At 45.0% G+C, this 70,535-nt stretch overlaps 6 protein-coding genes and 1 pseudogene across 6 annotated transcripts; 5 read left to right on the plus strand and 2 right to left on the minus strand.

Annotated features, from left to right (window-relative positions):
* Positions 1 to 11,981: 11,981 nt before the first annotated feature.
* Positions 11,982 to 14,994, minus strand: LOC124667245. The gene is made up of 3 exons (XM_047204548.1): positions 14,761 to 14,994; positions 13,246 to 13,776; positions 11,982 to 13,099 (listed from the first exon to the last, which is right to left on the minus strand). The coding sequence occupies exons 1-3, from the start codon at positions 14,776 to 14,778 to the stop codon at positions 12,245 to 12,247; spliced, it is 1,404 nt and encodes a 467-aa protein (XP_047060504.1). The 5' UTR covers positions 14,779 to 14,994; the 3' UTR covers positions 11,982 to 12,244.
* Positions 14,995 to 15,577: 583 nt separating this feature from the next.
* LOC124659374 (nuclear matrix constituent protein 1b-like) lies at positions 15,578 to 21,022 on the minus strand. Its single transcript, XM_047197268.1, is given in 9 exon segments — positions 15,578 to 16,150; positions 16,498 to 16,618; positions 16,709 to 17,447; positions 17,450 to 18,338; positions 18,419 to 18,502; positions 18,583 to 18,853; positions 19,041 to 19,294; positions 19,578 to 19,787; positions 20,867 to 21,022. Coding segments are annotated over 9 exon segments (2,886 nt in total). The 5' UTR covers positions 21,008 to 21,022; the 3' UTR covers positions 15,578 to 15,973.
* A 5,304-nt stretch (positions 21,023 to 26,326) lies between these two features.
* LOC124668073 (probable rRNA-processing protein EBP2 homolog) lies at positions 26,327 to 30,298 on the plus strand. The gene is made up of 2 exons (XM_047205275.1): positions 26,327 to 26,428; positions 29,257 to 30,298. The coding sequence occupies exons 1-2, from the start codon at positions 26,410 to 26,412 to the stop codon at positions 30,126 to 30,128; spliced, it is 891 nt and encodes a 296-aa protein (XP_047061231.1). The 5' UTR covers positions 26,327 to 26,409; the 3' UTR covers positions 30,129 to 30,298.
* Positions 30,299 to 33,035: 2,737 nt separating this feature from the next.
* Positions 33,036 to 35,751, plus strand: LOC124663049. The gene is made up of 3 exons (XM_047200805.1): positions 33,036 to 33,155; positions 33,246 to 33,593; positions 34,624 to 35,751. Exons 1-3 carry the CDS (start codon positions 33,036 to 33,038, stop codon positions 35,401 to 35,403), a joined length of 1,248 nt encoding a protein of 415 aa, XP_047056761.1. The 3' UTR covers positions 35,404 to 35,751.
* A 1,846-nt stretch (positions 35,752 to 37,597) lies between these two features.
* LOC124668072 (DExH-box ATP-dependent RNA helicase DExH6-like) lies at positions 37,598 to 46,585 on the plus strand. Its single transcript, XM_047205274.1, has 15 exons — positions 37,598 to 37,704; positions 38,603 to 38,693; positions 38,842 to 39,148; positions 39,279 to 39,353; positions 39,772 to 39,816; positions 40,367 to 40,457; positions 40,553 to 40,611; positions 41,079 to 41,240; positions 42,044 to 42,096; positions 42,181 to 42,214; positions 42,806 to 42,895; positions 42,980 to 43,981; positions 44,189 to 44,747; positions 45,174 to 45,640; positions 45,743 to 46,585. The coding sequence occupies exons 1-15, from the start codon at positions 37,653 to 37,655 to the stop codon at positions 46,091 to 46,093; spliced, it is 3,438 nt and encodes a 1,145-aa protein (XP_047061230.1). The 5' UTR covers positions 37,598 to 37,652; the 3' UTR covers positions 46,094 to 46,585.
* Positions 46,568 to 47,572, plus strand: LOC124663050 (annotated as a pseudogene).
* Positions 47,573 to 49,946: 2,374 nt separating this feature from the next.
* On the plus strand, positions 49,947 to 52,441 carry LOC124663065. The gene is made up of 3 exons (XM_047200818.1): positions 49,947 to 50,157; positions 50,250 to 50,597; positions 51,379 to 52,441. The coding sequence occupies exons 1-3, from the start codon at positions 50,038 to 50,040 to the stop codon at positions 52,156 to 52,158; spliced, it is 1,248 nt and encodes a 415-aa protein (XP_047056774.1). The 5' UTR covers positions 49,947 to 50,037; the 3' UTR covers positions 52,159 to 52,441.
* Positions 52,442 to 70,535: the final 18,094 nt, after the last annotated feature.

The following is a 70,535-nucleotide window of genomic DNA, read 5'->3' on the forward strand; positions in this document are numbered from 1 at the left end:
AATATTCCATAGGTACTACTTGTACTCCATGTGTTGGATTCAAGTATGGATGCCATGAAGATAAAGGTATACCTTGTGTATTGGCATCAAGATCATCGGTATGAAGATATATATGTGATATGATCAAGAAGAAGAAATGAATATGGAGTTCTTATGTGGAACTCAATATTAGCCATGCTCTATCTTAAGTGAGTATGAGAAGATACAAGGTTGAGTTGGGCAAGTTCAAGATGAGCATCTTGAGTGGATCACATGCTTGAAGCTTGTCGTCCATTTGGTGATAATGGACATGTGAAGATGTGTATCAATGGAGCTTTCCCATCATAGTGTATGGGGGAGCATTTGTGAGTCTTCACAAAGCAACATTGATCAAGAGAGGCATTCCGGCTTGAGTGAAGCTTGAAGAGTTATCATCAAGATCAAGCGGGATGCGCAAGGCAAAGGTATGGCCTTGCTAGGTTTTCCTTTCACCGGTCTCAAGGTGGTTGATGGGAGACCGGATTATAGGATACATAGCCGCACTATTAAGAGGGGCTTTCGGTTGGGTATCTTGATCACATCGTTTTAGGGAGCTCAATCCTTTGCATACTTTGCATATCCGTATTGCTTCTTGGTGTTTCTCTGTGTGAGGTTCTTGAGCTTGTTGCTAGCTTTACAACAAGCCCAAGTTCATCGAAAACGGAATCCGCATGCATCTTCTATTGCGTTTTCGAGGTTGGGTGATTTTACCGGTTATTCATGATATAAGGTTCTACCTTTTATATTCATGATAAAATCCCCTCCTATAGATTCTTGTGTTTTCACTTTCCATAGGATAGCATTTGTTGTTATCTTCCAAATAAAACTGGTTTCATTCGAATCGGGGTTCGGGAGCATTTGTTAGTAAAGAAAAGGGAAAAAGGAAAAAGAATAAAAAGAAAAAAGGGGGGAGGGGCAGCCGGTCGGCCGGCCGGCCTGCCGGGCCACGCGCCGGCCCACCCGGTCAAAACCGGCCTGGGAACTGGTGCCATCCGGGCTGCCTCCCGGGGCCTTTGGCCCACGTCCGGCGGCTGGCCCGGTCCACCGACCGGCCCGCCCGGTGCCAGCTCCGGCCGGACCGGCCTCCACGCCGGCTGGGCCTTAGTGCCCCGCGCGGCCCACCCCCGCGCGCCGCCTTGCTCCGCGCCGCCCGCCGTACTGGGCCGCCTCCCCCGCGCGGCCCGCTCTGCTCCGCGCCGCCCGCACCGCTGGGCCGTCTTCCCGCCGCTCAGCCCACGCGCTGCTGCCCCTGCGCGCCCCCTGAGCCTTATTCGCCGCCCAGCGCAGCACAGGCCCCGCCCGGCTGCTGGGCCGGTCGGACCGGGCAGGCCACCGGCCTCTCCGGCCCAGGCTTCGGTCGACCGGCCTGGCAACCGGCTGGGCTCTTTCTCAGGGCGTTTTTTATGCGATTTGCACACAGTTTTTTCTCCAACGGTTATTTTTCTCCCTAGACTATAAATAGCCCTTCTTCCACCTTGAGCAAGGTAGTTCTTCCCATTCTCTCTCCTCCATTGCTACTATTTGAAGAACTTGCTCTTCCCCTTGAATCCTCCAACCATTCTTGCTCATATTTGAGGATTTGAGAGAGGGGATCTAGATCTACACTTCCACCAAACCGTTTCTTCTCTAAGTGAGGGAATCTCTTGGGATCTAGATCTTGGAGTCTTTGGTTGACTTTCCCCCTTGTTCTTCCTCTCCAATCTCATCCTAGCATTCGTTGCTTTGGTGGGATTTGAGTGTGAAGGATTTGAACACCTCCGGTGTTCTTGCTTTGCATCATTGCATAGTGTTGAGCTCTCCACCACGATTTGTTCGAGTGAGAGACCGTGAGCTTGTTACTCTTGGAGGGCGACCTCCTAGTTGGCTTGGCGGTTGGTGCTCCGGTGATCTCTTCAAGAAGATTGTGAAGAGGCCCGGGCTTCTCCTTCGTGGAGCTTGTGAAGTGGTTGTGGAGCTTGCCATCTCCGGAGCGGAGGAAAAGCTAACCATAAGGAAAGGGCCACTATCCTTCGTGGGTGTGGTTCGGAGAATAGGGTGAGCCTTCGTGGCGCGGGGAATCCTTCGTGGGACCTCCACTCCTCCAAACGTGACGTACCTTGTTGCAAAGCAAGGGAACACGGGAATACATCCTCGTCTCCGCGTGCCTCGGTTATTTCTATACCCGAGCTCTCTTTCCTTGTGATAGCCATCGTGCTTGAAGTATATATATATCTTGCTATCACTTGTGCTACATATATCTTGTGCCTATCTTGCTTAGCTCTAGTTGCTATTGTTACACTTAGTTGAGCTTAGCATATTTAGGGTTTGTGCTTGTAAACTAAACGATAGTTTAATTCCGCATTCTTACAAGACAAATCCGCAAGAGTTTGTAATTGCCTATTCACCCCCCCCCTCTAGGCGACATCTCGATCTTTCACCCTGGAGAAGGACCGATCTCTAGCCAACACCTTCAACAAGGAAATGACTATGGAGCTGCCATTGCCAGTCACAACCAACGAGGGTCAGACCTAGGGTTTTCACCCCCTATTATTGAGACGCGGAGAGCTCTGCCAAGAACAAAGCATGTCAATGTCATTGGTCCTCTTGTCGAGAACACTGCTGCAAAACGCCAATCGCCTGACACACAAACTTCTTTTGAACTATTGTGGGAACTCCATAGATTCTTCACCTGCTAGGTTCATGCGAGATGGAAACTCCAGAATCTCTCCGGCCTTCTTCATCAACACCTTGATAATCGCATCAATATATGTGCCAAGTCGTATCCAAGGTGGATGGAGGTCGCCATTAGCCATACATTCATCTTCACATCGCCAGTGGTAGCACATCGGGCTGCACTCCTAACGCGAAGGTAGAGCAGGCGACAAGCCCAACACTCTGCCCACTATGGATGTCGATCCGGCTCATGTAGATCCAAGAATGCATGTATCAGCCCACAGGAAATAGTGGCATCTCCTGCATAACCCTAAGGGCATAATGTCGCGACCAGAATTTGGAGATTGGGGATACCGGTGCCACCGCCGTCGACTACAATTATCGCACCTGAGTGCAGCGCCATTGCAGTTCCAAGACCTCGTTTCCCTCGCCTAGGTAGGTGGACGTGGTGATCTCGTATGGAAGGAGCGCGCCCGCCGCTATCTTGGCCATGCTAGACACCATGTCCTCGAGGGAAACGCGTCCGCCCGCAAAGGCCACGGTCGGCAGGGAGCACCGGCATTTTCCCGAGGAAAACACTACCTCCACCAGTGCGCACACCCATAGGAGGACCAGTGCCGCCAGAAGGCCACTTGATGGGATCCAGCCGTGTGGGGTTAAATAATGAGCAAAAAAGATAAAAAAGAAGGGGGGGGGGGGGAACAGATCCGCGCCACCGCCGTTGGCCGATCAGCAGCCTCTTCCGATGGCGGTGAGGAGCACGGGGGTGGTTGGGAGAGGCTTTTCAGTGGTGGCGGCGGCAAACCTCGGGCGGCTCATTTATCAATGATAGTTGCTTTGGTATGGAAAATTCATTGGCTAATGGATTGAAAGATGTGGATAGCTTGCATGTAAAGATAAACTAACATTAATTACAGTTGATGTATATTTGAAGGCTAAACTGGTTATATGGACAAAAAGATGGAGAAAGTAGATGACGTGATACCTCACATGCAAAGAAAAACCATTATTAAGCAATATTAGTGGACATGACATGAACAATTCATTGGCTAATGGACTGAAAGATGTGGATAGCTTGATGTAGAGATAGACTAACATTAATATAGTTGGTGTATATTTGGAAACTTAAAAATGATGACGTGAAATTTTTTATGGAGAAAATAGATGATGTGGATACCTCACATGTAGAGATAAATTATTATTAATCAATGTTAGTGGGGATGACATTGATAATTTATTGGCTAATAGAGTAGAAGATGTGGATAACTTGCATATATACATAGACTGATATTAATCTCAGTTACTAGGATTTTATTTTAGAAGAAGTATACCTAGCATTAGTTATACTCTACCATACTTCCCTTAATGCATGCATTGTTTTGTACTAGTGTTTTTTTTAAGATGTGGGTATTATCCCCACCAATTCTGAAATTCCCATTAATTCCTAAAAGCATGTTTGGTTCTAGTGTATACTGTATAGTGTTAATTTCAACCACTATTTTTTCCACACATTTTTCCTAGTGTGTTTTTCCCAATACCCAATGCACTACCCCTACCTACTGTGTTGGGGGATCAAAGTTTTATTAAGATAGGTGAAGATTGGGTGAAGGTAGGTTTTCACCGGTCCATGTGGGGATCATCTCCAATTGTCTCCATATAAACTTTAGTACGTCCCAAATTAACTGACTCGCCTTGTGTGACACTCTCAACTTTGTGTAAATAACATATGTATTTAGATATTTGTATCTAGACACTAAAACATGTCTAGATACATGTGTATGAACACAAAGTGAGTCAAATAATTTGTGACATGGAATACCAAACAGGCCTAATTGGTTAGTACAGGACGATGTGATCCGGGAAAACACTGTCAGCTTAAAATACGTTCACCAGTGTCATCTTTGTGTTCTGATGACCGAGAGTATAATCCTGACACGCCACAGTCAGACAGATCTACTGCCCGGAACACTGGAAGAGAAAAACTGGCCACCTGATCATGTCCAAGCTGGGTTTGTGATTTACTGGTTTAAGGAGTACTTTGTTCCTCGTGGAATTTTGTCTGGAGCTGGTTATTTTTACTGTAGTCTGCATGCCACCTTCAGATTCCAGAATGCGATTCTGTCAGCTTCAGTCTTTCTGAATCTGTGATCTATATTGGTATGAAATGTTCTGGGAAAATATTACAAACTTTTGATTTGACCACCCAAAAAAAACAAATGAGGCGGAAAACTAAGTACAAGATCTAAGCAACAGAAAACGCCCACTGATAACTTTTCATAATACAAAATGGAGCATCAATTATACATAAATAAATAGTTTGCGAGGTCTGGTCCAAACAGAAACAAAATAATAATAGCATGATCAAGAGATGCAATCGAAACAAATCAAGATCAAACAAAGGATCTGCACGTCCAGTACCTTGTTTCAGCAAATTATTAGAGAGAGAAAGAGGGAAAATAAACTGAAGAGGAGATTAGATCTGGCTAGCATGAGTGACCACTTGGCCTGATTGGAGATTGCATGATGACACCTGATTAAACGCATGAGAAGTTAGCACGGAGGTGTGCAGCGTGACCATGTTCGGTTGGTAGGATATGTGCAAAAACACGGCCTAGCAACCAAATTCAGTCAAGCTTGGATTGCACATTGCTGGATCCATGTGGCGGAGTTGTGTATGGCCTTCCATATTGTAGGCTACAGGTAGAGGGACCAGGCATTCTCTCCCTATCAGTTTTGTAATGCCGAGAGGACCGTGGTCGGGATCAAAGGAGGATAAACTTACACTTGCTAAAAATCAATTGAGTTGTTCAGTAATCATGCTTCCTCACTAAAAACACTTCCCTTAGAAAGGTAGAGCTGCTGCTATATCATCCAACTGTACAGCTCAAAGACAAAACCTGCAAAAAATAACTTTTTTAAAACAAAATGTTATATTCTTCTGAAGCAATTTAAAAACATGTATGCGGAAAAGAAAACACGTGCCGGTGTTTTTTTTTCCCTTTAATCGGACCACAACGCAAAAGAGCTAGAGAAACACATACTGCTGATCTGCCATTCTGCCTCCTTGTGAACTAAACCGTATAAATATCATTGTTTTGACTTTTGAGTCCCGGGCTCCATTTTCGACCGTTTTCCTTCTTTACTGAACAACGCATTTTCAGGAAGCAGCCGGGGGGAAAGACATGCACGTAGCGATCATGAAAGACAGAAAGAAATAATCAGGAAAAACTAATACAGACACAAGCCAAGATTAGATCTGCAAGTGCCCCATTGGGCTCAGGTGGGACAGCGGGATTTTCCTAAAATTCTGGGGTGCCTTGGTCACTCAGCCAACTTGAAAATGAGGCAAAGTTTCAGTTCAAGACGGATATTTGAAAAATGTTGACAGTGATAGAACTTAAATGTGGGTCTCATTTGACCTTAGGGTTTTTCCAAAGGGCTTCCATAGGAAAATTATCCGTAGGATTCAAATCCTCCAATTCCTATGACAATCCAAAGAGGCCCCAACTTACAATGTCGCGAAATTCCAAATCCAACCTTGTTATGTGTTTCGGGAAATAAAAGGAAAAATTAAGCGGTGAGTAGACGAAAATCCATTATGGTTCGTAGGTGAGTAGAGTCTATTTCAAATCATATTATCCTTGCGAAAAAAGGTTCAAATCATACTATTTAGGTACTATTCGTAGCTAGATTTCCCCCCTTGATCCACAAATTGAATTTGAAACTGAAATTTCGTGAGATAATTTACGAATGCCGTGTCTAGTTGCCAAACATTTTCAGAAATTTTGGTAACTTTTTGAACATGTATTGGACATGACACCATGGGATTGTATCTGAAGGACAGATCTCATACTAGTTGCTCCCTGCATAACTTGGCATCACTAGTCCTAGGTTGCACTTGCAAATCAAGCATCTTTCATCAATCAAACTGGTGTGCTGGGACCCCTTCACTTCTGTAATTTTGTCTTCTGGTATATCAAGTTGGCCATTGCTAGATCAGACGCAAGAAATTGTCGAATCAGAATGGTATGGAGGGCACATACGAGTACATGTACAGTCTTACACCAGCAGGGCTGGAATGGAATACGAGGAGGATTTGCAGGTTCCTCCCCCTCCGCAGCTCAACGGCAAATCAGTACTGGACCCTGGCTACAAGGCAGAGGCCGTGCATCCTAGACCACGTGGAGCCCTGTTAATAATACACCATCGTGGTAAAAGAAACCGTAGGGCCGCAGCACTTAGATCAAAGCTAATCACTTTTGGGGGAACGAGACTGCAGCTGATCATAGTGTCGATCCACAGCATATCAGAGATGGCAAAGCACACGCATGGCATCACCAGTGCCATACTCTCTGCATCGGTCGCCCAGCCAGGCAAGACATGCATCAGATTCAGATCGGATGTGTGTGCTGGAGAAAGTACAAGGATGTACCTTGCTTGCTCGCATGTAGAATGGCCCCGAGTGTGCCTGTGCCAGCGATACTTCTACCGCTGGAACTACTGAAAGTGGCTAGGTTAGCAAGTAGGATTGGCAATTAATCTAAGCTATAGTGGCGGTGCCACATGATCAGTACGTAATGCCACAGTAGGAGCTTGACTGGTTCCTCGCATGCCCGTCTCCCGAATCTAGGGAGAAGAAAACGGTCCGTTTACTTGCCCGTGAAAAAGATTCCTTGTATCTCTCGCTTTTTACAACAGTCCCGAGTATTTAGAGGCACGGTTGTTTCAGCCGGGAGAGATTGCAAGAGGTCACGCGCGTCCGCTTGAATCCGGCTGGAGAAATTCGGCCACCTTCCGCTGATTCTCGCTAAATCCCGTGCCATCATTTTTCCCTATTCGAGCTCTTTGTCTTAGGAAGCCTCCTCACTGATGAGCAGGTAAGCGACGCCATCTTCTCCGGCCAGTGGAGCTCTGTCGTGGCAATTCATCTTCCTCCCCCTAGCCGACATGTCATCTTCCTCGTCTGATTGATAGATCGTTGTGAGTAACACTGAATCCTAGGAGTGGTAGCTTAGATCTGAAGGTGGTATAGTTGATTTTCTAACTCTAGTTTCATGATCCAGCGTGGGGAAGAGGTAGATCGATGTTTTGTGGTAGGCGTTGGTTGCATTGTCTGATCTTTAGTGTTGTGTGATCCATGTATAAGCACAATGGCTGGTACAAGGATTGGTTCTATAATTTTTAGACGTCTCCTTGTACCAGCTATCTGCTTATACATGGCAGCATGAAATAAAGAGAAGTTACAACCGTCACATTGTGTCATTGTTTTCAAAGCTTGTTAGATTGTTGCGTGTGCTCCCTATGTTTACAACTTGTTATATGTTAACAAGTGCTCGCTTACCATTGTTCTTGTACTATGGTACTTAAATTTGTGTTGTAGGACAAGGAAAACTCCTTTGATCTATCGGTGGACTCGTTGTTGTCGGTGATGTCGCTTCGGTATATGTCGGTGCCTGATAGGTATCATGGCATGGCCAACTGCTTTGTCCACCTTCGTAATAAATAGGATGTGTGAGTTCATCGAGAATTGGACTTCAGTAGATAAGGGAATCAGGCTGAAGGAACTCCATGTTGTTCCAGAGGTTGTTCTCAAGTTAACCTGGCGCAGATTTACAACCATCTGAGACATTGTAGAGCTTAGGTGGGTTCATGTCCTCAAGCTCAAAAGGCTTAAGGGTTTGATCTAGGCGGAGGAGGCAACATCAATCATGATGGAGGATAATGTCTACTATGCCCACATTAAGGTTGGATCAATGTAGGATTTCTTTCACTTCATTCACAAAGTCGTAAGCTAGCATTTGGCGAGGAACTAACTAACGTCTTGCTTGCAGGATAACCCCAAGGACGTTGATTTCTTCAACAAGACCATAGTAAATTGTGGTTAGATGAAGATCCTCTTCATTGGCCGTGTTCAAGCAGCGCACATCTCTTCGACTAGGATCCACCCTGCTCTCGGCCACCTCATGGAGCACAAGGCACATGCCACCATGTATCTTGCGATGAGCCCTGGGTGCAGGATGAGCTGGTTTGCTACCTTCTTGAGGAAGTATTATCTTTGAGGAGCCCACACACGGGTTCCTGTGGTGCTTGTTTTGGTGGTGGTGATGATGATGATGTATATTCTGGGAGTAGCTAGGTTTAATGAAAATTAATGCTAGGTATGTATATTTTTTGAGGTGGTATATACTACCCCTTTGTTGATGAAATTGTGTTGCATCGGGAGCAGTTGTTTGTGAAATCATGGTGCAACACTATGATCCACTAAACTATGTTAGTCATGTTAATTATGTGTTATATCCTAGTCATCGCCGAAATTGCCATTGTGTTGAACACCTTGTAGGCAGTGTTTTCTTTGCTTGGTATGCTCCCGATGAGGTTGCCGTATCAGAAACAGCTTGTAACCCACGGTCGATTGGGCGAAACAAAAAAGTGTGGGAAACCAAACAAGGGATAGGCTTCTGCTATGATGCTTGAAACAAATTGTTAGCAACCAAACTAGATGAACAACCTGAATTAGAGGTTGCATTTCCACACACAGCTTCCCAAGAAGCCAAGTTCCCCATATGCACACAAAAAAAAAAGTTTCGAGGAACCAATCATGCCCTAGTAGTCTCTTCAAATGCCGGTTTACCGTCCGTGTTTGGTCCAACTTGAAGGCTTGGCTCGGTCTCCACCATATCGACCCTACCAATTGGCTCTCATTTTCCTTTAAGACTTGGTGGATTGATGACAAGGAAGAAAGGCAATGGCTTCGCTAGCAATGGCCGTGTCTTGGAAAATTTGGGGAGAAAGAAATGTTTGCGTCTTCCAAAATCAATTCATTACGTAAGATATACTTGTGTCAAAAATTAAAGAGGGGCTATATGGTGCCTCGCCAAGGGAAAGCTATGTAATAATATAATACCACGAGAGTAAGCTTTTATTTATCTTTTTGACCTCTTGGTCAAGAGTTGGCTTGTAAGACCTCTAAAACTCCATTTTATACAATGAAAATGGCAAAACCTTTGCCTTATTGCAGAAAAATGTTAGTAACCATCGGATGTGAGTAGGATGCAAAGCGGTGCCCGATCCACCCGATTTGGGTTTCTTTTTGACAAAGGAAATATATTAATATCGTACTTCATAGTCAACATTGGTTAGATTGGTTATAACTTTTTTTAACAAACTAAGAGCATCTCCAGTCGTGTCTCCCAAAGCGTCCCCCAAAGCAATTTGGGTCGCGCCGGACCAAAAATTCGTTCCAGCCGCGTCCCCCAAAGCTTATTTTTATCCGGCGCGGCCCGATACGGTGTCCGGCGCCCCGAGCCCGTCCCCGTCCCACAGGGGACGCTCCGGGGACACCGGACACACCGAAAAGTGAGGCGGGGAGTGGCGGGGCTGACCCGTCAGCGGCACAATAAATTTTAACCTAACCGTCGCCTACCTCGCGACGGAAGTTATTGGCTTTGCAGCGACGGTGCAGTTCCCGAAGCGACGGTGCAGTTCCCGCAGAGGCGCAGCGACGCGTCTCGCCGCGCTTAGCTCTGCGTGCCGGCGTTAATGAGCGCCACCGCTCCCCCGCCTCCCTCCGGCCTATAAAAAGGGCCGCCTCTCATCGTCCCTCTCACACACAAACCCTAGCGCCTCTCTCCCAAACCCTAGCCGCCACCATCTCAACAAGAGTCGGCGCTATGTCTGGTAGAGGCGGAGGCCGACCTCGCGGCCGTGGTCGTGGTTGTGGCCGCGGCAGAGCTGAACGCTCACCGTCGCCTGCCACGCCATCGTCTTCATCGTCGGAGATGGACGTGGAGTCGGGCGTGCTGTTCGAGTTCGTCCTCGTCCTCAAGGGCGACCCGCGCGACATCTAGAGGCTGCCGGACTCCTTCGCCGAGTACGTCGACGGCGACGACCGCCCGCGCACGATGCATCTACGGGAGGCTTCGTGCGGCTACTACCGGTGGATCGTCGACGCGATCTACGACGCGCGCGGCAAGATGTACCTCAACATCGGTCGGGAGAAGTTCGCGCGCCACCACAGCCTCGAAGCCGGCTTCATCCTCCTCGTTCTCCTACTTCGGCGACGAGGACATGAGCGTCAAGGTCTTCGACGAGACGCGCTGCCGCCGGGATTACCACGGCGACAAGACCGACGAGGAGCACGGCCGAGTGTTGTTTCTTCGCGGCGAATACGTGCACGGAGGTTTCGGCTGTTCTTCCTCGCAAGAACCAACGAGGGCACCGTCACCGCTGGATTTTCCGGTTTCGGTGATCGGGTGTGCCCTCGAGTGTCCTTTCTTGGCAGCGAACACACGAAATCTTCGATGCACGGCCTAGTTAGGTTTAGTTTTTTTGCAATATTTTATATTTGTGTCTACCATGGTTCAAACTATGTATTAGTTTGTGGAAAATCATGTTCCAAATTATGTCTTCGTGTAAACCACGTTCCCAATTATGTATTAGTTTTTGGAAATTGAAATAAAAATGCCAAAAAAATATTTTAAATTTTTGGGGCGGCGTTTGGGGGACGCGGCTGGGGAGCGACGTACCCCAAACGCGGCACGAACAAAACATGACCCCAAACGCTCGATCCGGCGCGGTTTGAGAGACGCGACTGAAGATGCTCTAATCTGATGTTTTCACGGGCCGATGAAGAATGTGGCTTGATGGGAGGACGGAAGGAATCATCCCATCTGCACACAACTGATCCCTCCGCCCTGTAAATCAAATCGGCAGGTCCTGCATTGCACTTGACAAACGGATCCCTGCATTGCGCGGCCCAAATAGGAAGCAGCGAGAACACTGGCGCTCTGCACTTTTCTGCAGTGACGATATGCACACGGGCGCTGCATATGTCCACACGGTGCTCTGCAGCATGAGCACCGCGAAACACGGAACCACCACATGCCGGTAGTTTCCCCAAGGCCCAGTTGCAGTGCCACTAGCATACTTGTACAATTTGTGATGATTGTATACTAGTACTACTACAACAAAGTGACGTGTGATTACTGGCTGTACAGAAAACAGTCCATCGCACCGTTGTTTATGCGCCTACGTGATGACGCACTAAAAACGCATCAACGTTTTGTGCGTGCACGGCCGACAGTTCCCGCTTTGACGCGTGCGTTGATGCGCCCGCTCAACCGCTGGAGCAGGAGCCCGGAGAGGAGTGTGTCGGTGTCTTGGCTTCTTTGCTTCACGACTTATTATGCCCGACAAGATAAAGACTCGAGCAGTAATTTAGCACTTAGCAGCACTGTGGACCAGTGGTTAGCTAAATAGTTCAAGCTTGCAAGAAGATGTGGCTTGTCTGCTCAAACTCTTCTGCAATACGAGCCTAACTGGATTGTGCAGTGCTGTTACGTTTGACAAAGTTGCACAGCATTCTGAAATAAGTGATAGTATGAGCTCAGTTCATCGTATCTAATTTCAGATTGCTCTTCCCGTGAACATGCCGACAGACAGCAGATTTCTAGGCAGATGACCTAAGATCAGATACATCAATCAAGATTCTGAACCATCACCACCATATCTCGACTGCGATTTCATCAACTAATGTTACGTATCGTATACTCTGTCACTATGCGCACCGTAAAATTCAGGTATAGCTCCACCTCCAACCTTCAGGGAGGCGCCACTTCCTGTGCCAGTAGATCGACACCCTCGACCACGAAGGGAAACCGAAACTGTAGTCCAACGCCTCATCTGCCAGACCTCCGATCGACAGGGGTAGCCAAACATACCGGGAGTCTCTCAGGTCCGACGGGTTCCACCTGTCTGCCATGAAGATAAATGTACCAGGCAAGCCGGGGAGGGGAAGCACGAACGTGCTCTGAGATAGGAACGTTGTCAGACGGAGAAAATGGTTGCCTCCGACGCAGGGGTTCCCCAGCGTCTCCCATGGCCCCATGATCTTGTGGGCAGCATGTGCCAGTGCTGGATTAGGAGCCCAGCCTGAGCAGCGCGAGGTGATCATATAGTAGATTCCTTCTACCTTGAAGACTGCCGGAGCTTCCCTGAATCGTCTTATTAATATCCTCCGCATCGCCAGTGTGACGTTGAGATAATCCTTTGTCAGTGGACTGACATGAAGCTCGGTATTACCGCGAGAGGAGTAGAAGAGATAAGCCATCCCGTCGTCATCTTTGAAAACTGTCATGTCTCTGCTGTCAAATCCATGCGGCTGAAAGCTATACAGGTAAGTGAAAGGTCCTGTGGGAGAGTTGCTGACAGCCACACCGACAGATGCTTTGGTGTAGTTCGCATCGTCAATATGCATCCACATGACATATTTCCTAGTGTGATCATTATATACCACCTTAGGTCTCTCAAGCACCTTCGATTTATGAAGATCATGGGTGATGTTGGTACGCTCTCCAGGAAGCACAATTCCTTCGTTTGTCCATGACCATAGGTCCTTTGAGGAGTAGCAGCTTACCCCTATAAGGTCTACCTGGAAAGAACACAAACATAAGCAAAACATCAGGACACAACCTACTCATGCAGATAATCAAACAACAGTCACATCGCAAGTTCAAAACAAATGCTAAATAAACAAAGAATAATTAAGCCAGATTTAATAACAGAATTTCGACTTACCCGGCGTGCCCCTTCAGGATGAACTTGGTAGGTTGGTCCATCTTTGTTTTCTCCATACCAATAGTATTTCGAAGTCCTGTGATCATATAGAATCCCGCCACCATGGGCTTGAATGGCATTTCCACTAGTGTCCAGCCACACCCTACCAGGATAAAAGGACATGCTATCATTCCCACCCTTTAGGGGGTTTATAGCAGTCGCTTCACTAGGGAAGAACGAATCGTGTAGTGCTGAGGAGCCATCAAGATATTCATCGATGATCTTCGAAGTCTTGTGAGGACCCCGACGTTTCACTGCACGAGGATTCAACTTGTGAGGAGGTGGCAAGCGAAACTGTTCTTCCTCAACCTTTTCCAATTCTCTGATGGCATGTAGCTGGCTAGAACCGATACGGCCAAGCCCAATTTTTACTTGACGGGTGATGAAAAATAAGCAGACAACGAGGGCAAATCCCACCAAGCCCCATACAATAAAGTTGAGAACAGAAGATTTTCGCTGTTTGTTCCTCATCTTCAGTTTCATTTTACTAACCTTCATAAGAAAGCAGCAGTAATAAATCCACTGTGACTTTAATCCATATAAAATGTTGAACAAGAATTGACCATAAAAAGCATATCACTAACTAAATAAATAAAACCGCTACTCTTCTATATATCAGGAGGAATAATCATTGATCAATCTAGGCCAACAGAGCAAAGAAGTTATGTAATCATAGGCAGCCTTATTCAGCCACATATTCATGGTGAAATATTAGCAAAACTTCAAAAACCATGGTGAGGTTTGAGCAAGCTACAGGGAGCAATGAATAGTAGCATTCTGTTTCTCACTCTTGCATAAGTTGATGGTCTAAACATCATGTTTATACTTGTAGAAATGGAAGCTAGAGAAGAGCACAGCATATTACTAACACCAACATTGCTCATCATAGTACACCAGTTTCAATAGCTGACTAACTGCTAGGTTTGTTTAGCACCATGTAACTGAAGTTCAGGATTTGCCGCAATGCAAAGATGTGAATAAACAAACAAAGATGCAAAGTCGTTGGCACTGCATAATCAGTGGGTAAAATAAACATGAGGAACCAACGAATCTGCCGTACGAAGCAATTCAGTGGTTCATGTAATTTCGTTATCTGGTATCTGCATTGAATGTTCTGGTTGATGAAGTTCAGAACTAACTTGACAAATATACCCTCAATAAACGGCTGTTTGAGATGTTTTCTAGCATCCGACTGAAATTTGAAATAAAGCAATTGCTCGTCACCACACAACTCAGAGCAGCACCCTAGAATAAGGCAATCGAAGTCACCAAACTATGCTGTACCTACTGTTAGTAGTTCCCTAAATCACGGACTGACAACTACCGCTTAACCGCACCTACAGGAATTGACAGACCATCGCTGAACCCCGATTCCGATCGCTCGATCTAGATCGGGGTTCGAATTCACTCGCCTGATTCACTCCATGACTGGATACAGGATTGCAGGCACAAAACAGGAGCTACGTAAGCACGTACCACGGATACCGTTGGCATCGTCCTCAACGTCGCTGCTCGATTATTACGTTGTCGATCACCGCCGCGCCGTCATTGGTGTGGTTGTTCAGGGAAGGCGGCCCAGTGGAGAGGAAGTTGACGGTGGCGTGGGAAGGAGCTCCGGTGGGGGCGGCGCGTTAGGAGGAGCGGCAGAGGGGCGGCGCTAGAAGGAGAAGGGGGCACCGCTTTGGGAAGAACAGCGGCGGCGGGGTGGAATTTGAAGGTACACGGTGGAGGCCTGGAGGGCGAGCCGGTGAGGCAGGGCTGGAGTTCTTTTTTTCACTCCGTAGTTTGGTTATAGGTAGGGCTGAGACAGGATGATTTGCACATTTTCCACACTTTATTTTGCAATTTGTATATATTGTTTGAGACTGGAGAGACGACCGGGGTCGTGACACGCAGTGTTAGGAAGCAAACCGAGTAATCGTAGCTGTTGTAGTGAGCATCAATTCAGAAAAGAAAAGTGAGCATATTTTCCACTGGCTAATGTTTGGTTCCTTTAATTTTTGTCGTCAAAAGATGCTCTTCGAGTGCAGAAGTATTTTAAACATCATATAGTTGCAAGAGGTCAATGTTTTGCCCGTAGATGCTCATACGAACTGTAAATTTTGAACACATGTTCAGTTTCGCCCAAGCCCACGTAACTAAAGCCAGGCAAATCAACTGCAACCGTAGCAATTTTGATGCGACACGTTGCTCTTTTAATAGTCAAACAAAAACAAAACAAGGTGGATACCAAGAGAAATATCAATCAGAGAGTAACAAATATGGAGGCAACTTTGCATGACATGATATCAAATATAGAACACAGGATCACACATTAAGATGAAACTATGTCACTGAAAAGACAATCGCACAGGCGAATACCAACACCATTTTGCACATAGCTACTACCAATGGCCATATGGGCTTTCCTAGACCCCAATCATTTGTACACATCCAGGAAGCTATCAACCCTTTAGATGTTGAAGTGGCCGGGATGTGAAAACACAAAATAGATCACGTAGTTCCACAGCTGCTTCGAAAACCGCCGCTGGTAATAACAGGCACACAACCAACAAGTACCCAACAACATGCCACCGTTCAATATGAAAGGTGGAGATGCAGATGATGGACCTAAAGGAAAGTATCTTCATCAGAGGTAACTGTCAGCCCTACAGTCAGGCTCTGTATCTCTATCATAAGTGGAACCTACTCATGTGATGAGAAATCGCCACAACTTCTTCCCTGGCGATGCTTTCTCTTCTTCCTCTTCATCTTCATCTTCATCTTCCTCTTCCTCTTCCTCTTCCTCTTCCTCTTCCTTTTCCTCTTCACCGTTAGCATCGTCCTCTTGCTTATCAAGCAATCCATTAGATGGTTCAGTTGCAGACTGGAACGACAAAAACCATTGAAATAGTCAGGCAAAGGGGTCCTCTAACAATACCAGAGTCGATATATGTGATCAGAACATAAAATGCACAAAACAGTTGTTAAGCTGAACAGATAACAAGAAGTTAAACATGCTCTGACAGAGGAGTTAAGAGCCATCTCGCCCAGCAGAACATTAGATTAGGGAAAAAGGCATCTAACTGCATAACAGTTAGGAAATAAAAGAACATAACCAAGGAGGATTATAACAAGATTATTGGAACAGTGCAGGACATTTAAAAACTGAAAACGGGCCAATACAGCAGGAAAGAGCACATGGTGAGGAATGTAGCAAAAAAGAGCAGTTACCACTGTGATATCCTCTGAAGGTTCATCATCATCAGCAAAATCTGACTCGTCAACTTTACCATTTGCAAAGGCCAGATCATCATGTACATTTTTCGAACACTTCTCTTCTAGGATTGATGGGCTGAAAACATGGACATGTTAATGCAGGAAACAAATTTATTCCCCAGAATTGGCAGAAAGATTATGTTAGTTGTGCAGAAATATAACATACCAGTTTGAAGTAATTTCTCCTCCAACTACGGTCTGAATAGTGCTCCTTTGGTACTTTCGGCTTGGCTCTAAATCTTCGATTTGATCACAAGCAAACAGATAAGACCTCTTTTTCCCAACTTGAGGTACTTCTCCAGCTTCGTCGCCTGGCTGATTGGCGATATCAACAGGTTTCGGAAGGTTTCTTGGTACACCATTATGAACATTATCATGATCAGCGCTCCTCTCAGCAGAGCGTTTGAATATCACCTGCGCACATTTTCGAACCCAGGATATTGGTGTTGGGGCTGAAGGTGACACTTCTAGTTTCCTGTCGAGAAGCTTTGGTGAACAGTTCTTAGGAGTTGCATGATGATTTTCACCAGAAGGGAGGACACCATTCTCATTCATCTTTGACTTTCCACACTCAGTCAAAGACAGTTGTTTACTCTCGGAATCGATTTTCAGTTCTTCCAACACATTAAGTTGCTGAATTTGCTCTGTTATTGCTTCACGGTCTGAATGAAGCAGTTTTCTTTGCTCTTGCAGCTTCTCCCGTTGATTATTAAGGGCTTCAATTGTAGTTTTAATCTCAGACAGCTCTTGCTCTCTCTTCTCACGCTCCAAAGCAGCCTCTTTCCTCTCATCCTCAAGTTTCTGCAGTTCAAGCGCAACATGCTCTAGTTTTGACTTGATCGTCTCCTTTTGAGAATTTACGTACTCAAGCTCCTTGGACTTTTTCTGCTCAAACTCTTCTTCTCTTCCCTAAATTTAGAATCTATTTCCATCTGCCTTGCCTTGGCCAAATTTAGTAACTCCATTCTCTGATTATCAATGTCTCTTGTAAGATCTTCTCTCTCACGCTGAATCGTACTTAGCCAACTTGCATGTTCTAGCTGCATCTTGCTCATTAGCTCTTCATGGTCACGGGAGAGGGTTTCTGAATTACTTTTGAACTGGGCACATAAATTTTCCTTCTCTTGTTTGATGATATCTGATTGATTTTTGAGATGCTCAGTTATTACTCTTCGCTCTTCAGCAATTCTGGCAGCTTCCTTTTGTAACTCCTCTTTCTTTTCATCAATGAACTCCCATTCGATCTCAAATCTTTCTTTTTCTCCTTGCAGCCTATCAGCATCAGCCATGAGCTCCTTTTGTTGAGCTCTAAGATTGTCAATTTCTTCTTTAAGATCCATCTGCAAAGTAAGCACATTGTCTCTCTCTGCTTGGGTTATTGCAAGATTTTGCTGCGCATGAATTGCTTCCAGCTTCACCTCTTCAAAGAAAGCCTTTTCCTTCTCCAAATCTAATTTCATCTTCTGTATTTCCTCTCTTTCTTTTTGTAGTTCGATGTGTAATGCTTCTCTATCAGAGAGGAGCTTTCCTTCCTCCTCTTTCAACTCATCTGATCTCCCTGATAAGGCCTCTTCCTTGCTTACTAATTCAGCAAGCCGGAGGTCAGCATTTCGTTCCTTTTGAGCAAATGCCAGCTCTCTCTCACTGAGAGCTCTTTCTCTTTGATCCAGCAAAGTCCTCTTCGTCTCCATTTCCGCCTCGAAGGACAAACGCTTATTCTCTATCTCAGTTTCAAATTTAGACTTTCTCTTCAACAATGCCATTTCTTGTTCCTGATTGAGCCTTTCAATCTCAACCTGCAACACAAGTCAGGATGATTCAGAAGACGCAAACCCACTATACTACAATCATCTACAATGGAACTGGAAAACCATACCCGTTCTTTATCTGCAATAGTTTCTTGGAGAATCAACAACTCACTCTCCCGTTTGTCAAGCACAGATTCCTTCCGAGCTATAGCCTGTGATCAAAGCAGTTGTAATACAATTCTGGCAGAAAATAAGGCTGCTAATTAAAAGGATAGGTGAAACCAATACATACTTCCTCCCTTGAAGCTACTGCCTCCATTTTAAGATCCAGCTTATTTTTCTCTTCCATTAGAACTATCCGTTGATCTTCAAGAATCAACTTGTCCTCTTCTAATTTTTTCTCTGAGCGAGTTACATAAGCTAACCTCTCAAGGATGTTTTCGTCCCTCTGATTAAGCAGTGCTTGCTCTTTCAGTAGTACCTGCTCCTTTTCATGCATCATTTTCTTGGTATCATTCAACAATTTCCTCTGTGAGTTAATCTCCTTTTCTTTGGCCTCATACCTGCAATGACATACTTGGTTTAGATAGCAAAGAAGAGAGCCGGTACACAGGACATTCATTTGAATGAACGAACGTAGTGCACACTTCACAATTAACTGAAACAGAATACACCTCAATTGATAGTACCATACTCAAAACTGAACTGCACTAGTTAGAAGGGCCAACTTCTCAAAAACTGAATACTCACGCAGATTCACTAGAAATGCGATTTCTTCTAAGCTGATCTTCACGGTCTTCCATGTCTCGTAAACTTCTCAAAGCAGCGTTCCGTGCACGAGTGGACTCTGCTTCCAAGGACTTTGCTGCGAGAAGCCTCTCTTCTGCCTCATCAAATTTCTTTTGAGCAATGTCCATCAATTCAAGCGCTTCAGCTGATTTGGTTTCATATGAAACCTTCAGTTCAGCTGTTTCCGCACGCATATCATGCAGTGCCTTTTCAAGCTACATAAAAGCATAAAAAGTGGAAGATGAAGCAAATATATGAAGTGGGACAGAAAATTGATGTAAAAGGTCTAATATTGGTGAAGAAGTGGTTTTAAAAATAGCCAATAAGTGGAGACCATGAGGTTGATAATAACTTGGTTTCATATTCTTCACATTTGGCATATTCAATATAATGTCCATTATTAACAACAAATCCATGAATCATACGAGAATTTATTTATTACAGATTGCACAACAAAAAAATGGGGCTCATATATGATTAGTTGAAACAGAGACTTACATTAGCAACACACTCCTTCTGAACTCCTACGTTCTTTTTTAGGGTTTCTTCTCTCTTTCTTGCTTCACCAAGAGCAGATTGCTGGGAAGCTCGTTCACGTTTGTGCATGATCTCGGCAGAGAGCAAGGAAGCTTTAAGTTGTTCAATCTCAGATGTCAGCTCCTTTCGCTCCAATAATATAAGCCCGAGATTGTGCTGGTAATCATTAAGCTACAACGGAAAAAAAAATGAGCATGAAGTCACAGCTATGCAGCAGTTCCCAAACAAGATAGCTTACAGCACATAGTGAACATTTGTGGTAGACCAGGGAGACATGTGATACTGTATTCTGGATTGGAAAGCAAAGTAAATGGTACACAGGGCAATTTATATTTACATTGAGTGCTTTGTAAAATTAACTGTTATAAATGGTTCTTTCCAACTTGTTCAACAACCTGATCAGCAAACTTTAACACTACTAAAAAAACTTGTAAAGTAACAGAAACATTAGCTTCAGCACAGGACTTGCAGGAGATGAAAGTTCAAGAAACTGTTACATTAGCTTCAACACAGGACTTGTAACAAAAACTGTGGTATAATGTTTGCTGAAGACAGGTGTAAGAGACAAAAGCAAACCTACGTATGGTTTGATTAATCGAAAGAACTTCCCTATAAGCCTGTAAGGGTTGGGCTGACAAACTGTTCGCCCAAATTTAGCACAAAATATGCACGGTTGGATGCTGACAACAATGAATAAAAAAGGCTTATGCAAATGTGAATTCAGCAATAACCGTGGTTCCCTCCAGCCTTTATGAATGTTAGAATGCACTAAACAATAGTATACCGGAGCAATACAGACTATAGGCGCAGCGGCTGGAACCCCTATGTATCAAGAACCAAACCCAATCAAGCAGATTGATGAAGGGGGACACGAGGAAAAACAGCAATTAATTCCAGTCAGACACAAACGAAACCAATCTGCAAAATCTCTGCCTATAACAACAGTCAAAAACGACTAGTTTCTTTGTTAGGCAACCCATCCAGCACAAACACGGAAGGCAAGAAATGAGGCCAAGATGACGTTTTCCCCCCGCAAATAATGCGCTCACGGAGTAACGCCATTGCTGGCCTAAAGAAACCAAGAAACCTTGGGAGGGATGGAACCGAAACGCAGCCGCCAATCCTTTTCACCTATCGTGTTTTTCCTCTTCCCCAAAAGACTACTCCTCCATGCGCAAGAACGGCGAAACCAAGACCCGGCGCATTCGAAACGCAGCGCCAGGGGACTGGGGAGGGGGGGAGTGAGGTACCTCGGACTCGATCCGCGAGATGTAGCCGATGAGCTTGGCCTTGTCGAGGCGCCTGACGGACTCCTCGTCGAAGCCCGCCTCGCGCAGCTTCCTCCAGATCGCCTCGTCCCCGGCGCCGACGGGCGACCGCGGGCTGGCCATGGCCGGAACCCTAGATCTCGGCGGCGGCGACGGCCCCGGCGACGAACGGGCGAGGTCCCCGTGGCAGCGGCCGCCGGGCAGGTGGAGGTCGCCCTCTCCCCCGGAACTCCTTTTTCGTCGCTGGCTTTTCCGCTGCGCGAGTCTCGTGTGCGCGACGGCGAGTTGGGTGTGTGTCCGGGGTTTTTACCTGGCTTTGCTGGGTGGTGGGAGGGAGAAGGAAGGGTTTGGTTTGATGGGTGGAGGAGAGACCGGTTCTGGATGGACCCGGTGTAGGGAGAGATTGATGACTGGCAGATTCTGTGTCCTGGTTGCCTGCCGTTGTATTGTAGGTCAATCCCTGACTTTGCCATATTTTTTGCCAGCTTTGAGCGTTTCCTAAGGGCATGTACAATGGTTATATCTTAGCGATGCCACGTAGGATAATTGATGACATGGAGGAAAGAGAAACATGAAAAAAGACTTTGCCTTCTCTTAGCTAAGAGATGATCTCTTAGCACAATCTCTCTCACCACATATTTAGGGATGTCTCATTACTAAAGATAAGACTAAAAAATAACCCATTGTATATCATGTTTTATTGTTATATCTAACTATGTGGCAGGGTTAAGATAAGACAACCATATCAACCATTGTACATGCCCTAATTCACGGAATATATTTCCATCTGTTGCGTTTGCTGAATATTTCCACAACCCTATTGTGATCTTCACTTGTGGCATTTAAAACATTTTGTCATACACTTTTAAAAAATAACTCATGCACTGTATTTTTTCCTCTTATAATATAATACATGTTGGGTTTGCAAATTCTCCATAACTGACAAATGAGTGTCGCGGAGACCGCATGCTACGCCGAATGTGTGGCCATACCAAAAAGGACCCAATTGGGAACGATGTAATTCACGATAAGTTAGGTGTGGCACCAATCAACGAGAAGCTAGTCCAACACCGACTAAGGTGGTTTGGGCATATCCACCGAAGGCCTCCTAAAATGCCAGTTATCACCGGAATTCTAAAGAGTATGGATGAGATTAGAAGGGGCAGAGGACGACCGAAGTTGACGTGGGCGGAGACGTTAAAAAGAGACTTGAGAGATTGAAATGTACCTTAAGTCTTCGCTCTTAGTATGAATGCGTGGAGATCAGCGATCCATGTGCCTTAATCTTACTTTATTCTCTTTTCCCCTTCTTATTGTTTGGTTCCATTTGTTTCTATTGAATTTCATATCTAACCTGCCCCAACTTGATTGGAAAAAAGGCTTTGATATTGTTGTTCAATTTTTCATAAATATTTACCTAAATGTTACTAGTTCGAACGAATGTGCAACATGACCAAAGCAGTACCACAACTCCTACCTCCCATTGTTCTCTCCTACCTAGTAATTTATTCCAATTCTTCTTCGCCTTTCCAGTCTCTAGTGCTAGACAATTCACTACTCCTATTTGACTATGATAAATTGATTGGAGGGACATGATGTATGTGAAATTGTGAATGGTTGGATGTTGGTCCAATGGTTATTCCCAAAGGTAAATCGGGTTTGTATCACTTAATAATGCCATACAAAAATTGTTACATAATATATGTCTTTTCAGGAAAAATCGACCATGGGGAGATGGTCGCGTACAGAGTCGTTTTATTATGATTATACTGCCTCGGATTCCAATACAACTTGCCAGTATTTCATCGTATGCTATCATCGTTCTGCTTTCTAATGTTATGAGGCGGGATTGAGATTTATAGAACCATCAAGCAACTAGTCTCCTGGATAATTTCACGATTCGCCAAAATTAACGTCGGTTTATCAAAAACAAACCGCTCTATTCCACATTCTTACCCTTCTCTCTTCCATCACATATTATAACGACACTTTTTTTTAAAGCATGCCATTGGAAGCATGTAATGTTTGAAAAGCATTTCTCGGTAAGTTTGGATAGTAGCACATCATTCCATTATCACCTGTCATCTTGCGACAAATGACGTTTTAATTTATTGAAAATGTAAGATCAGTTTATTTTTTGAGGAATAAAATAAAGGCTCATTGTACTCGAGAATGTAAGAACTATTGTAGATTTCCAATATAGTAACAAACTTTGCTTTTATTTATTATTAGGGAGGGGGCATGATTTTTTACAGGAAAGCTTGATTAACATGTACATGGCAATAACCTAGGCTTAACGTGCGTCGAATTGAAATTGTATTTTGTACACCGGACATGATACTGGTTTATACGCATTAAATGAGAAAAAACATAAAGTACTGATATAACATGTTCATGTGCATTCTGCCATGTCAAGCAGTACTGGCGTGTGACTTTGAATTCGAATTTCAAACAGGCAGGATAAGCTTTATCTATTCACCACCGATGCTACTGACCAGAGAATCTACACGTTTGGATGCTAGCCGGCGACCAAGGAGCAACCCATATCCATAGCCCCATATCAGGGTGCAGGTGGGCCGCACCGCGGAAGACCGCATTTGCGCCGCACAGGCCACTACAATTTTGCGGTTTGCCGCGAGCCGCCGCGCTTATCCTACGTAATTTTGCGGCGCGTGCGGCGCCGCGTTTGATTGGCCGCGTCGCTGTCGCAGACTCATCGGGGACGGTAATGAGCTCGTATTCTGAGCAAGGGGATGGAGGTGTGGGGCTTCCGCGTCAAATTAAATGCGGAGCATACCGTCGCTGCGACCGGCTGCTGGCCTGCTGTCGTTAGCTCGCTGCTCTGACGCACAGCCACAGGAGGGCCTGCCGAATTTGCTGACTCGCTGCGCTATGCGGCACCCCGCGGCAACCGTGGGCCAGCCTGCATATGCCGTTTTATTTTCCTGACTAACCGTGGGCTTCCGCAGATACAGTTAGCTGGGCCGAAAACTGCGGCGCCGCGGATGGCCCGTTCCCGCTTGCACCGTGAGCCCCATAGGCTCGGTCCACGGGAGGAGGCGTCCCTCGGAAGGGAGAGACCTTTTCGGCTGTGTATTAAAAAAACACCAAACCAGCTCGGCCACAGGTGTAGTATCCTGTAAAGCATGACCCGTGGGTCCAGCAAGATGCCACGGCCCACACGTCGGTGTCGGACGTTGAATCGTTTGCGGCGGCTACGGAAAGAGAACGGAGCTGGCTTCTCCGAGAAGACCTACAACAGCACTGCCGCTTTCAGAGCCGCGACCGACGCTTTCGTCCGCTGGCGCCGCTTTGTCCTCTCCCGCGAGTTCGGCATCAACTCGTCGGAATGACATGTGGGGATGGAAGGTCGGGGCCCGGTTGAAAGTGACGTGGGCTGTGGAGGCGCTTGGTGGGAGGTGCAGTTTGGTGGGTTTCGGCGTGGCGCCCAGCGCGCTTGAGCTGTGGGCGTGGTGGCGGCAGCGGAGCGAGGGGTCCAAATAGTTGGCCGGTGGGTGGATATGATCATCTGGATGAGGAGAGGGTGTCAGCCTGGCTCGGGAGTGGCGCCACGCGAAACCGCATCCGAGGCTGCTGGGTAGGGAAACCCCAAATTGGGTCCAAGGCTTCCATTTTGACGGCTGCTTCCCATCGGCCCCATTGCAGTTCCTCGCTTTGACCGCGACGTCTCTTCCAGCTCTGAGAGTTTGGAGATCTGGAACTGGATAGAGGACAAACCTTTGCTCTCTACAAAAAGAAAGACTCTGCACAATGATAATTGTTTTCTAGGACGAGGAGATTTTACTCGGTGGGATAATATTGGATCTCATAAGAAAAGGAAAAAATATACAAGCATGACCTTGACTTTTATGAAAAGGACCCCAACAAAATATCAAGAAAAGCAATCGGGTCCCTCTCCACCGATGAGGAAGATGGGCTCCACGCTAGCGCCATCGCCGAGGACAAACCCACTTGGCATCGGTGCTACAATGAACGTCATAACATAGTCACAGAAGGAACCTGAGTCCCTCCAAACTTCTTCCCAACCACCAAGGCGAAGGATAGAAGGGGATAGAAAGAGCAACGGTCAACCAACTCGAATTTATTCCATCGGCAATGAGATAGGGACATGGGAGCAAGGGACACCAAAGCAAATCCTCACCATGGAACCACGAGGAAGTGCCAGCATAGGAAACAACAACACTCTTGCTTGTCGCCTCATTGCCACGTTGTCGAGGAAGATATGCGTGAGGTAGAGCCCCAGTGGATCTGGATTCGGCCTCCTTTTTATTTGGTGGGAGGAAGCTAACAACGAGAAAATGTAGAGCTACTAGAAACGAGACACCCTTCCACAAGTCATAGGCCACCATGGACATCGGCAGAGACAGAGAGGCCGCTAAGCGAATCTAGGGTAGAGGTTGAAGTACAAAAGTTGTCACAAGGGCACACAGGAGAAAAGTCGAGGTATTAAGCGTTCTTGCTTTTCTTTTCTACTTCGCGCAAGAAAGAATGAGCTTCCACATTGACAATTGCATGTATTCGTTTAGAACAAAATTAAAAGGCAATTAAGATCTTGTGTATGGTTTGCTTGATTCTTGAAGCCAACTAAGAGTAGATATGAAATCCACTCGAGAGTGAAGTATGCTTTAAAGATGACCTCATAGAGTATGTTGCAATCAAACCTAAACTGTCAATCCTTAGGATCAGCACCGTGTACTTACTGTCATAGTTAACGCTGAGGCCACTTAAATTTTGAACAAGTGTGCCACGTATATCAAATCCATCACAATCTTCTAGTAGATGCGGGTAAGTCCAGGAGCTTGGAGCAACTTAGAGCTACTATATGGAAAGCCACAAATTATGCAAAATCATAAAATAACTATTTTTCTAAGATTTTAGTTGAAAAAATGCACCGAATAGATCCACAAAAGACCTGCACTGTAAATATTACTCATCCCATATCAGCAGTTAACTATGAAAGTAAGTACACGGTGCTGATCCTAAGGATTGACAGTTCGAGTGGTCATTTTTACGATAACATAGAATGTTCCAAATCATGGCGGGTTAGAAAATTCAGCACCAATCGCTCCCGCTAGCACCGATGCGGCCACCTCCTAATGTCATGCATATCTCACGAAGGGGGATAGTTTTTTGAGTGGGGAGGATGTTATATCGGTAAACCAGATATTTTACTTTAGCAGATGGTAACGATTTTTTTTTTAGGAATGGTAACGAAATATCTGTGTCAATTTCATCCAAAACTCAAAAAGGCCAGTTTTCAGTCAAAAAAGAATGCCAGTTTTCATTAGTTGCAGCATGGGTACAGGCCAGCTTTCTATCTCTTCAGCCCGTTTCAACTTTCAACCCACGGCCCGGTCCAAAACACGAACAACATCACGCTTAACCCTAGAACTAGTAGGCTTTCTAAAGCGCCTCCTCTCAGAACCCCAACGTCCCCTTCTCCCCTCCTCGCTCGCGCGTCTCTCGGAAACCTCTCCGGCGGCCGGCCACCCTCCTCGTCAGCGATGGTGCCCCGTAGGCATGGTGAGTACCTCCTCCACTCCTTCCCCCATTTTCTCTCCTTTATTGGAGATAATCGCCGTCGAAGTTGAGTAGCCGCTTGGTCGAAGTCCGCCCGAGCTCACCCGGTCCGCTTATCGGTTTCCCATCGCCCCGTTCGTTTCTGCCAGCTGCTCTGTAGCTGTTTTTGTATTACTTTGGGTAATGCGTGAATCCAGTAAGTTGTGTGGGATGGGATATGAGGCGTATGCTTTTAGCCAATTGCAGGTCCAACGTGTGCCAGGCCCAGGTGTGTACCACGCTCGAGAAACCTAGTGTAAAAAGTTCAATCAATCCCGGAGTTTAGTCACAGTTCCATTCCAACCTAGAATACTAATTCGGCGAGTCTTAGAAGTCACTAATTCTCAACAAGTTCCATTGTCAAGCGCTCATCGTGTTGCAGAGATCCCTTGCCAATACTTTTAAATGAAATTTCATCTATCAAATTGATAAAAAAATACGTCAACAACTGAATTTCTACCTAACAACACACTAATGGTTTAGCATGAGCAGATATGTTTTTAATCTAAATATCACATGACCCATACACCAAATGAATCTACAAACATATAAATAGTTTACATATAATAGCAGTTTGGATGCATGTGAGAGTAAGTAACCCACACGCGGCTCCACGCCTCTTCAAATTCTTCATTTTTAAGCATCTGGTTCACAATCTTGTGAGATTCCACTTTGAATAAACCTTCTGTACTACATAGAGCACCCAAACGCTCCTTGACTTTACACAAGACATGCCATTTGCACCATGGATGAGTTGTTCCCGGCAAAACCTTCAAAATTGCAACCTCCATCGCTCGGCATTGGTTCTGCACCACCAAAGGAATGCCGATTAGATACAATAAAATTAACTATACATCAATTTGGAAGAGAATCCATGCTTCACATCTGCATGACCTTACAAAAGAATATAAGGTCTTACATGTTAAAACTGTAACTGCATGTTCCCATCCCATCATTTTGACAAACTCTGTTAAGTCCCACTCAAAAGATTCAACATTTTCCTCTCTGAGTAGCACACCACCGGATTTTGGTTCACTCGAACTAGAGCATGTCATATACATTTATCCTATATGTCAGTGTTGGATGTGATTGCATCACCAAAATACTGGTACTGCATCCGGCTCTTCCCGGTAGTCCAATGATTCATGATCCTACCTTCATCATCAACCTGGACATTATAGGTGAACTCTCGATTGTTTGCTCCCATATATCACAGAAAACCTCTAGTCTTGTGAACATAGTCATCAGCGTGCTCACCGCTGATCTTGCTGTACAAGGTCTTCAGTGCCCTATTGGTGATGGTACATTTTCCATTTTATCAAAGAAACTACTCCCTCTGTCTGGAAATAAGTGAGTTGGATTTGTCATTATCGCATGTATCTCGACATGTTTTAGTGTCTAGATATAACATGCGAAACTAGACAAATCCGAGTCACTTATTTCCGGACGGAGGAAGTACCTATACTGTTGTGCACCTTCCCCGGAGTCATATTGTTTTTCCTTAGTTGTTTCACTAGATCCTTGGTGTAGCTGTCAAAGTGCCTATGGGATGGCCAATGTGCCAGTCCCCAAATGATTTGCCTGTCCCCCAAATGATGCTGATAATTCATGGCTGTGTCTTTCCCTGTGCTTAAAGGAAACAATTAGTGTGAATTCACCATTTTTGATTTCCGCTACATTTTCCATCAATGTCTAGACTCACCGAGCATGGACATACCATTTCTTGCATGCACTTCACTTGGTCAATGTTTAATCTGCTCGTCCTGTAGCGAACACCATAACCAGATCCTATGAATACAAATTGTGGAAATCATATGCTTCAGCAATTGAATCAAACAAAATTTCTGCTGCCGGTACAATAACTTCACTTTCCCCCTTGTGGGGAAATCACAGTGTGTTTGCTCCAATTCACTCACCTGAGAAGAATTTAGGTCTCTTCTAGAGGTGCATTCCCAGTCCGACTCCTGCAATTTATAATATTTTTTTTCATCAATGGTTGCATCTTTTTTGCACTTTTGAGTCGCGTATATTAGATAGAATTTCCTTGGTTGTTACAAATTTAACAGAATAGCTATTTCTAAAAAAAAAATTGGGTCAATTCTGGGCTGAAATTTCATCCAATCTTTTTACTACGAACATGAATCGCAATAGACACCACGGCAAATTTCGTAAGAGTAATTGTCCGTGCTTAATTGAAAATTCTAGTGTCATTTTAAACAACACGCCTAATGCAGATTCTTGAAATACATGCATCTCTAACCTCATTTCCTGACCTTAGCATCTATTAATTCACTGAATTCAAAACGAAGAAAACTCCCTATAGTTAGAACACAAGAACTAACAATTCGAGAATCATTACCTTCGTCTCCTAAAACAACTGCATTTTCCCCTTTTCCTCTAACTTCATAAGCAGACCCCTGTGGCGAAAAATCTGAATTAACCCGTCTTCCAATTATTCCTTGAGCCCCCAACAGCAGTCTGATTCCCCACTGTAGATTACGCTTACAAGGCTTGCCCGCACGGCTTCCGGTGGGCAGTAGGTCAACCAAGATTGAACACTCAATGTTGAGTTCTAAATTCTAACTGCACATAGCGCAACAAACCTGAGCAATCACATCTGCTAAACTGGGAACGAAAACAAAACCTAATTTTACCACACCTAGAGAGTTAGAAAGGGAACGAAAAATACTTGACCACCCAATACTAGGCTGTAGATCTTGGAAGAAATTTCCTAGCTTGTGCTTGCGCTATATTGGATCTGTCAATTAACACCCATTTTCTCTTGGCTGCAGCGAAGATGGTGGAACTTGAAAGTGACGAAGAACCCTTGGTTCATGAAGAGGCCATGCTGGAAGATGATGATACTGATGATGAATATGTAGAATCAGAAGATGATTCAGAGGAAGAAGAGTTGCAGGCTGAACCTTCAAAGAAAGCCATATACAACAAGGAGCGGCTCCTTGAGAAACTTGAGGACATAGCCTGGCCGGAGAATGTGGACTGGATGCACAAGCTTGCCATTGATCATGACCAGGGGGAAAAGGTTGATGTGAATGATGACCTTACCCGTGAGCTTGCTTTCTACACACAGGCTCTGGATGGCACGAGGCAGGCCTTTGAGAAGTTGCAGTCTAAGAAGGTCCGTTTCCTCAGGCCGGCAGATTACTATGCAGAGATGGTCAAGACTGACTCTCACATGCACAAGATCAAAGGAAAGCTCTTATTTGAGAAGAAGCAGATTGAGGAGGCTGAGGAGAGGAAGAAGGCGAGAGAGTTGAAGAAGAGGTCAAAGGAGGTGCAGGCAGAGAAGCTTAAGGAGAGGGCCAAGGAGAAGAAGGAGAACATCGAGTCAGTGAAGAAATGGAGGAAGCAGAGGCAACAGGGGGGATTTTCTAAGGGGAAGGAGGATGGGCCAAATATTAACTTTGAAGTCGAAGAAGGACTCAAGCAACATAAGAAGCAGAGGCCTGGTGTTGCTCCTGGTGATAGGTCTGGTGGAAAGCGAGGTAAACAAGGGAAGAACAGTAGGTCAAAAGATTCCAAGTTTGGGCATGGTGGTCGTAAAGGGATGAGGAAGCAAAACACTGCTGAGACGACGAATGACTTCAGAGGATTCAACAACCAGAAGGGCGAGCCAGGAAACAAGAAGAGGAAAATGTTTTGATACATGTTGCAAGAGTCTGTTCCTGCTTCCTTGTGACGCTATTATGTTCATGCTGTTATGCTGTCTAGCTGCAGTGCTTTATCACTTGATGCAAAAGTTAAGACTTTTGGTTATGAAATGCAGTTAATCTTAATATTAGAAGTGTGCTAAGCTGCTTGTGTCTTCCTGTTGTTTACTTATGCAGCTTTATTTTATCAGTGTACAGCCAAGGTGAACGGAGTAACACTCCGCTAGTTTTGTTGGCTGTTAGGGTCATGTCTTGGTTTCTTAGATTACCCTAACTGGCTGTTGTTTTTGTTGGGAATGGTTTGTTTTTCAGCCTTGCTCAAATTGAACTAACAGGTTTAATTATAATGTATTGTTCTTTCTTATTGCTATTTCTTATTATCTCTTGTTCTTTATTGCTATCCATGACCAGATGCAAATCATTCTTTCCTTGCTATAATTCTGAACTTGGAAGAACTTTTGCATTAACTGCATATCTATTGCAGCTTTGGATGATCTACACTGTTTGCGACGAACTCATATGTCTACATTCTCCAGGCTGCTTTTTATGGTTGTTGATGGTTCAAAGTTTTTACGTGATTCGCTTATTACAGTGTTACACGTTCTCTAAAATATGGCTATGGTAGCTTGCAATGCATGTCCTTTGACTCTTCCTTTTTGTCCAGACAGCAAACTGTAGTGACGTTTGTTGCTGATGGTCTTAAATTTCTGATCTGTTTTGAACACTGCCTCAACTCCCAAACCAGTGTACACGAGTAATAAAATTAGCAAGGCCATAAATTTTACGGAGTTGCCAAGCAGTAGATACTAGGTACAAGCAAGAAAAGATTGTCTAGACTTACTCAAAGCCGAAAGGCTTCAAGATGCTTGCATCTCTCTTTACATGATTAACAAACATCACTCCAGATTGATACACAAAATTGTGTGCAGAAACGAAATAATGAAACATAACACAAACAAACTGTTGGCTTGTGCGGCTTTAGTACTCCCCCATGACGCTCCTCACAGTTTCTTTATTGCTGATTTGCTGAACACTGGATCCACCATATATAACACCTATAGTTGAATGCACCATTCAACTTATTCTAATTCACCAAATCCTCTATATAGCCAGAGCAGGAAGTGTGGTGACTAAAGGAAAACTAACTAATCACGAGAGATGAAGAAGGCATCAGCTTGCTTTAGTGAGGCTTTCATATAAGAGTATGTAGCTGTTACGTGTTACCACTGAACTCATGTGCTGAGCCAAATAATGTCTATACCATGGACTCCTCAGTCATCTCAAGATTCTCGTCATCGAAGAATAACGAGTGGTTGTGGCTCTTCACCAAGCTGATGTAGTGGCCATGGTTTGGCGCACTTCCGACATGAACTAGCATGGCAAAAAGGGAATATTCCAAGTCCGAATTGTCGACAGTGTTGATGAGTTTAAGCTTTAGTGGGAAAACAACTCGATATGATAGCGGCCAAGCTGTTCTATGTACTTGAAGCGCTTGAGATGAATTACCACAATGTTTGGTGGTTTCTTTATCTTCATTATTTTCTGTGCTTATTATAAACTGTAATCTACAACATCAATCACAATCCAAAGTATATGAATAATCCAAGTAGAAAACTGCACAAGTAATGCAACAAATTTGATTACTGAACATCACACCAAAGTATGATAGGCAATATGAAACTCAAGGCCTGCTGGCACTCAACAAACATAGTTTTAGTGAAATAACTGCAACTCAGAAGTTTGATATGCTAGTGCATACATAGGGTCTTATTGGTTGCTCGCATGGTTTTTCGCGTTTCTGCAATTTGGCCTAATAGTTACCGTACGAGAGGAAACAAGCTTTGGGCCAACTTTTTTTTTTATATATAGAAATAGCCAACTTTGTCATTATGTTTGGATGCCAACAATTTTACTTGGGCTCAAGTGAAGAAACTAGAAGCACTTTGTTTGGTTGTATGCAGGTTGAGGAGGATTCGTGATAAAGTCTACATGGAAGCCTCGACGTTGTGATTTCATTTCCGTCATCGATTCGTCGTTTCATCGAGTGTTTCAAATTTGGTTTCGTGTTCCTTTTTGAGTAATTTGTGGACGAGCTTACTCAAATTTTTGCACACGATCGACCATTTCAAAATTCTCGGAGAGTAGCTTCACCTCATCATTTCATACTACTTTCGTGCTCAAAGTTTTCGGTTTGGACATTCGTAAACGAGTAGATATACAACAACGTACACTATACTTGGAAGATGTAGATCTACCCGTATATATACGAATGTCAAAATGGAGAACTATGAACACAAAAGACGCGCGAGGCTACTCGCCGAAGGAATTTTGAAACGCGCGAACGGTTGCGACGAATTTGACTAAATTGAGCCAAAAAAGCTTCATATTCGAAAGGAATATCTTGAGAATTTGCAAATTTATACAAGGAATGCTCACTTTATTTGCGTCCACTCTTTATTTTCGCCGTCTTCTAGAGGAGCGAGCAAAAAAAAAAAAAAACCTGAAAACACTATGAACACGCTCACTTCGTTGTCACACTGTCTTCCGGATACGGCGGCGCCTCACCGGCCAATCCAGCTGCGTTCCCTATACGGCTTGGGTCGGCTACCCGGCTCCAGATCGAACCTCTCGTCCACGCTGTCTCCTCTGATTGGTCCGTGACACGTAGCTCCACGTGGTTAACCGGCCAATCCATTGCGGGCCCCTGATCTCGAAAGTTCGCAACTGCCCGGGCCCGCGAGCTATACATACGATCCGACGCGTGGAGCTTCTCCAGAGAGATCATCAAACAGTTTTTTTCAGTCCCAAAATAAATACTGTTGAATTCCGTTTCATCTGCCATCTTCCTCGCGGAAGGATTCCGGCCGAATTGATCGGAGAGACGAGGAGGAGGAGCAGCCATGGCCGCCGCTCGAGTCCGATGGCGATTCCTCGCTCTGCCCCTGGCGCTGCTCCTCGCGATCGGCTCGTCGCGCGGCCTCGACCCCGCGCCCAAGCCCCCGGTCCCCAAGGCCATCTCCGTGAGTCCCCTCCCTCCCTGAACCTCTCGTGCCACGGCTTGATTTGATCGTGTCCCGATCGGAGCTGACGGTGTCGGATCTGCGGTGCAGGACCTGAGGGACGCGATCGTGAAGGGGCTGGGGCTCCAGTCGGAGGAGCTCAAGGTGTCCGGGTTCGACGTCAGGGACGCGCTGGTGGGGCAGGCGGTGGCGTACGAGTTCGACATGGAGGTCGGGAGGAAGGCCGTGCCCGTGCGCCTGCTCGAGGACGTCAGCCGGTGGGACTTCGTCGACCTGCCCATCTTCCGCTCCCAGGCCGACGCCGACGACACGGCGGCGCTCGCCGAGATCGGACGCGGCGCCAGAGGGACCTTCGAGCCGACGCTCCCGCCCTTCCAGCTCGCCGGGCCCATGGAGCTCTGGATCCAGGACGGCGACGATGTCAGGCTCGCCTTGCCGGTAAGAGCATGTTTAATAAGAGAGCTCACTGACCGGCTATAGAGCAATGCCATGTCACATAGAGTCAATATAAAGCCCATCCATATAATAGGCTAGCTATTAGATTGGCTGCTCTAGCACGTGCTTCTAGGCACTTTGTAAGAGTGAAAAGGTGGGCCTACATTGATAAAGTACTACATTTTTATAGCTCACTATTGTATATGTTGACTCTAAGTTGACTATAGATGACATGTCACTTGGCTTATAGCCAGCAGCTGGCTACGCTATTGAAATTGCTCTAAGAGCATTTACCTTTTTGCCGTATACTGTGGTTGTCAGTTGTGAATGTGGCCTACTGACCTCTTTGCCTACACCTGAAATCTCCAGGAAAGGATAAGTGGTTTTTTAAAAAAGGAACCGGGCATGCTTACCTTTAATTATCCTAGTTTTATCTTAGACATTAAGATGTGGACAACCGTATGGGGTTAAGAGCTAGTGATAGATATTTGTCATCATTCTTCATGTCAGACAATAAGACCTGAATCTAAGCTCAGGAAGTTTAGCTTAATAGTATTATAAATTTATTCATCTCAAACATCCAAAGGTAGCTAAGATCAAAGGTTAGGTTGAGTATGAACCAAATAGCTTTGTGGTCAGGTAACAGTGTCCAAATTACATATTTCTGTCTTAAAACAATAAAACATCAAATGTGGCTACGGTAAGGGGATAGATGATAGCTTAGAAGCAGCACATATCCTACCAATCTCACTCTCAAGGTTCTTTTTGCACAATGTGGTTATGAACTATGACTTTCATCCCTAAGAGCTTACCAAGAAAATGTTCATTTAGCTACTGTGTTTTTTGCTTGCTTAATTTGGCTATCACGAGGTATACCATGGACCCGTTCATCTATATGACATTGCCGTACATGTCAACCATTATGGTGCAGCCTGTTTACATATATTCTTGCTTATTGAATGTTTTTCATACATGCCTTTTTCTAAATTTTATCGTATCAAATATGAGATGCTAATCCTATGCTCCTGTACAGCATGACGTGGAGGCTGGAACTCTGAAGAAAGTTGTTCTTGCTGATGGTGCAGTCGTAACAGTGAAAGGTGCTAGGGCAGTGAGCCTCCGTTTGCCCCTTGAACTGCCACTTCCTCTCAACCGTACCACTTACAAGGGTCGTCTGTCGAGCTTGCTTTCCATCGCTCAAGCTCTACGTGGTGCAGCTCGGTCTAATCAGAAACCCCTGCTCTCCCTGCGAATTGAGGGTCCAACCTCCTTAACCTCAACTCCTTCTATGTCTCCCAATGACAAGCTGAAGCTCAAAAGGTTGGCCCCAGGTCAAGTGGAGCTCTCCTCGCGTGCAATCCCTGCTGCAACCGATGACGAGGATGAACCACATAACACTGGAATGTGGCCTCTCTTGTCATTGAATGCATCAGATGGCAGCCTGCAGGGGCTTGAGGATCTGTTGGCGTCATTTCTCGCAAAGAAGGCGGGTGAGAAGGGCACGTTCAAGTTGTTGAATGCACGGGCGGCGGCACAAACATATGTCAAAATGGGCTTCACGGTAGAGAAGAGTGTAGCTGATGGGGAGGTAGACTGGTCTAATTTGCCCGAGTGGAAAACAAAGCCCAAGAAGCTGAGGGTGCATTATGAAGTTCTTGCCCGTGTGGAGCGTGGCCAGGCTATTCCTGAAAGGATTGCCCAGGTGCCGCCTTTCCATGCCGAGGAGGCCATGTCTGAGAGCATGCTCACCGGGAATGTGTCGAGATCGAAGATGGAGGCAGTCAATCCGCCACCTGTTTATTTCAGTCTGTGAGATCTGTAGGTGCCGGAAGCTCCTTTGGTTGACTATTATAGCAGGAGATGGCAAAAAGGATCACAAGCGGCAGAAGCTTCTTTCTTGTTACTGACATTCTGCGTTAACATCATACTCTTTGTATTCTATATCCTGGCTAGCTCTGTAATTGCCAATACGATTGATGAGCCCTCACAGTAGAAATACAGAAATAAGTAAACTGTATATAAATCCTCCTCGAAACTCAAAGCAAGAGTGCTTAGTTCCCAGCCTCTGCAGAAGTTATACACAATGCTGTTTTTCCTTTTTCAACTTCATGCATTAACATTGTGGGTGGTTTCAAAGTTTGAACTAGAAATTCCAACTAAACTTGAAGTGGGATACAGGCGAGGTCTCGATTGCCACCAAGACATGTTTCTCTTCGCACCTCATATCAAGAGAAAACGTAGCTTGTCAAGTTGGTCTCATTATTGATCTCAGAAAAGTTTGATCACTTGCAGAGCGAACAGGTGGTAGCAGTGGTACTTTGAATTAGAACCCTGGTTCAGGCTAAATATCGAACTCTCACAATCGCTGAGAATCTGCAAACGTGAATATCCACGAATAAGTGGATGCTATGGTCGGAGAAAAGTACAGGAATCACACCAACATTTTATCGTCGAGTCCCAGTACTTGCTCAGTTGCTCTTGCTCAGCGAACACACCAAGATTTGATCATGGAGTACCCGTACTTGCTCCCAAGATCCCTCCAGCCTCGTCCTTTGTTTCTTGAGAGCATCTCCTAAAACGCGTCGGATCGAGCGTTTTGGGACATTGTTTCTCTGTGTCGCGTTTGGGGCGTGCCGTTTCCAGCCGCGTCCCCTAAAACCACCTCCAAACATAAACTCAAATAGTTCACCTTCAAAAGAGATATTTTTCGTCAAAGTCGTTGCGATCAAAGTATCCGTGATCAAACTACTAGACGTGGTCATATTACAAACCGGGGGTGCAAATTGAACATAATTTAGAAGAAGGGGTTCGGTGATGTCGATGATGCATCCTGAGTCGACGTAGGCCCAGGCCCGTCGAGCACGACGACCTTATCGTGCTCTGCTCGGTCTGGCTGCTACTTCGCCGATACCAATGCAGGTATACTAGCAGACGTTGTCCCGACGCGCCAGCTAGTGCCGCTGCTGCCTCTGGGTGTACTAGCAGAACTCCATGGTCTCGCGGCGTTCGCAGCGACACACGCGGCCAGTGCGGCCTTTTGCTGCGCAAGCACCGCCGCCATCTTCTTCGCCTGCTCCACCACCCGCCGCTCCCTCCGCTCCACCGTCAACAACTTGCGCCGTAGGCAGTCTTCTGCCACCTTTCTTCGGTCCAGTCGTCCGACTACGTCTTCGCTGTCGGCGCCTTCCGCGCCTTCGCGAAGGGCGCCTTCGGCCCCTTCGTCACTGCCTCCTTGCCCTGTGGCTTGGTGGCCGATTTCTTGGTCAGGTTTTTTGGACCCGTCGGCGTCATGGCTAGGAGAGAGTAGCGGCTGTGGGAGGGAGAAATGAATTGGCGGGAGGGGATGAAATCTTTTGGTAGGGTAGAGAAATATGGGGCTAGCGCGCGATGTGGCGGGAGGGCGTGATGTGGCGGAAGACTGGTTAAATTTTAATGGGTCAATGACACGTCGAGCCCGTCACTCCCCGCCTCGCTTCTCGATCTGTCCAGCGCGCCCAAAACGTCCCCTATAAAGCGGGGACGGGCAAAGGATGCCGAACACTCATATTGAACTGCGCCGAGAGGAAGGAGGCTTTACGGCGGGTGACCGAGGCCGAAAAAATACTCAGCGCGATCCACCGTAATGCTTGGCGGAGGAGATGGTCCTCTCCGGCCTTCTCCTCTGACGTGAAACCGTGGCAGTGGCCCACTTGAAAGCCTTTGAACAGCCCACCACGTGGCCCGTTACACCTCTACCCACCACGGGCCCGCTTCTCACCGACTAACCATGGCCCGTATACCAGGCGCACCGGTCCACCCAAACTTCTCTCTCCGCCGGCCACCGCCACCGCCACGCCCTGGTTTCCCCTCGGTCCACCGCACCATCGCCCCCATCACCAAAGCGACCGCAGCGGGGAACCGCCGAAGCGAGACCCGACCCGCCGCCCCGCGCCGCCCGCGCCGCCACGAACGCAGCCGCCGCTCCGCGACGACGAGGAGCACGGGATGGGGCGGAAGAAGCCCAATGACGGAGGAGCCGGGGGCGGCGGCAATCCTCCACTCGCCCCCGTGCCGGAGGAGAAGATGATGCGCTTCAGGGCAGTGCTCAGGGAGTTCCGGGCCTCCGACGAAGAGGGTTCGCGCCGTCTGCCTTGTTTCCACATCGGGTGTTTCCAATTATTTTCGCATTTCCTAGCGCGCGCGGTCCCATGATTTCGGTGCGATTCCGAGGAGCTGAGAGCGAGGGGTTCATTGCGGGCGTGGAACCTTCGGGGTCGGTGGGAGCTAGCCTAGGGTTTCAAACGTTCCAGCTTAGGGTTGAGGCCCACGCTCATTTTTATCATAGCATCTCAAACCCATCCCCGATACCACCCGTATCTTGGTTACTAGTCCTTCTCTGTTGCCGATCCGTGGCTTTCACTTATTTAGCTAGGCCTGTGGTGTACTGCCGATGACCAATGTCACATGTCTTGCTAGCTTCACTGCTGATCCCGAGTGTGGTTATAAGTAAGATAGACTTTTATCATCTACAGCTTATGTAATGCCTATCCTTAATTGTGGTTATTGATTATAAGGAAGGTGAATGTTCAGTCAGTGTTATGTATTGTCCGCACATGCTATTTGCACGAATACCAGTTCTACTGTTTCTGTTTAGCCTTCCATGGGCTATGCAGTGACATCATTTCAACAATTAAAAAGGAATTTGGAAGTGCTTTTTTTGGGTTGATTTGCAACTTCACAGGCTACTGTTAAAGAACTGTATGTCCTCTAGACTGGTAAATACAAGTGCCTAACAGGGTAGCAGGGCCTTATATTAGCGGGTGGTATAGATAATTAATCGTGGTTGCGCTTTCATAAGGTAGTTGCAGAAGCCTTTATTGGTATTGTCTTCATGATCTTAATTGTATTATCTATAATGCCACATTTATGACTGGTCTCTTCTGTTTTCTTCTATTGAAGCATGCATACTATTCTTTTCTGTGTTTTACTTTGAGCAGAGAAAATAATAATATCTACAATTTTTACATGTGCAGTGTACACATTCGAACCTAGTCTATCCAAGGCAGAGCGTGCCGCAATCCATCAAATGTGTAGAAAGATGGGCATGAATACGAAAAGTTCCGGGTGAGTAACTTCTAACTATTAACAGATTTGCTAAGCTAGAACTATGTTTGGTCCATCTTCTCTTCCTAATCAATCATCATGCTGACCTATATTTGTAGTAGCAACTTTTTATTTGGTGTTTGTTCTGAATTCTATTCATTATCTGTAGGAATGAGAATGTCCGATGCCTTAGTGTTTACAGACGTAACAATAAGAAAGACACACAGGGGCCTGCAGAAGGCCCTAGCAGACTTGGATTTTCTAAAGAAGCAACACAGGTTTTGCTAGATTTATTTACGCATTACCCTCCTGATGAAGCTGAATTAAATGGTGATGCTGTCAAGAAATCTGGCAAGAAGGCTGCAAGAATTCCATGGAAAAGAGATGGTGCCTTTTGCAGGCCAACTATGAGCGGACGTGATATAGCAAAGAAGGTTGAGATGCTTACATCTAACACAAGTGGACAGCTGAGGAAGGTTGTATATTCTGGCTTGATATCTTTCTTTTAACACCTTTTTTTTGGCCAATCCCAGAGTTCCCACCTTTTATACCTGTCATATGTAGTATCTTTAAGTGGGTGCTGAGAGTTTGTACACATGTGTACAGATCGCTGAAGACAGATCCAAACTTCCGATATCATCCTTCAAGGATCACATTTGTTCTACTCTGGAAAAACACCAGGTATTGTTCATTGTGCCAAGCTTGATCGCATTTAAATATGCAGTATTCCAGAACTATTGAAAGAGGTAATTCAACTTGGAAATTAGGTTGCTCCACACTAGCTTTAGTGTGATGCATGGATCAAGTGGATGCTGGTTATGTCATTTCCCATCATGGGGAGGTTTAATATTAAGTTATCTGGAATTCAGATACTTATAACCAGAGTTACTGATAATGTGCTAGTGCTTTCTGTACCACAGCTTCAATTAATTATAGGATGATTGGCACAAAAATGATGGGCATCTGTTTCAGTTATTTTCCTGACACTAGCTTTTTATTTTGATCTATTCATATGCTTTAACATTTGCCAGCTTTGCTAAGGGAATATTTTTGTTGGCATCAACTGATGGCAATGTGATCCTCTTGTATTTTCTACCAGGTGGTTCTTATTTCTGGAGAAACAGGCTGCGGTAAAACTACCCAGGTGCCGGTTGTTCTGATCCCTTCCTGCATTTGTTATAGAAGTTCTGCCTATTATTCTTGGTCTGTTGGCCTAATCCATTGACAGTTTTTTCACTGTTGTTATATGCTCGTATGAACAATATACACTGTATGTGCTTCAGCAAATATGGAATATCTTATGTTTTAGATATGTGTAGCTCTTATGAAGAGATGAATGGTCTTATGCCACTCAAATGATGCGTCCATTTTTCTTATAATCAGTAGAAAACATTTCTATGCTAGTCCGTGGGCTGCAAATTAATACAGCAGGCTTTAGATCGTAGATAACATATTCAGTCTGAGGTGAGATGTTATAGAAACTATCTTCACATCTTTCTGCACTTTACTTGGTTTTTATTCATATAATAATATCTTTATTCTAACAGGTTGATTCAATTAAAATTCAACTGATGCGTAGTTTTCTGTTCTTGTGCATAACTGCATATGAATTGACGAGAACATCCTTGCTTGATTATGACCGGTGGGTGTAATACTTTCATTTGTTTCTCACTTATCATGCTGTTTGTACTTAGGTTCCTCAATATATCTTGGATTATGTGTGGGGCAAGGGTGAATCATGTAAGATCATATGTACTCAGCCGCGACGGATATCAGCTACTTCAGGTAATTGTAGTAATTTCGTTATGTCATTGGCTATTGCTTTTCAAATTTAGTGTTTATCCATTGGCTCAATGTAAGCTGTTCTGTGTCCGATGCAGTTGCCGAACGAATATCTGCTGAAAGAGGAGAGGCTGTTGGTAACACAGTTGGGTACAAGGTATACAATTTTCTAGAATTCACTGATACATTCGTAGATTTAATTGCCTTAACCCTAGCCATTTCAAAGCAGTTGTCTCTTTGATTTTAAATTGCCTATGATATTAAACTTTCATCATTTGTTTACACTGCAGTACAATCAATTAAAGTTACAACAACAGTATTATGTCAATTATGATAATGTAGAAGTTCATTCTAAAATTAAATTTAGATTGCTTAGTGTGTGTGATGATCACATGCATGTTTTGCTTGGCCATTTGTTGGTCAAACTGCGAAGTTACAAAGTTGGTCACCCTACATATAAGCTCCGGTCCCCTTATTAAACAGTGGGATTTTTTGTGAACATCATTTTCTTTCCGTTCAACACCTAGTTCTTTCTTTTTTTCTTTGGAGTTCGCCTATCTTTCTAGGAGCTGTAAATTTTCCATCCATGTTATTCTTATTATGTTGTTCATTATTTGATTATAGATACGTTTGGAGTCAAAAGGAGGGAAGAATTCGTCAATCATGTTCTGTACTAATGGTGTTCTTTTGAGGCTGTTGATAGGCAGAGTAACTAACATTCAAACAGCACAAAATGTGACACACTCATTTGATGATCCAATTATGGAGATAACACACATCATTGTGGTAAACTTCGAAATACCTTGTTACATACCATTTTCTTTTGACTTATGGCATACTTTCTTTATGTGGTAATACTGAAAAGAGTGTGTACATACTTATTTACAAGAGGATGAGACGAATAGTTAGCCAACCCGCATCTAGCTTTGTGAAACTTGGTATTCTAACCAGGACCAATAAATGTTTTTGGCATCTAGATGCAACATGTTATTTCATATCATGATACTGCATTGTATTGGTCTTATAATTTGCTTAACTGCATTTAACATAAACGCTTTCTATGTAGTACCTAGAGTTTTGTGAATACATAGTGCAGGGGTAGTAGCAGTGACAAAAGTTTTTTTTTACCAAAACTTTTGTTACTTCCATTTCAAATAAGATATTTGCTTTGTACAGTTTTTACACCATTTTCCAACATATACCACACATGAACATCTTTATGGTATTATTATTGAAAAGAAAGTGTGTAGATCCTCATAATTAGAGTGAGGCAAGTTCATCGTAAACTAGCCATGAAAGAACTTGTTTATGAGCCTCACATATAATCTGGCCAGTGTCTGCCTTTTAAAAATATCTGTAAAAATCATACTTCCTTGTTCATGTAGAACTTTCAACATCGTTGCCAGCAAAACTGCAGCTTGTGTGCATAATGTGCTTGGCCTTTTCATTAGATTAGTACTTTACTGGATTTGTTCTGGGTAGCATATGCTGGCAGTGTATTTTTTGTTGGGCTTTATGTTGTCCTATATTTTTATATGAGTTAATATTCATTTTTTTCTTTGGCTAAAAAATATTCATTTTCTCTTCAGGATGAAATCCATGAAAGGGATAGGTATTCCGATTTCATGTTAGCTATCTTGAGGTATTGCTACAAAGAAAATTGTGCACATATTACTTAAATTGCATGTGTAATCCACTAATATATTTTTCAAATAATTATATGCAGAGATTTGCTACCGATGTATCCGCATCTTCATATAGTAAGAAGTATCTCTTTTGTAATTTATTATGCTCATAAGTAGTCAGGGCCTACTCAGGACTATTTTATGCTACTCAACTATTGCCTAAAGACTGGACAAGAATTTTTTGCATGTGCAAGACATGTCTTGACTAACATAAAATGGAGTAGTAAAAATAATAGATGAAACTTTCATATAACACCTTAAGAGTAATAATATGAAAAATTTATTAATAAAAGAATATCATGTTAGTTGCTGATGAAAAACTAATTATTTTTATACTTGACAAAAAATAGCACGTAAGAAAATTATTTGACCAAGAAAAGAGCAACTCTAGCGTATACATAATGAAGACAATAAGTATAATTAAGGGGCTATAAGTGTAGCAGTGATCGATGGATGAACTAATATTTGTCAACCATTGTTGACAAATCATGGATTTGGATGAAACACTGCGAATGGCTGAAATAAAAGTTGTACAGCTTAGCTCGTGCCTTTTGTATTGGTATTGTAAATCCATCTCTTGGTTCTTAGGATGACATTCCATTGCCATAGCTCAAGTGAGCGTGTTTTTCATCCGGTTACAAGAGTATTCACTGATGCAATTAACAGGTGCTCATGAGTGCAACAATCAACGCTGACCGTTTTTCTCAGTATTTCAACGGATGCCCGGTTATTGAAGTCCCTGGCCATACCTACCCTGTCAGTAACACTACATTTACATTCTATGACTGGGGGTCTTGGATTTTTAGCTTAAAGCTTTGTTGACAACTGCATTTTCCACAGGTTAAAACTTTCTATTTGGAGGATGTGCTTTCTATTCTGCAATCTGTAGATGATAATCATCTTCATCCCGCATCAGATGATCTGGAGCTGAAGACTGTGTTAACCGATGAGTACAAAAGCTCACTGGATGAAGTAATTAGTATGGCTTTGGTCAATGATGAATTTGATCCTCTCATTGAGCTTATTTCTGTAGAGCAGAACCCAGAAGTCTTCAACTACTCACATTCAGAAACTGGTGTGACACCTTTGATGGTTTTTGCTGGAAAAGGTCAACTTGGGGATGTCTGCATGCTTCTATCATTTGGTGTGGATTGTTCTGCACGTGATCACGATGGAAAATCTGCATTAGATTGGTCTCAGCAAGAGAATCAGAAAGAGGTTTATGAAGTAATAAAAAAACACATGGATTGTACTCCAGCAAAATCACCTGAAGAGAATGATCTTCTTAATAAATACTTAGCAACTATCAGTCCAGAGCACATAGATACTGTGCTGATAGAACGCTTGCTTAAAAAGTTATGTGCTGATTCAAGTGAAGGAGCTGTATTGATCTTCCTTCCTGGTTGGGAAGCTATAAATAAAACAAGAGAGAGGTTACTTGCTTCTTCCATCTTTCAGGATTCATCAAAATTCCATGTGCTGTCTCTCCATTCCATGATCCCATCTTCAGAGCAGAGAAAGGTTTTCCAACGTCCACCTGCTGGGGTTCGTAAAATTATTCTCTCAACGAACATAGCGGAGACTGCAGTAACAATTGATGATGTTGTATTTGTCATAGATAGTGGAAGAATGAAAGAGAAAAGTTATGATCCATATAATAGTGTGTCCACGCTTCAAACTTCCTGGGTTTCTCGAGCTAGTGCAAGGCAGCGTGAAGGGCGTGCTGGTCGTTGTCAGCCAGGAACTTGCTACCATCTTTACTCTAGATTGCGAGCAGCTTCACTGCAAGAATACCAAACTCCTGAAATTAATAGGATGCCAATTGAAGAACTATGTTTGCAGGTATATACCTAGCTTATACTTTTGTTGTACCTAATGTCTGAAGAAGCTGATGCTCCTCAATGTTTCGCTTGGCTGCAATAATATTATCATTTTGTACTGGTAGGTACCTTATGCTTTAATAGTTGTGGCGCAAGTCAAATGCTTGGTCCAACGAGTTTATTGTGTTATTACTGATAGCTGTTTGATGTGTTAATCTTTGTGGTGCAGGTCAAACTGCTTGATCCAAAGTGCAGAATAGCAGACTTTCTAAAGAAGACCTTGGATCCTCCAGTTGCTGAGACTGTAAAAAATGCTATAACTGTGCTTCAGGATCTTGGTGCTTTAACACAAGATGAACAGTTGACAGATTTGGGTGAGAAGTTAGGTTCTCTTCCGGTCCATCCATCCACAAGCAAGATGCTCCTGTTTGGTATATTGATGAACTGCCTTGATCCTGCATTGACATTGGCATGTGCAGTAGATTATAGAGATCCTTTCGTCCTTCCAGTCGATCCAAATCAGAGAAAAAGAGCCGATGCAGCCAAAATCGAGCTTGCTTCATTATATGGTGGATTTAGCGACCAGCTTGCTGTTGTGGCAGCATTTGATTGTTGGAGATGTGCTAAAGACACGCGCCAAAAAGCTTTGTTTTGTTCACAATATTTTGTCAGTTCAACCACCATGACTATGTTGTCAAGTATGCGAAAACAGCTTCAGAATGAACTAGCTCAAAGAGGATTTCTTCCTGCTGAAGCATCTGCCTGCAATATAAATGCTAAAGCTCCAGGTACGTAAGTTTGTATGAAAACAAATTCTGAAACACTGTAATATGCTGCAGTTGCTTTCTTTCTATTTCACACTTTGAGATGTGAACAATGTTTAATTCTATAAGCAGTATGTCATTAGATTTGTCACTTACGCATAGGTTTTTCTGTACATAGAAAACTGCGTATGTTAGTTTGAAGAATTAAAATCTTGCAGTAGTTACTTTAGTGGTGTCCAAACATAGGGAGTACATCTACTAGTTACAACTTGGAAACTCGTGGTAACAAGCGTAGCTGGAATAAGAGAATTTTGCATTCATTACCTATAAAGCTACTTTCGATGTGTGTGTAGGTTTATAAGTTATTTTTCAATCTTGGCACTAAAAAAAGCCTTGTTATGTTTTAATTTAAACTGTTCTCTTGAACTTACTACCTTGCAACTATGTTAGGTATCATTAGCGCAGTCCTTATGGCTGGCGCTTACCCCATGGTTGGAAAGCTGCTTCCTCCTTGCAAAAATGCCAGGAGTACAGTTGTGGAAACAGCAAGTGGTGCCAAAGTTCGATTGCATCCGTCTTCTGCAAACTATAACTTGTCATTAAATAATTCTTCTGGATATCCGCTAGTCATATATGATGAAATTACTCGAGGTGATGGTGGGTCGATGTCTATAAAGAAATGTTCTGTTGTTGGGTCATATCCACTACTTCTGCTTGCTTCCGAAATGGCTGTTGCTCCACCTGATGGTGATAATCATGAAGAGGAAGGTTCCAGTGGGGATGAAGTGATTATGTCTTCTCCTGATAACACTGTTTCAGTTGTTGTTGACCGGTGGCTCAGATTTCATGCGACAGCTCTTGATGTTGCTCAAATGTACTGCCTAAGAGAACGTCTAGTATCTGCTATACTTTTCAAAGTAAGAATCATTTACCATGTAACTGCATTTTCCATTTTAATCTGCTGCCAATGCGCTATAATTTTCTCTATCTTGAACCTGATGAAAGCATGTTTTCTACAGGTCCAACACCCGCAGCATGTTCTCCCACCTGCTCTTGGAGCAACGATGTATGCCATTGCATGTATCTTGACATATGATGGCTTGCCTGCTATGGTTCAATGTAACACTGGTGCTTTTGATTCGAGGCCAGCAGAAAGGAGAGGTGGTGGTTATATTCGACCTAATGATTTCCTTATGTCATTGCTAACGGACAGAGTCGCACCACTTGCCGAGTATCTTTCTCCGGAGAATATTCTGCCCCCGAGTGCTGGTGGTAGATATAGTCTACCCAGCAAAACTGTACCAGGGCCTTCAGCACCACAATCTTCCAAAAGGCAGCGTGCCAGTGCTCGGCGCCCGAGGCCTCAATAGTGTGTTTCATGTACTTCTGTACTGGATATCACGCTTGGGGTCTCTGAAGAAAAGAGCTTTGTTTGAAAATGACAAAGATTTTGCTTTCCTCCAGTTAAAAGCAAAATGTGAAAGCAAGCATGGATGAAGAGACCATAATCCGGAAATCAGTGCATCTTGTTGTTCTGTTCACCTCTACCTTGCTCTTTTGCGTGCCGGCACTAGCATCTAGTGCCATGGTGTATCCGTGTTTCAGAGAGCAGCCAATTAGGTTATGTGCTGTACACAGTGGTTGTTTCTAAGATTTAGGATTTACTAGCGTCTTGTTCAGGACATGTAAAATGTACTTACCTGTATCCTCTACCTTTGTGCCATGACATGAGCAACAGGAGGGAGGCGCATTTTGCAGATTGGGTGGGTTGTACTTTTGTCCATCCGATCACCTTTTGAGAAACTAGGTCGATACAGTTCAATACAAAAAACACAAAGTTCTGAACTATTTTACGGAGCAAAGTCTTGCTAGCTGGTGACAGAGTCGTTTCTGAAGATGATGATACTGATGATGAATATGTAGAATCAGAAGATGATTCAGAGGAAGAAGAGTTGCAGGCTGAACCTTCAAAGAAAGCCATATACAACAAGGAGCGGCTCCTTGAGAAACTTGAGGACATAGCCTGGCCGGAGAATGTGGACTGGATGCACAAGCTTGCCATTGATCATGACCAGGGGAAAAGGTTGATGTGAATGATGACCTTACCCGTGAGCTTGCTTTCTACACACAGGCTCTGGATGGCACGAGGCAGGCCTTTGAGAAGTTGCAGTCTAAGAAGGTCCGTTTCCTCAGGCCGGCAGATTACTATGCAGAGATGGTCAAGACTGACTCTCACATGCACAAGATCAAAGGAAAGCTCTTATTTGAGAAGAAGCAGATTGAGGAGGCTGAGGAGAGGAAGAAGGCGAGAGAGTTGAAGAAGAGGTCAAAGGAGGTGCAGGCAGAGAAGCTTAAGGAGAGGGCCAAGGAGAAGAAGGAGAACATTGAGTCAGTGAAGAAATGGAGGAAGCAGAGGCAACAGGGGGGATTTTCCAAGGGGAAGGAGGATGGGCCAAATATTAACTTTGAAGTCGAAGAAGGACTCAAGCAACATAAAAAGCAGAGGCCTGGTGTTGCTCCTGGTGATAGGTCTGGTGGAAAGCGAGGTAAACAAGGGAAGAACAGTAGGTCAAAAGATTCCAAGTTTGGGCATGGTGGTCGTAAAGGGATGAGGAAGCAAAACACTGCTGAGACGACGAATGACTTCAGAGGATTCAACAACCAGAAGGGCGAGTCAGGAAACAAGAAGAGGAAAATGTTTTAATACATGTTGCAAGAGTCTGTTCCTGCTTCCTTGTGACACTATTATGTTCATGCTGTTATACTGTCTAGCTGCAGTGCTTTATCACTTGATGCAAAAGTTAGACTTTTGGTTATGAAATGCAGTTAATCTTAATATTAGAAGTGTATTAAGCTGCTTGTGTCTTCCTGTTGTTTACTTATGCAGCTTTTTATTTTATCAGTGTACAGCCAAGGTGAACGGAGTAACACTCCGCTAGTTTTGTTGGCTGTTAGAGTCATGTCTTGGTTTCTTAGATTACTCTTAACTGGCTGTTGTTTTTGTTGGGAATGGTTTGTTTTTCAGCCTTGCTCAAATTGAACTAACAGGTTTAATTATAATGTATTGTTCGTTCTTATTGCTATTTCTTATTATCTCTTGTTCTTTATTGCTATCCATGACCAGATGCAAATCATTCTTTCCTTGCTATAATTCTGAACTTGGAAGAACTTTTGCATTAGCTGCATATCTGTTGCAGCTTTGGATGATCTCCCACTGTTTGCGACGAACTCATATGTCTGCATTCTCTAGGCTGCTTTTTATGGTTGTTGATGGTTCAAAGTTTTTACGTGATTTGCTTATTACAGTGTTAACGTTCTCTAAAATATGGCTATGGTAGCTTGCAATGCATGCCCTTTCACTCTTCCTTTTTGTCCAGACAGCAAACTGTAGTGACAACTGTCATTGCTGATGGTCTGGACTTGTGGCTCTGTGAGCAATGCGGTTCCCTGGCAAAACAAGTCTTGTTTTAGTGATTGAAAAACTTTGTGGCTGGACGAGAACAGTCAGTCCAGCAGCGGCAACAGTCGTCCAGTTGACAATCATGCGCATGCGGGCAGCTCCGTGCATTGCCGCTAGTCCAAAATATTCGGAGATTGCAAACAAGTTGGAGAATTGTAGCCTCCACATGTGGCATTAAATTTCTGATCTGTTTTGAACACTGCCTCAACTCCCAAACCAGTGTACACGAGTAATAAAATTAGCAAGGCCATAAATTTTACGGAGTTGCCAAGCAGTAGATACTAGGTACAAGCAAGAAAAGATTGTCTAGACTTACTCAAAGCCGAAAGGCTTCAAGATGCTTGCATCTCTCTTTACATGATTAACAAACATCATTCCAGATTGATACACAAAATTGTGTGCAGAAACGAAATAATGAAACATAACACAAACAAACTGTTGGCTTGTGCGGCTTTAGTACTCCCCCATGACGCTCCTCACAGTTTCTTTATTGCTGAACACTGGATCCACCATATATAACACCTATAGTTGAATGCACCATTCAACTTACTCTAATTCACCGAATCCTCTATATAGACAGAGCAGGAAATGTGGTGACTAAAGGAAAACTGTGTAACTAATCACGAGAGATGAAGAAGGCATCAGCTTGCTTTAGTGAGGCTTTCATATAAGAGTATGCAGCTGTTACGTGTTACCACTGAACTCATGTGCTGAGCCAAATAATGTGTGTACCATGGACTCGTCAGTCATCTCAACATTCTCGTCAGCGAAGAATAACCAGTGGTTGTGGCTCTTCACCAAGCTGATGTAGTGGTCATGGTTTGGCCCACTTCCGACATGAACTAGCATGGTAAAAAGGGAATATTCCAAGTCCGAATTGTCGACAGTGTTGATGAGCTTAAGCTCCAGTGGGAAAACAACTCGATATGATGGCGGCCAAGCTGTTCTGTGTACTTGAAGCGCCTGAGATGAATTACTAGCATGTTTGGTGGGTTTTTTTTTATCTTCATTGTTTTTGGTGCTTATTGTAAACTGTGATCTACAACATCGATCACAATCCAAAGTATGTAGATAATCCAAGTAGAAAAATGCACAAGTAATGCAACAAATTTGATATACAGTACTAAACACCAAATCAAAGTATGATGGGCAAAAATACAAAACGAAACTGAATGCCTACTGGCATTGAACATACACAATTTTAGTGAAATAACTGCAACTCAGAAGTTTGATAAGCTGGTGCCCAAGCGGGGGGGGGGGGGGGGGGGTGGCACTCAATTTTTGAATTGATATAGTAGCTGTTCATATTCGAAAGGAATTTCTTCAGAATTCGCAAATTTACACAAGGAATGCCCACTTTATGTGCACCAACTCTTTATTTTTTTCTCAGTCTGCCCTTGGTCGCATTCCTTTTCGCCGTCTTCTACTCTTCTAGAGGAGCGAGAAAAAAAAACTGAAAATACTATGAACACGCTCACTTCGTTGTCACACTGTCTTCCCGATACGGCGGCGCCTCACCGGCCAATCCAACTCCGTTCCCTGTACGGCGGGGTCGGCTACCCGGGCTCCAAATCGAACCTCTCGTCCACGCTGTCTCCTCTGATTGGTCCGTGACACGTAGCTCCACGTCGTTAACGGCCCAATCAATAGCGGGCCCCGCGCTCTCGAAAGTTCGCAACTGCCCGGCCCCGCGAGCTATACATACGATCCGACGCGTGGAGCTTCTCCAGAGAGATCATCAAACAGTTTTCAGTCCCAAAACAAATACAGTTGAATTCCGTTTCATCTGCCATCTTCCTCGCGAAAGGATTCCGGCCGAATTGATAGGAGAGAAGACGAGGAGGAGGAGCAGCGATGGCCGCCGCTCGAGCCCGATGGCGATTCCTCGCGCTGCCCCTGGCGCTGCTCCTCGCGATCGGCTCGTCGCGCGGCCTCGACCCGGCGCCCAAGCCCCCCGTCCCCAAGGCCATCTCCGTGAGTCCCCTCCCTCCCTACCACCTCCCCGAACCTCGGCTTGATTTGATCGTGGCCCGATCGGAGCTGACGGTGTCGGATCTGCGGCGCAGGACCTGAGGGACGCGATCGTGAAGGGGCTGGGGCTCCAGTCGGAGGAGCTCAAGGTGTCCGGGTTCGACGTCAGGGACGCGCTGGTGGGGCAGGCGGTGGCGTACGAGTTCGACATGGAGGTCGGGAGGAAGGCCGTGCCCGTGCGTCTGCTCGAGGACGTCAGCCGGTGGGACTTCGTCGACCTGCCCATCTTCCGCTCCCAGGCCGACGCCGACGACACGGCGCTCGCCGAGATAGGACGTCGCGGCGCCAGAGGGAGCTTCGAGCCGACGCTGCCGCCCTTCCAGCTCGCCGGGCCCATGGAGCTCTGGATCCAGGACGGGGACGATGTCAGGCTCGCCTTGCCGGTAAGAGCATTTCCCTTTTTGCTGTATACTGTAATTCTTAAGGTTTGGGCGTGGTTCAGTGCTTGTGAGTTGTGAATGTGGCCTACTGACCTCTCTGCCTACACCTGAAATCTCCAGAAAAGGATAAGTGGTTTTTTTAAACAGGGACCGGACATGCTTACCTTTAATTATCCTAGTTTAATCTTAGACATTAAGATGTGGACAACCGTATGGGGTTAAGAGCTAGTGATAGATATTTGTCATCATTCTTCATGTCAGACAATAAGACCTGAATCTAAGCTCAGGAAGTTTAGCTTAATAGTATTATAAATTTATTCATCTCAAACATCCAAAGGTAGCGAAGATCAAAGGTTAGGTTGAGTATGAACCAAATAGCTTTGTGGTCAGGTAACAGTGTCCAAATTACATATTTCTGTCTTAAAACAATAAAACATCAAATGTGGCTACGGTAAGGGGATAGATGATAGCTTAGAAGCAGCACATATCCTACCAATCTCACTCTCAAGGTTCTTTTTGCACAATGTGGTTATGAACTATGACTTTCATCCCTAAGAGCTTACCAAGAAAATGTTCATTTACCTACTGTGTTTTTTGCTTGCTTAATTTGGCTATCACGAGGTATACCATGGACCCGTTCATCTATATGACATTGCCGTACATGTCAACCATTATGGTGCAGCCTGTTTACATATATTCTTGCTTATTGAATGTTTTTCATACATGCCTTTTTCTAAATTTTATCGTATCAAATATGAGATGCTAATCCTATGCTCATGTACAGCATGACGTGGAGGCTGGAACTCTGAAGAAAGTTGTTCTTGCTGATGGTGCAGTCGTAACAGTGAAAGGTGCTAGGGCAGTGAGCCTCCGTTTGCCCCTTGAACTGCCACTTCCTCTCAACCGTACCACTTACAAGGGTCGCCTGTCAAGCTTGCTTTCCATCGCTCAAGCTCTACGTGGTGCAGCTCGGTCTAATCAGAAACCCCTGCTCTCCCTGCGAATTGAGGGTCCAACCTCCTTATCCTCAACTCCTTCCATGTCTCCCAATGACAAGCTGAAGCTCAAAAGGTTGGCCCCAGGTCAAGTGGAGCTCTCCTCGCGTGCAATCCCTGCTGCCACCGATGACGAGGATGAACCACATAACACTGGAATGTGGCCTCTCTTGTCATTGAATGCATCAGATGGCAGCCTGCAGGGGCTTGAGGATCTGTTGGCGTCAGTTCTCGCAAAGAAGGCGGGTGAGAAGGGCACGTTCAAGTTGTTGAATGCACGGGCGGCGGCACAAACATATGTCAAAATGGGCTTCACGGTAGAGAAGAGTGTAGCCGATGGGGAGGTAAACTGGTCTAATTTGCCCGAGTGGAAAACAAAGCCCAAGAAGCTGAGGGCGCATTATGAAGTTCTTGCCCGTGTGGAGCGTGGCCAGGCGATTCCCGAAAGGATTGCCCTGGTGCAGCCTTTCCATGCTGAGGAGGCCATGTCTGAGAGCATGCTCACCGGGAATGTCTCGAGATCAAAGATGGAGGCAGTCAATCCGCCACCTATTTATTTCAGTCTGTGAGATCTGTAGGTGCCGGAAGCTCCTTTGGTTGACTATTATAGCAGGAGATGGCAAAAAGGATCACAAGCGGCAGAAGCTTCTTTCTTGTTACTGACATTCTGCGTTAACATCATACTCTTTGTATTCTATATCCTGGCTAGCTCTGTAAATTACCAATACGAATGATGAGCCCTCACAGTCGAAATGCAGAAATAAGCAAACTGTATATAAATCCTCCTCGAAACTCAAAGCAAAAGTGCTTAGTTCCTAGCCTCTGCACAAGTTTTACACAATGCTGTTTTTCTTTTTTCAACTTCATGCATTAACATTGTGGGTGGTTTCAAAGTTTGAACTAGAAATTCCAACTAAACTTGAAGTGGGATAGAGGCGAGGATTCGATTGCCACCAAGAGATGTTTCTCTTTGCAGCTCATATAAGGGAAAAAGGTAGCTTGTCAAGTTGGTCTCATTATTGATCTCAGAAAAGTTTGATCACTTTCAGAGTGAACAGGTGGTAGTAGTGGTACTTTGAATTAGAACCCTGGTTCAGCTTAAATATAGAACTCTCACAATCCCTGAGAATCTGCAAACGTGAATCCACGAATAAGTGGACGTTATTGTCGGAGAAACATATAGATCATAGGAGGACGGGCAACAGCAATCACACCAACATTTTACCGTGGAGTACCAGTACTCGCTCTTGCTCAGCAAACACACCAAGATTTGATCGTGGAGTACCAGTACTTGCTCCCAAGATCCCTCCAGCCTCGTCCTTTGTTTCTTGAGAGCATCTCCAGTCGTGTTTCCTAAAATGCGCGGATCGAACGCTTGGAGGACGTTGTTTCTCCGTGCCGCGTTTGAGGCAGGCGCGTCCGTTTCCAGTCGCGTCTCTAAAACCATCCCGAACAAAAATTTAAATAGTTCACCTTCAAAAAGATTGTTACCGCCGAAGTCGTCGTGATCAAAATACTTGACGCGGTCATATTACAAACCGGGGTGCAAATTGAATATAATTTAGAGAAAGGGGTTTGACGATGTGGACGACGCATCCTGAGTGCTCATCCTGGCCTCGTCATGCTCTGCTAGGTCTGGCTGTTCCATCGCCGATGCCGATACCGACGCCTATGCCGGCGCAGGTGTACTAGCAGATGCTATCGTCGACGCGCCTGCTGGTGCTGCTGCCGCCACCGCCTCTGGGTGTACTAGCAGAATTCCATGGGCTCGCGGCGGTCGGAGCGACATACGCGGCCAGCGCGGCCTTCTGCTGCGCAAGCGCCGCCGCCGCCACCAGACCACCACCCACCGCTCTGCCGTCGACAACTTGCGCCGCAAGCAGTCTTCCTACAACCTTTCTTCGGTCCAGTCGCCTGGCTTCATCTTCGCCGCCGGCGCCTTCGGCCCCTTCGTCAATGCCTCCTTGCCCGGTCGCTTGGTGGCCGATTTCTTGGCTAGTTTTTTGGGGCCCGTCGCCACCATGGCTAGGAGAGAGTAGCGGCGGCGGGAGGGAAAATGAATTGGCGGGAGAGGGTGAAATCTTTTGGTAGGGTAGAGAAATGTGCGGCTGGCGGCGCGATGTGGATGGAGACTAGTTAAATTTTAATTAGGCAATGACGCGTCAGGCCCGCCACTTCCGTCTCGCTTCTCGCTCTGTCCGACACGTCCGTAGCTTCCCCTGTGAAGCGGGTTACAGTCTCGGGACGCCGGACAGCATATTGGGCCGCGCCACCAGGAACGCAGCCCTGAATAAGAGCATCCCCAGCCGTCTCCCCGACGAGGCCCCCATGACGCATTTTTTTCATCCGGATGGACGAAAACGGCCCAGTCGCGCCCTCGGACCCTCGTTTTCGTCCGGATTAGGCATTTCATCCACCCGGAGAGCCCAGGCCATCCCCGGGTTCCCGAGGCCCGATCGGGGACTGGTGTCTACGCACGCTTCTATTCCTGTAGACAGTGTTGGGCCTCCAAGAGCAGAGGTTTGTAGAACAGCAACAAGTTTCCCTTAAGTGAATCACCCAAGGTTTATCAAACTCAGGGAGGTAGAGGTCAAAGATATTCCTCTCAAGCAACCCTGCAATTACGATATAAGAAGTCTCTTGTGTCCCCAACACACCTAATACACTTGTCAGATGTATAGGTGCACTAGTTCGGCGAAGAGATAGTGAAATACAAGTATAATGGATGATTGTAAGTAGTAATTGCAATCTGAAATAAAGATGGCAGCAAGCAAACATGTAATAGAACTTGATGGAAATGGTGTTTCAATGCTTAGAAACAAGGCCTAGAGATCATACTTTCACTAGTGGACACTCTCAACAATGATCACATAAATAAATAATTTCTCTTCTCTTATGCTACTTTCAAAGACTCTATTGTTGGATAATAAACACCATTCATTGTGTAGGGCTACGAGAGCACCCTCAAGCCGGAGTAAACAAGCTCCACAACGTCATAAAGGAACCACACACGATGCAAACAATGTCCACTGTCACACCATGGAGAGTAATTCCGGAGTTCATATTAAAGTAACCTCTAGAGTGCATAGTAATAGTTAACTTCATAATCTACAAGAGATCACAATCATAACCTACGCCAAGTACTACATGATGCACACACTGTCAACATTACATCATGAAGGAGGAATATACTACTTTAATAACATCACTAGAGTAGCACATAGATTAATAGTGATACAAAGCTCATGATCACATAAAGATCACATGGGAGAGAGAGATGAACCACATAGCTACCGGTACAGCCCTTAGCCTCGAGGGAGAACTACTCCCTCCTCATCATAGGAGACAGCAATGGCGATGAAGATGGCGATGGTGTCGATGGAGATGACTCCGAGGGCAATTCCCCGTCCCGGCGGCGTGCCGGAACAGAGACTTCTGTCCCCCGAAACGGAGTTTCGCGATGGCGGCGGCGTCCCTGGAGTCTTTACGGAGTTTCGTCAATTCGTGTCGAGTTTTTAGGTCACGAGGGGTTATATAGGCGAAGAGGCGGAGTCGGAGGGGCCAGGGGGCTCCCTCCCCATAGGCTGGCGCGGCCAGGGGGCCACCCGCGCCGCCTTATGGTGTGGGCTCCCTGCTTCCCTTCCTCGTCTCCCCTTCGGACTTCTGGAACCTTCCGTGAACTATAAGATCGTGGGCTTTTGTTTCGTCCAATTCCGAGAATATTGCCCGAACAGACCTTTACGGAACCAAAAACAGCAGAAAACGAGAGCTGGCACTTCGGCATCTTGTTAATAGGTTAGTTCCGGAAAATGCATCAAAACGATATAAAGTATGAATAAAACATGTAGGTATTGTCATAAAACTAGCATGGAACATAAGAAATTATAGATACGTTGGAGACGTATCAAGCATCCCCAAGCTTAGTTCCTACTCGCCCTCGAGTAGGTAAACGATAACAAGGATAATTTCTTAAGTGACATGCTACCAACATGATCTTGATCAATACTATTGTAAAGCATATGAAGTGAAAGAAGTGATTCGAAGCAATAGTAAAGATAATGACTAAACAAGCTGAATCATATAGCAAAGACTTTTCATGAATAGTACTTTCAAGACAAGCATCAATAAGTCTTGCATAAGAGTTAACTCATAAAGCAATAGATTCAAAGTAAAAGGCATTGAAGCAACACAAAGGATGATTAAGTTTCAGCAATTGCTTTCAACTTGTAACATGTATATCTCATGGATAGTTGTCAACATAAAGCAATATAACAAGTGCAATAAGTAGACATGTAAGAATCAATGCACATAGTTGACACAAGTGTTTGCTCTAAGATAGAAAGAAGTAGGTAAACTGACTCAACATAAAGTAAAAGAAAGGCCCTTTGCAGAGGGAAGCATGGATTACTATTTTTGTGCTAGAGCTTTTATTTTGAAAACATAGAAACAATTTTGTCAACGGTAGTAATAATTCATATGCGTTATGTATAAGACATCTTATAAGTTGCAAGCCTCATGCATAGAATACCAATAGTGCTCGCACCTTGTCCTAATTAGCTTGCATTTACATGGATTATCATTGCATAACATATGTTTCAACCAAGTGTCACAAAAGGGTACCTCTATGCCGCCTGTACAAAGGTCCAAGGAGATAGATCGCATTTGATTTCTCTTTTTTGATAGATCTCAACTAAGGACATCTGTCGAGGGTGCTCCTCGGCAATGCCCTCCGATAGGGGCTTAGGGTTGATGGAATCCTGCAAGCTGACACGAGACATCGGTACACAGACAAGCGGGGAGAGCGATTTACCCAGGTTCGGGGCCCTCGATGAGGTAAAACCCTTACGTCATGCACATACGTTTCTTTGATTATGATGAAAACAGGTTACAATGGGGTGCCAAATAGTTCGGCTGTGATCTCGTCGTGATGCTAGTTGCTAGGGTAACCTAGTTCTAAGCTTCTGCTGGCTATTGATGCTAAGATTGATTGTGTCCCTCGGCAGCCCCTCTCCTGGCCTTTATATAGTAGGCCAGGTCTCAAAGGTCCTAACCGAGGACGACTAGGTTTACAGTAGTTTTAGATCCAATCTTTCCTTGTTTGTTCGCTTCCTTGTCTTGCCCGTCAAGGAATCTTCTGATGCACCGACCTAGTGGCCCATCTCGCCTCCAGGTATCTTCATGGGCCTCCAACTTGTCAATACCAGATAGGGCAATACTGGTTACCCGAAGGGTAATGCCCACGTCAGTAGCCCCCGAGTGTCTAACCGAAGATAATTCAGGTAGAGACTAATGCATGTTTTCTCCTGACATTCTTCTCCTTCACTGCTCTTATTATGCTTCATCTTCTTTTTATCGGGTGCGCGTCAGCGCTCCCGATGGGAGTAGCCCCCGAGTCTAGGTACGGATGCTTGCAATCCGTGCATAGACTCAAGTTGTACTACTCGAATACTTTCCTCTGTTGAGGTCTTCATGAATCATCCGATATATTTTCTCTATGCAAAGGATAATGAGTAACGTGCCCAACTGTTGTTTGGTTAACTGCCGATGGCAAAACACCGTTACCCTACACAGAATCAAGTCCCCGGGCATGATCCTGGAGTGCAAAAAATTTTCTATCAGGTATGCATCACGAGCTCCCGATGGGAGTGTCTGGGTGCAAGCGCTTTGCAACCGAGTGCTGGTTCAAACCTTCTTCCTTCGACTGCTCATTCTGTCGAGTCCTAATTTTATCGGGTGCGCGTCAGCGCTCCCGATGGGAGTAGCCCCCGAGTCTAGGTACGGATGCCTGCAGCCGGGCGTAGACTCAAATCCCTCATCCGATAACTCTTCTTTTTTCCTTCGAATGCTTCAAGTTTTTTTTATGACGTCACTGTCGACGTGTAACTTACGTGGCCTGATTGACAAGACTTGACTCGACGGGCCCACCCTAGCTCTGCGCAGGCAGTTTTTAGGGCTTGACCAATGCACGCGTGGCGATCGAGGCGCCTCCTCGATTCTCGCACGACGTGGGAATAATGGGCCGCCGGTTCCACTCCTTCAAGCGCCACGTGTACAGTCAGATCCGCCCCACTTCCCACGACGTTTTGTGGAGTTATGGCCACGATTGGGCTCAAATTCTTACGGGATAAATAGGGAGCCCCCTCTCTTTTTATCTTTTTACCCTGCTTACTGCTCATCTTCTTCCTCAAGCCTCCTTGTTCCTCCGCCTCTTCAACAGAAGCTCCGCTCACCATGGGCAAGAAGAAGAGTGGCAGCACCTCGGAGGCGGTCAAAGTTAGCCGCGATTGGAGCGCCTACGCCATTTCCAGTCGCGATATCAACAAGCTTCGCGCCCTCGGCTTCATCTCCGCATTTGAGGAAGACATTCGTCTCCCAGGTCCGATTACTCGCCCAAAGCCTCCGAAGGGTTTCACCGTCATGTTTGCTGCTTTCCTGTTTCGTGGTCTTTCTCTTCCGGCTCACGAGTTTCTTCGCTCCCTCCTTTTCTTCTATGGGATTCAGCTCTGGCAGCTGACCCCAAATTCTATTCTTCACCTTTCCATATTTATCACTGTCTGCGAAGCCTTCCTCGGCATTGAGCCTCACTGGGGCCTTTGGAGGAAGATCTTTTATGTGAAGCGTCACAATGACAGCAATGGCCCCCCTGTCGTTGGTGGCGTCGGTTTCGTCGTCAGAAAGGAGGTCGACTACTTCGCCTATCCGATGAAGGAATCCGTCCAAGGCTGGCGCAACAAGTGGTTCTATCTGCGAGATCCTGCTGTTCCTGGGCGGCGTTCAAATCTCCCTCCTTTTGACGATGTCTTGGTGGCTCACAAGAAGAAGTCTTGGAACAACGCCCTTTCTCCCGAAGAAAAGGCGACAGCCGACGAGCTTTTCAAGCAAATTGTCGCTTTGAAGAATTCAGGAGGCATGACGATGTGCGGTACTGAAGTAGTTTCAGTTTTCCTACAACGTCGAGTGCAGCCGCTGATGTCTCGCCCTCACCAGCTGTGGCTTTTTACTGGCAAAAACGACAAGTCGAGAGTCAACTCTGCCGACCTGTCGGCAGAGGAACTCCAGAACGAAGTTCGTCGCCTGACATGCCTCAGCACCAAGGACACCATTGTCTTGACATCGGCGCGCCCTCCTTATGACTTCAAGCATCTTCCGTCCGAGGTAACCTTATCGTTCTTCGTTTACTGCCATTACTTTTTTTTCTGTTTATGCCTTACGTGTTATCTATTCTTCCGCAGGTTCCTGCTGTCACCCAATGTTATCCCCCCTCACCCGAGAGCGGAGCGGTATTAGAGGACGACGATGACGATTCTGAAGGAACCGAGGATGCTCAGCACGCCCTTGAGGACAGCGATGTTCAAGAGGAGGAAACTGCTGAAGATGACGCCTTCCTCAAGAGCAGACGTCGCAAGCAGGTACATGATGATCTTATCGCTTCGGCTGAATCGAGTTCTACAGGAGGGGATAATGATGCCGACGAATCTACTTCACCTCCTCCTGCCAAGAAGGGTTCAACAAGTTTCTTCGTGGACGAAGATGATCTGGACCTGTGAGCATTTCTACTCTTTGTTTTTTTTTTTGCTTCTTGTCACCTTGTATGCTAACTGCTCGCCATACTTGAACAGCTCTGCCGATGACGATGATGATGTTCCTCTCGCAAAGAGGACTAAACTGGCCTCTGAAAGGGTAGCATCGGCTAAGGAATCGAACCCTTCTCCTGCCAAGTCGACACCTCCATCCCGAACGGGTGTAGGGAAGGTCCCATTATCGACAGTTATTCCTTCTGATGATGCTCCCACCCCGCCGGCTGGCCGCGACCATGTAAGTACTTAATTTGTTTTGGCTTTGCTGAACCTCCATCACGTGACTCCTCTTGTTTTTTCCTGGCTGCAGCCGATTTACGCTACAGTTGATGCTGTGGCGGATTTTGCTGAACAATTTACTCGCCTAGAGGCCGAAAATGCCCAACTTCGGAAAGCTATCAAGTCTTCGGCTGATCAATCGATCGAGGCCAACAGGATTGCTGCCGATGCCAAGAGTGAGAACGCCTTGCTGAAGGAGGAGGTAACGAGGCTGAAGCGTCAGATGAAAGATGATCAAGATGCCAGGCGTGCAGCGGCGGCTGCAATTGATAAGAAGGAAGGTGTCCTCCGCGAGTCCGTCAAGGATTTACTTGGGTAAAAAATCCTTATGGTGTTCCGCTCCTTTCTTGATGCTTTCTCCATTGATTATCGATACATCTCTTTTCGAGAGGCCGCCAATTTGACTGTCAATCGACGTCATCAGCTTCGGGAGGATTCTACGGCCGACGCCTTGTCACTTGCTACTGAGTCGAATGTCCAGATCCTCAGATTGCTGCAGAAGTCCAAGGGTGCACTGTCGAAGTTATACTCAATGATCTTCCCTAAAGCGAAGCTGGACAAGACTCTCGACGAAATGGCTGAAGCCTTCCTTGTCGATCCCTCCGAACCTGTAGAGGTACTGAAACGTCGCAACCGCTTGATTGGTGCAGTTCTTACTTTTCAGTTGCTTATGGGCCACGGGATGGGGTCGGAATTGGAAGAGTTCTCTAAGGCACTGCCTGTTGATGATAAAAATCATCTAGTTGACCTTGAGCCTTTCAAAAGTTCGGCAATCACTTGCGCCAACCGGCTTCTGAGGTTGGTGGATGAAGCACAAGCCGAGCCTGCTCCTGAGTCAGCCCCTGGTTCAACGTCGGCTGATCCTTGAACTGTTATTTGATTTGTTGTACATAACATTTTCGTAACACTTTTTAAATTCGGCTCTGTTGCCAAACATCCTTTTGCCTGTATGATGTGCACTCAATGCTCCCGATGGGAGTTTCTTTTTTATATTAATACTTGGTCTGAAATGAGGACGTGCTGCAGATTCCCTCATCTTCTTCTCGTGCCGAGCTCTTCCCGAATCCTTCGGGTAGTGATGAATCAGGCCTTGTTTGTCAGTTACGTGACCAGGTGTCTAGTCTAAGTAAAGACATTACTTCCCTTCGTGCGATGGCTGCCTTGGTGAAGAAGAAGGGAGAAATAGCGACTGCCATTGAACAATATGCTCTTGATGGTCTTCATGTTGCTACCGAAAGTTTGAACTGTGAGTGCTAGCCCGCCTTCTGATTCCAGGTATAGCTTGAATGTTCTAACTTTCGTTCCTTTTCCAGACGTGGCTTCGGATGCCGCTGAGGAGAACAAAAAGATTCATGAAGAGGTTGAGGCAATGACTGACGTCGCGCACCCGAATCATGGTTTGTGGTTGCATCGTCCGAAGGTTGTCGTCATGGCGAAGTTTAAATATCGGGTGGGAAAGGCGCATTATTATTTTGATAAGTTCCATGCTCATCTTGCGATGGTTTGGAACACCTTGTTTCCTCTGGACCAGGCACCCGAAACCTTATCTGCCTTGTTCACCCGATTCAAGTCTCCCGAAAGGATTCGGCTGTTGGTGCGGAAGGAACTCCTGGCTGGTGCGGAGCTTGCTTTTGCTTCAATACTGGCATGTCATCCATCTCTAGATTTGGGAGCCGTGGCGAATACTGAGAGGAGCTTAGGCCAATATTATGATGCTGCTAGAGGTCCTGCTTACACCATTGTTTCTCGGATGGAGTCGTGCCTTGAGAAGGGTCTGAAGTCGCATTGGGACCGGGGAGCTCGACTATGAATGTAATAGTCTTATTTCCTGCATAAGATTACTTTGTGTAAATTTATTGCATAAGTTGTATGCTATGTTAATTCAATTGATATTTTATTTGTCGGGGGCGGCTGAGTGATCAGTTCAACCTGCTCTCCCGACGACTTCGTTGGATTATGCAATGTTATTGCGAAGCCTCTGTGTAAGTTTTGTAAGAGCGAGACCCATCAACTTAGTCGAGGGAATTAGACGCTTGGCATCGTCACGCGGTGCACCGGTTTGAGCCTTGTTTTGTGATAATGTAACCATCGACTGCAGCACTCGCGTATTTTCTCGAGGCTTGGGCTGGTTGTTTTCTTTTTGTGTGTCACTAATCTTAGCTCTCGTCGAGAGTATTTAATTAATGACACTGCGTGTTTCCTGGGCCAATGCTCCCGATGGGAGTAAGAGCCGATGGTAGGGGCCTCAGTCGACCTGTTCAGGTGGTGGGGCCTATATTGAAAGAAGGAGGCAAAAAACCTGATTAAGACTTTATTTATAAGGAAAAGCAACCTTAAGGGCTGTAAAAAACAAAAGCAATCGTGCCCTATGTATAGAACCGTCGCAGGTGTGCGATATTCCATGGATTTCCGACATCTTTTCCTGAAGTTGGATTTTTGAGCCTGTACGCTCCTCCTGGTATCACTTCGGTGATGATGTAGGGTCCCTCCCATGGATACTCGAGTTTTGAGGGCCTTTTTTGCTTTAGCCGAAGTACCATATCTCCGACACTAAAGCATCGGTTGCGTATTCGTCGATTGTGGTAGTTCCTCAGCGCCTGCTGGTATACCGTGGTTCTGGCTAAAGCAATGTCTCGGGCTTCATCTAGTAGGTCTACAGCATCTTGCAGTGTGATGTTGGAGGAGGGTTCTGTGTATGCCGTCACTCGAGGTGCTTCGAATCGAACATCAGCTGGCAGGACTGCCTCGGCCCCATGTACCAGAAAGAATGGGGTGTACTGAGTCGACCTGTTCGGCGTGGTACGCAAACTCCAAAGTATTGATGGTAACTCTTCGACCCAAGCTCCTTGTGCGCCTGTAAGGCGTTTCTTGAGGCCGTCCCCTATTAGACCGTTGATCCTTTCCACCTGACCGTTTGTTTGCGGGTGAGCCACTTATGCAAATTTCAATTTTATTCCTCTGTCGTCACAGAATTCTCGGAACTCTTTGGAATCGAAGTTAGTCCCATTATCTGTGACGATACTGTGAGGTACGCCGAATCGACATGTTATCTCCTTGAAGAATTGGACTGCTATTGTTGCCTTCTGGTTTCGTACTGGCACTGCCTCGATCCACTTTGTGAATTTATCGACTGCGACTAATAAGTACGTGTGTCCCCCAGGCGATGATCTCGGCAGTGGCCCAACTTGATCGAGTCCCCATTGGGCGAACGGCCACGCCAAGGGTATCGTCATTAGGTCTGTTGCAGGAGCGTGTGGTTTTGGGGAAAACCGTTGGCAAGGGTCGCATTTCATGACCAGATTTCGAGCGTCCGCTGCTGCCGTTGGCCAGTAAAATCCTGCCCTGAAGGCTTTTGCGACAAGAGCCCTACTTCCTGCATGATGCCCACAAGTTCCCTCGTGTATCTCGCGCAGCAATGCCCTTCCGTCGTCGATGGCAATGCACCTTTGGAAGATACCGGATATGCTACGCTTGTAGAGTTCACCGTTTACTATGGTGAAAGCTTTCGATCGCCTGATGATTCGTTTAGCTTCTACTGGATCCGCCGGCAGTTCCTGCCTTGTAAGATACACCAGGAATGGTTTAGTCCATAACGGTTCAAGGAGGAGGACTTGTTCGGCTGAGAGAACTAGCGCTTCGTCGATAACTTGCTGCAGGTTTGCCTCTGCATCCTCAGTCGATGGTTTCAAGGGCGTCGGCGCCTTCTCTTTTATCGATCGCTGAGTAATTACTTCATAAAATACTCCGTCTGGGATGGGAGAGCACATGGAGCCGATGTTTGCCAAGGTGTCGGCCTCCTCGTTGCTGGCTCTGCCGATATGTTTGAGCTCACACCCTTCGAACTTGGCTTCCATATTCTGATACAGCTGTCGATAGGCGATCATGTTGTCGCTAACTGCATCGCACAGGTTCATCGACTGTTGTACTACCAAGTTTGAGTCCCCGTAAATTTCCAGGCTAGTCGCTCCACACGCCTTTGCCATCTTCATTCCGTGCAGTAGTGCTTCGTATTCAGCTTCATTGTTTGTCGGCAGAGAGAAGTTCATACGTAGTATGTATTTCATCTTATCTCCTTGTGGTGATATCAGCACTACTCCTGCTGCAGCGTCTGTGCTTCGCTTTGACCCGTCGAAATACATTATCCATGATCCTGACATGTCGGGTGCCGCTGGTGTCTGGGATTGGATCCAGTCTGCCACAAAGTCTGGGAGGATTTGGGATTTTATGGCCGTCCGGTTAACGTAAGTTATGTCGTGAGGTGCTATCTCGATAGCCCATTGAGACACTCGACCTGTGGCTTCTGGATTGATCATTATATTTTTCAACGGTGCTTCACTCACGATGACGATCGGATGCTCTGTGAAGTAATGTCGTAGCTTGCGGGCTGACCTCCATACTGCATATGCCAGCTTTTGATGATGAGGGTACCTCTGTCTTGCGGGTGTGAGTACTTCGCTGAGATAGTACACGGGCCTTTGTACGCCATGAACTCTTCCTGCCTCTTCTCGTTCGACGACCAAGACGCTGCTGAAGACTTGAACTGTCGCAACTATGTACATGAGCAGTGTTTCCTTCACACGGGGGGTTACAAGGACTGGAGACGTCGACAAGATCTTCTTCAGATTGTCGAAGGATTCCTGTGCCTCCTTTGTCCACTCGAACTTTTCCGATTTTTTCATCAGATTGTAGAAGGGTGATACGTCTCCGACGTATCGATAATTTCTTATGTTCCATGCCACATTATTGATGATATCTACATGTTTTATGCACACTTTATGTCATATTCGTGCATTTTCTGGAACTAACCTATTAACAAGATGCCGAAGTGCCGGTTCCTGTTTTCTGCTGTTTTTGGTTTCGAAATCCTAGTAAGGAAATATTCTCGGAATCGGACGAAATCAAGACCCGAGTTCCTATTTTTCCCGGAACCATCCGGAACACTCGAGAGCCGCCGGAGGGAAGCCCCAGGGGCCCCACACCACACCTCGGCGCGGCCGGAGGGGGGCCGCTCCGCCCTATGGTGTGGTGGCCCCAGGCCCCCTCCGAGGCTGCCCTTCCGCCTATTTAAAGCCTCCGTCGCGAAAACCCTATTACAAACGACGAAACCCACAGAAACCTTCCAGAGCCGCCGCCATCGCGAAGCCAAGATCTGGGGTACAGGAGTCTCTGTTCCGGCACGCTGCCGGAACGGGGAAGTGCCCCCGGAAGGCTTCTCCATCGACACCGCTGCCATCTCCACCGCCATCTTCATCACCGCTGCTGCTCCCATGAGGAGGGATTAGTTCTCCATCGAGGCTCGGGGCTGTACCGGTAGCTATGTGGTTAATCTCTCTCCTATGTACTTCAATACAATAATCTCATGAGCTGCCTTACATGATTGAGATTCATATGATGATACTTGTAATCTAGATGTCGTTATGCTAGTCAAGTGAATTTTACTTATGTGATCTCCGGAGACTCCTTGTCCCACGTGTGTAAAGGTGACGAGTGTGTGCACCGTGTGGGTCTCTTAGGCTATATTTCACGTGAATACTTATTCACTGTTATGAATGGCATAGTGAAGTGCTTATTTATATCCCTTTATGATTGCAATGTGTTTTGTATCACAATTTATCTATGTGCCACTCTAGCAATGTTATTAAAGTAGTTTTATTCCTCCTGCACGGTGTAATGGTGACAGTGTGTGCATCCGTGTTAGTACTTGGCGTATGCTATGATTATGATCTCTTGTAGATTATGAAGTTAACTATTGCTATGATGGTATTGATGTGATCTATTCCTCCTACATAGTGTGAAGGTGACAGTGTGCATACTATGTTAGTACTTGGTTTAGTCGAATTGATCTTTCATGCACTCTAAGGTTATTTAAATATGAACATTAATTGTGGAGCTTGTTAACTCCGGCATTGAGGGTTCGTGTAATCCTACGCAATGTGTTCATCATCCAACAAGAGTGTAGAGTATGCATTTATCTATTCTGTTATGTGATCAATGTTGAGAGTGTCCACTAGTGAAAGTCTATTCCCTAGGCCTTATTCCTAAATACTGAAATCGCTGCTTGTTTACTGTTCTGCTGCATGTTTACTTCCTACAATATTACTACCATCAACTGCACGCCAGCAAGCACTTTTCTGGCGCCGTACTACTGCTCATATTCATTCATACCACTTGTATTTCACTATCTCTTCGCCGAACTAGTGCACCTATTAGGTGTGTTGGGGACACAAGAGACTTCTTGCTTTGTGGTTGCGGGGTTGCATGAGAGGGATATCTTTGACCTCTTCCTCCCTGAGTTCGATAAACCTTGGGTGATCCACTTAAGGGAAACTTGCTCGTTGTTCTACAAACCTCTCGCTCTTGGAGGCCCAACACTGTCTACAAGAATAGAAGCACCCATAGACATCAAGCTATTTTCTGGCGCCGTTGCCGGGGAGGAAAGGTAAAAGGTACTCACACTCCGGATCTCGGCTACTAAGCTATTTTCCGGCGCCGTTGTAAGTACTCGAAGCTATTTCCTTTAGACTCTGCAATTGCGACATTTGGTTTCTTGTTTACACTAGTTAGGCCTAATGGAAAACAACACAATGAGAGATCTTTATGAACTTTATCTTGAATTAGAACATGATGTGTTTGAAGAGAGAATTAAAAAACCCATGGAACTTATGCATGCTAATGGGAATGTTATCAGTATGAATGCTTTGAACATTATTGTTGCTAATGCTATGGAAAATTCTAAGCTTGGGGAAGCTGGCTTTGATGAGCATGATATTTTTAGTCCCCCAAGCATTGAGGAGAAAATTTTCTTTGATGATACTTTGCCTCCTATATTTGATGATGAGAATAATAATGATAGCTACTTTGTTGAATTTGCTCCCACTACAACTAATAAAATTGATTATGCCTATGTGGGGAGTAATAATTTTATGCATGAGACTCATGATAAGAATACTTTATGTGATAGTTATATTGTTGAGTTTGCTCATGTTGCTACTGAAAGTTATTATGAGAGAGGAAAATATGGTTGTAGAAATTTTCATGTTACTAAAACACCTTTCTATGAGCTGAAATTTTTGAAGCTACACTTGTTTTATCTTCCTATGCTTGTTACTTTGCTCTTCATGAACTTGTTTATTTACAAGATTCCTATGCATAGGAAGCATGTTAGACTTAAATTTGTTTTGAATTTGCCTCTTGATGCTCTCTTTTGCTTCAACTACTATTTCTTGCGAGTGCATCATTAAAACTGCTGAGCCCATCTTAATGGCTATAAAGAAAGAACTTCTTGGGAGATAATCCATGTGTTTTTTTACTACAGTACTTTGTTTTATATTTGTGTCTTGGAAGTTGTTTACTACTGTAGCAACCTCTCCTTATCATGTTTTTGTGCCAAGTAAAGTCTCTATGGTAAAGTTGATGCTAGATTTGGATTGCTGCACAGAAACAGCATTGCTGTCTGTCACGAATCTGGGTCTAATTCTCTGTAGGTAACTCAGAAAATTATGCCAATTTACGTGAGTGATCCTCGGATATGTATGCAACTTTCATTAGTTTTGAGTTTTTCCATTTGAGCAAGTCTGGTGCCATTTTAAAATTCGTCTTTACGGACTGTTCTGTTTTTGACAGATTCTGCCTTTTATTTCGCATTGCTTCTTTCGCTGTGTTGGGTGGATTTCTTTGTTCCATTACCTTCCAGTAGCTTTGAGCAATGTCCAGAAGTGTTAAGAATGATTGTGTCACCTCTGAACATGTGAGTTTTTGATTATGCACTAACCCTCTAATGAGTTTGCTTAAAGTTTGGTGTGGAAGAAGTTTTCAAGGGTCAAGAGAGGAGGATGATATACTATGATCAAGAAGAGTGAAGAGTCTAAGCTTGGGGATGCCCCCATGGTTCATCCCTACATATTTCAAGAAGACTCAAGCATCTAAGCTTGGGGATGCCCAAGGCATCCCCTTCTTCATCGACAACTTATCAGGTTCCTTCTCTTGAAACTATATTTTTATTCGGTCACATCTTATGTACTTTACTTGGAGCGTACTGTGTGCTTTTATTTTTGTTTTGTTATTTTCATTCTCTGAATAAATACATGCTTGTGTGGGAGAGAGACACGCTCCGCTGGTTCGTATGAACACATGTGTTCTTAGCTCATAATATTCATGGCGAAGTTTCCTCTTCGTTAAATTGTTATATGGTTGGAATTGGAAAATGCTACATGTAGTAATTGCTATAATGTCTTGGGTAATGTGATACTTGGCAATTGTTGTGCTCATGTTTAAGCTCTTGCATCATATACTTTGCACCTATTAGTGAAGAAATACATAGAGCATGCTAAAATTTGGTTTGCATAATTGGTCTCTCTAAGGTCTAGATAATTTCTAGTATTGAGTTTGAACAACAAGGAAGACGGTGTAGAGTCTTATAATGTTTTCAATATGTCTTTTATGTGAGTTTTGCTGCACCGATTCATCCTTGTGTTTGTTTCAAATAACCTTGCTAGCCTAAACCTTGTATCGAGAGGGAATACTTCTCATGCATCCAAAATCCTTGAGCCAACCACTATGCCATTTGTGTCCACCATATCTACCTACTACATGGTATTTCTCCGCCATTCCAAAGTAAATTGCTTGAGTGCTACCTTTAAAATTCCATCATTCGCCTCTACAATATATAGCTCATGGGACAAAATAGCCTTAAAAACTATTGTGGTATTGAATATGTACTTATGCACTTTATCTCTTATTAAGTTGCTTGTTGTGCGATAACCATGTTTTCTGGGGACGCCATCAACTCTTTGTTGAATATCATGTGAGTTGCTATGCATGTTCGTCTTGTCTGAAGTAAGGGCGGTTTTCACAATTAAATGGTTTGAGTATGCATACTGTTAGAGAAGAACATTGGGCCGCTAACTAAAGCCATGAATCATGGTGGAAGTTTCAGTTTGGACATAAAACCTCAATCTCTTATGAGAATATTAAGCTGTTGTTGAATGCTTAAGCATTAAAAGAGGAGTCCATTATCCGTTGTCTATGTTGTCCCGGTATGGGTGTCTAAGTTGAAGAATAATCAAAAGCGAGAAATCCAATGCGAACTTTCTCCTTAGACCCTTGTACGAGCGGCATAGAGGTACCCCTTTGTGACACTTGGTTGAAACATATGTTATGCAATGATGATCAGTGTTAACCCAAGCTAATTAGGACAAGGTGCGGGCACTATTAGTATACTATGCATGAGACTTGCAACTTGTAAGATATAATTTACATGATACATATGCTTTATTACTACCGTTGACAAAATTGTTTCATGTTTTCAAAATAAAAGCTCTAGCACAAATATAGCAATCGATGCTTTCCTCTTTGAAGGACCTTTCTTTTACTTTTATTGTTGAGTCGGTTCACCTATCTCTCTCCACCTCAAGAAGCAAACACTTGTGTGAATTGTGCATTGATTCCTACATACTTGCATATTGCACTTGTTATATTACTCTATGTTGACAATATCCATGAGATATACATGTTATAAGTTGAAAGCAACCGCTGAAACTTAATCTTCCTTTGTGTTGCTTCAATACCTCTACTTTGAATTATTGCTTTATGAGTGAACTCTTATGCAAGACTTATTGATGCTTGTCTTGAAGTACTATTCATGAAAAGTCTTTGCTTTATGATTCATTTGTTTACTCATGTCATTACCATTGTTTTGATCGCTGCATTCATTACATATGTTTACAATATGATCAAGTTTATGATGGCATGTCACTTCAGAAATTATCTTTGTTATCGTTTTACCCGCTCGGGACGAGCGAGAACTAAGCTTGGGGATGCTGATACGTCTCCGACGTATCGATAATTTCTTATGTTCCATGCCACATTATTGATGATATCTACATGTTTTATGCACACTTTATGTCATATTCGTGCATTTTACGGAACTAACCTATTAACAAGATGCCGAAGTGCCAGTTCCTGTTTTCTGCTGTTTTTGGTTTCGAAATCCTAGTAAGGAAATATTCTCGGAATCGGACGAAATCAAGACCCGGGTTCCTATTTTCCCGGAACCATCCGGAACACTCGAGAGCCGCCGGAGGGAAGCCACGGGGGCCCCACACCACACCCGGCGCGGCCGGAGGGGGGCCGCTCCGCCCTATGGTGTGGTGGCCCCGGGCCCCTCCGAGGCTGCCCTTCCGCCTATTTAAAGCCTCCGTCGCGAAAACCCTATTACAAACGACGAAACCCACAGAAACCTTCCAGAGCCGCCGCCATCGCGAAGCCAAGATCTAGGGGACAGGAGTCTCTGTTCCGGCACGCTGCCGGAACGGGGAAGTGCCCCCGGAAGGCTTCTCCATCGACACCGCTGCCATCTCCACCGCCATCTTCATCACCGCTGCTTGCTCCCATGAGGAGGGAGTAGTTCTCCATCGAGGCTCGGGGCTGTACCGGTAGCTATGGGGTTAATCTCTCTCCTATGTACTTCAATACAATAATCTCATGAGCTGCCTTACATGATTGAGATTCATATGATGATACTTGTAATCTAGATGTCGTTATGCTAGTCAAGTGAATTTTACTTATGTGATATCCGGAGACTCCTTGTCCCACGTGTGTAAAGGTGACAGTGTGTGCACCGTGTGGGTCTCTTAGGCTATATTTCACAGAATACTTATTCACTGTTATGAATGGCATAGTGAAGTGCTTATTTATATCCCTTTATGATTGCAATGTGTTTTGTATCACAATTTATCTATGTGCTACTCTAGCAATGTTATTAAAGTAGTTTTATTCCTCCTGCACGGTGTAATGGTGACAGTGTGTGCATCCGTGTTAGTACTTGGCATATGCTATGATTATGATCTCTTGTAGATTATGAAGTTAATTATTGCTATGATGGTATTGATGTGATCTATTCCTCCTACATAGTGTGAAGGTGACGAGTGTGCATACTATGTTAGTACTTGGTTTAGTCGAATTGATCTTTCATGCACTCTAAGGTTATTTAAATATGAACATTAATTGTGGAGCTTGTTAACTCCGGCATTGAGGGTTCGTGTAATCCTACGCAATGTGTTCATCATCCAACAAGAGTGTAGAGTATGCAT

Source organism: Lolium rigidum, chromosome 6, assembly GCF_022539505.1.
Source record: "Lolium rigidum isolate FL_2022 chromosome 6, APGP_CSIRO_Lrig_0.1, whole genome shotgun sequence".
NCBI lineage: Eukaryota > Viridiplantae > Streptophyta > Magnoliopsida > Poales > Poaceae > Lolium > Lolium rigidum.

Coding starts and splice junctions, on each gene's coding strand:
- LOC124667245 (XM_047204548.1), bottom strand. Junction 13,100..13,245: donor ATCCTGAAGGGGCACGCCGG/GTAAGTCGAAAT, acceptor TGTTCTTTCCAG/GTAGACCTTATAGGGGTAAG.
- LOC124663049 (XM_047200805.1), top strand. CDS start 33,036: ATGGCCGCCGCTCGAGTCCGATGGCGATTCCTCGCTCTGCCCCTGGCG. Junction 33,156..33,245: donor CGGTCCCCAAGGCCATCTCC/GTGAGTCCCCTC, acceptor TCTGCGGTGCAG/GACCTGAGGGACGCGATCGT. Junction 33,594..34,623: donor ATGTCAGGCTCGCCTTGCCG/GTAAGAGCATGT, acceptor GCTCCTGTACAG/CATGACGTGGAGGCTGGAAC.
- LOC124663065 (XM_047200818.1), top strand. CDS start 50,038: ATGGCCGCCGCTCGAGCCCGATGGCGATTCCTCGCGCTGCCCCTGGCG. Junction 50,158..50,249: donor CCGTCCCCAAGGCCATCTCC/GTGAGTCCCCTC, acceptor TCTGCGGCGCAG/GACCTGAGGGACGCGATCGT. Junction 50,598..51,378: donor ATGTCAGGCTCGCCTTGCCG/GTAAGAGCATTT, acceptor GCTCATGTACAG/CATGACGTGGAGGCTGGAAC.
- LOC124668072 (XM_047205274.1), top strand. CDS start 37,653: ATGATGCGCTTCAGGGCAGTGCTCAGGGAGTTCCGGGCCTCCGACGAA. Junction 38,694..38,841: donor ATGAATACGAAAAGTTCCGG/GTGAGTAACTTC, acceptor CATTATCTGTAG/GAATGAGAATGTCCGATGCC. Junction 39,817..40,366: donor GCTGCGGTAAAACTACCCAG/GTGCCGGTTGTT, acceptor GTTTGTACTTAG/GTTCCTCAATATATCTTGGA.